This window comes from Miniopterus natalensis, chromosome 14 (assembly GCF_054644295.1).
Source record: "Miniopterus natalensis isolate mMinNat1 chromosome 14, mMinNat1.hap1, whole genome shotgun sequence".
NCBI classification, from domain to species: domain Eukaryota; kingdom Metazoa; phylum Chordata; class Mammalia; order Chiroptera; family Miniopteridae; genus Miniopterus; species Miniopterus natalensis.
The window spans coordinates 34559725-34631813 of record NC_142094.1 but is presented as its reverse complement, the minus strand read 5'-3'; the positions used below and the strand labels follow the sequence as shown (position 1 = coordinate 34631813).

General features: G+C 39.7%; 1 protein-coding gene and 1 pseudogene across 2 annotated transcripts; one reads left to right on the top strand and one right to left on the bottom strand.

Moving 5' to 3' along the window:
* Positions 1-12905: 12905 nt before the first annotated feature.
* Positions 12906-13006, top strand: LOC148091540 (U6 spliceosomal RNA; annotated as a pseudogene).
* Positions 13007-43233: 30227 nt separating this feature from the next.
* On the bottom strand, positions 43234-65560 carry MINPP1 (multiple inositol-polyphosphate phosphatase 1). 2 transcript variants are annotated; one of them, XM_087824423.1, is made up of 5 exons: positions 64886-65560; positions 61787-61984; positions 58862-58959; positions 57854-57987; positions 43234-46290 (listed from the first exon to the last, which is right to left on the bottom strand). In XM_087824423.1, exons 1-5 carry the CDS (start codon positions 65520-65522, stop codon positions 45894-45896), a joined length of 1464 nt encoding a protein of 487 aa, XP_087680549.1. In that variant the 5' UTR covers positions 65523-65560; the 3' UTR covers positions 43234-45893. The 2 variants fall into 2 exon arrangements, with proteins under 2 accessions (XP_087680549.1, XP_087680550.1); XM_087824424.1 differs by lacking the exons at positions 57854-57987; positions 58862-58959 and having other exon boundaries at positions 46104-46290.
* Between the last annotated feature and the right edge of the window lie 6529 nt (positions 65561-72089).

The following is a 72089-nucleotide window of genomic DNA, read 5'->3' as shown; positions in this document are numbered from 1 at the left end:
CGAGGTGATATTCCGGGTGAGGGGCCTCGAGGCCAGCTGCCAGCCTCGCTGCCGGGCTTTGCACGAGCCCCGGCGCAGACGGTGATAGGATCGCGCCCGCGCCGCCGCCCGCGTGGCGGGGGCCGCGCACAGAGCTGAGCGCGCGCGATGCCCTCGCTCCCGCGGAGCTCACGGCGTTTCCCGGTGTTAGCCAAGGGCCCCCTGAGGCGCTGCTCCTCGCAAAGCCAAGGGCAGCGAGGCCAGCCCCTGAGGCTGTCCGGTGGTATGGCCCAGCGGCCGGTCTCAGTCCACCCCCTAAGCAGGCCTGTAGAGTTCTGTGTGTCCTGCAGCCGGGATGGGCCCTGCGGGAAAGCGTAAAAGGGGGCCCAAGGTGAAGGCTTCAGGCTGGACCCCGGGCCTCCAAGGTTTTTATCAGAGGGCAGCACAAGGAAACTCAAAGAACCCGAATGCCTGGGATGAGCTGAGGTAAGGAGGAGAGCAGCTGTGATGAGTGCCAGGCACCTTGAGGACAATGGCGGGGTCTCACACCCCTTTGTGCCTTAACTCCTTGCCTCATGCCACAAACAGAATAGGACAGTATGGGGGAAAGAACCATGAAGATACCCAAGAGCCACAGTGCCTGTTGCAACTTTGGTTTTCCTTCTGTGAAAGAGCCAGAGAAGTTACACCCTAAAGGGGTGAGGGCTGGAACTTTTCTTTCCTACCTAATTGTATTTCTGGAAGACCGCCAGCTTTCCAGACAGGCACCTGGAGATCTGAGGACTCACTGACTGCCCTTCTCCACGGAAAGGTGGGAAAGAAAAGTAAATCAGGAGTCGAAAACTTAAAAGGCAGCCTACGTGTTTTTACAGTGTTAAAATGTCAGTGTATTTATTTTCTTACTCATTCTGAGTAAGCTGCCACGACTCCCTTCAACTGTGAGCGGCTAGAGGGCAAATACTGGGTTTGAGTTTCTGTGTTGGACACAAACTAGTACTTTTTGGATTTATGTGATTTAGACAGCAATATCCCGTTCTAATTTCATTGGAAAAAAACTTTTGTATCAGTTCCAGTCATATCTTGGACCCTGCCAGATCCTGCCCTAAGAGAAAAGGTAAATTAAGTTGGATGGAGAAATAGCAATTTGCATAATTGTATTTCTTCATATTGCCTTTAAAAAACTCATGTTCTTGAAACAGAAGGAAGTTAAAGGCAAATCCCTAGGGCTACTCCCCTGTATTTTATAGATGGCCAATGTAATAAGGGGTGTCGAGAGAAGGGGGGTAATCTGAACCTGTCGCTAGTTGGGCAGAGTTGAGATTCAAACCCAGGCCAACTGACTCCCAAATGCTCTGTGCACAGCATCATAGCCGCTAGGTCAACTATTTCGAGACTCCACGATAATTGTAAACTAGACTGTTTATCCTGTTTTCGATTTGATTAATTCTCAAATAGTACTTTGGAACAGATATTCTTTTACTGCTTCCAAAGACTTGTGAAATAGGAGGCCCGAGCTCCCTTGGACCCAAACTGCGGGTTGTTTAAGATCCTTTAACATCACACATCATCAGTTTAGTTGTAATGCCGCATGGCGACTCACTGAAAAGCAAAATAATCATTCTTTTTAACTTACTTTCCCAGGGGTTTTCTCTTAAGGGGAGTATCCTGAATTCTTTTTCATCTCACTGCCTTAGGAGAGGACATCCCTTCTGAAACGATATGCGCAGCTAGCAGCTTAATTTTTGGAGTCTATGATTCCAGCACATCAGAAGTGGGAGAGGACCCATTCAGAAGAAAGGAAGAGGGGTTGAGGCTCATTCTTTCATACGGACACACTCTGCATGACGTTCTCAGTAGTGTTCCCTCCCAGACTCCACTGTAAAACACTGCAGCCTGCACTGATTGTACCAACTCATAATCCGCGAGACTACTTACAACATTTGCATGAAGGTTTCTTTCTATTTTCTTCCTTCCAGGAGCTGACTGGGCCTTAATAATTTACTTAATGAGGTGGTGATTATAACTTCATCTTTTTTTGTTTACAAAAGATGGTATTAGTTAGCTCACCCAAATAAGCAAGGGAAACACACCTACAAAGAATGCCAGTGTTGGTGAGACCTTTATGCCACAGGTTCTCCAACACATTTTGGGTGTGTGGGCTCGTCACATTTTAGGGGACCTAGCTTGGAGGTACCACCCCTGGATGACCATTCCAAAGAAATGCATCTACATTGCCCCCTACTGGCTGGGATGCTTGGAGACCTAATGGTTGAAACTCCAGAACAAAAATAAGTTCATCTGTTCCCTTGGATCAAAAAGCCCTTAGAGAAAGTCAGCTAGGAGTCACTCTTCCCAGGCACAGATACTACCAAGACCAGCAATATGTGGTCCCTGTCTTCAAGAAACTCACAGTCTAGTGAAGGAGACAGACTTCGTCCGCCCACCCTCACCCCAATAATTTTATTTATTTTTATTACAATTTTTTTACTCTTCACCCAAGGATATTTTTTCCATTGCTTTTCAGAGAGAGTGGAAGGGGGAGAGAGAGAAACATCGATGTGAGATGATGTGAGAGAGGGCCAGGGATCGAGCTTCCAAGCAAGGTACGTGCCCTTGGTCGGAATTGAACCCCGGACCCTTCAGTCCTCAGGCCAACGCTCTAACCACTGAGCAAAACCTGCTAGGGCCCCAATCAATTTAATACAGTACATGCATGACATAGTCAGGGAAAAATGACATTTTATTTTTACTTAAAACACATGTACTTCACTAACCATTGATATGAGGCTAAGGGTTTCTGTTGTGGTATGGGTGTGCGGGTTTCAACCGCGGCACCGGGTGTGGGCCTGTGGCCGCGTCTCCCAGATCCAGGCCCCCCCCATCCGCCCGCATCTCCGCCCCTCCTACTGTCTCGGTGCTTCTTCAGTTCCCTGGTTGCGGGGCTTCTGTGCAGCCCTATCTCAGGGGGCTCTGAGCGATGGTGGTTCTGTATTTAGTTGTCATTTTGATGTGATTGCGGGAGGCGGTGCGTGCAGCTGCTACCTACACGTCATCTTGTTTGTCTCTCCAGTGCATCCTAATGTCAGAGCATTCAGCTTACTGTGGGCATCAGTCATTATCTTTTCCAGAAGAAATTGAGAACATAAATTAAATTGGTCAGTTAAAAGAAACGATATTGTGGGAGCACAGAGGAGGGGCATTCAGTCAATTAATATAATCTCTCAAGTTTTGGAAGGAGGGGGGATTGACGGAGCTGTCAGACTTTCTCAGGGAAGAGGAGGATTCATGAACTGAGACTCGAAAGAAGGGCTGGTTTTGCCAGCCCTCCCCTCCCCAAAGTGGGGGTGTATGTGAATTTGAAAATCTAAGGGCAGAGAGCTGCATGAAATAACCTGGTATGTTCAGAAAATAACAAGTACCTGTATAACTGAGTTTAGGAGATGTAATAGTGGGAGAAGTTTTCAGAGGACGTATCATCTACAGTCAGGGAGCTTCGGGTTTTGCATGCTCTCTTTTTCATGCTCATCAGAGTGCATTAGCCACGTAGCTGGCCTTCCATTTGTTCATTAGTCATGGGACACTTCTCATGTCCAAGGATGAGAAGTCACTATCCTGAGGTGTCCGTGGTCTGAGGAAGCAGATGAATATGTACACGGATAATTCCAAGGGAATGTGATAAGTGCCTGAATAAAGAGAGATTTGAACAGGGACACACACACACACACACACACACACACACACACACACGGGCAATGACTGCTAGACTATGAAGAGAGCCCAATGGATGGTGATAATTTAACCTGAGTTTCAGTGATCAAAGAAAGCTAGGTAACAGGGTGATTTGTCACCATACTGATGGGCCAGGCTGTCTGGGCTGTTGTTCTTGGCTACATGAAGCATTCACTTCCTACCTGCCATTCCCTGTGCCACCTTCCGAAATTGCCCCAGCCTGTCGCTGAAGACCCAGGTAGAGCAGAGAAAAGCTGCTGACTGCCAGGCTGCACAGCAACACTGACCCTGTCAGCAAACGGCTGCCACAGAGCTCGGGCGGCTAGAGGAAAAGCCCACACTCCCAGGCGAAAGTTACGCTTTTTTCCCACTTCTTGGGTGGAGTCCAGGCCAAAGTTTTGGTCTACTCTTTGTATTAGTTTAAAAAGAAGTGCAATTATTAGCAATTAGGACCAACTCAAGTCCTTTTCCAGGATTTTTCTGTTGGAGCTGTGGAAGGAGGCCTTTCCCTTCTCAGTTAGGAAGTGTCTGCACTGCCTATAAAACCAGAGATGTGGGTAGCTACGTCTTCTCCCATGTGGAAAATATTCAGAGAGTGACAAAGAGTTGGGGAGGAGATCTAGTGTTGTCAAATTCTCAGTCTCTGCCTCAAGTTTCCCAGACTGCCCTGCTTCCCAAGACTCTTCTTGTGATCCTGTGAGTTACCCCAATAGCCTTCCAACTAATACACCTGTTTATTTTGACTAAGATAATTTGAGTTGGGTGACCTCCATTGGGACCAAAATAGGCCTGACTTATTTAATAACCAGCCTTTGGACCACTGTGAAAACTGCATGAGGGGATATGTGTGAAATTTCCACATGGTTACTGAGCAATGCTCAATAAATCTACTGAACTTAATTGTATCAAACATGATAATTTAGAATTACTTTTACATTTATGATAGTTCAAGACTTCAAGATTGATGGAAATTTTTATTATAACCTCTAGGCTTATTTCACACTTTTAAAGGTATAAAATAGAAATGACTTGAATTCCCCTCACATTTAAAGATGCTCCAAAACATGGAAAGTTGGTGAAATTTTCAGTTTATCATGAAAGTAACTTTCAGCTAGCTACAGAGTTGCCAATTATTGTAGCCTATAGTATTTACTGCAGTTTATATTAAACAACAGTTTATTATAGAGCTATACTTCCTTCGAGAATATTTCCTGTGAAATATTTCTGCTGCTTCTAACTGTGCTTCAATTTTGCTCATTTTATTTTATTTTATTACATTCTTTTATTACAAATGACATCTGTTTGTTTTGCTCATGCTCCATCTGACATCACAATAATTTACATCCAATTATTTAATTAGGTTGTCAACTAGATTGCTAGTGATAACTTCTATAGAGTTGTTCTATTCTGCAAAAATACCTCCAGGCATTTTTAGCTAGAGGCATAAAAAAGTATGCCTCACTACATTTAGAGTGTTTTGAGAAAATAGATTTTTCCTCAAGGATTTGAAAATTTGGAGGGCTGTCCTGGCTTCTGAAGGACAGGCTTACTCCCCAACGTGCTCTTCAAATAAATGGTGGTGAACATGGGCTGTGACATTTCAGCCCAGAGTACTTGTAGGAGCTGTGATATCCACAATACTCCTTCCCTCCTGAAATATTACTGCACTGTGAAGTGCAAAGAGGGCTTTAACAAAATGAGATCCCGGGACTCCTACCTAAATCAATTATAAATGCTTTCCATCCATTTTCACTGCTTACTCTCTGTTCATGTTGGTATGTGAAAATTCTGCTTCCATTAAAATGAGTCAGCCAAGTTGGGGATTTTTTTTTAGCAGAACTAAAATAAAATGCCAATAAGTTGAACATGTATGTACCTGCATCATACAAAAGCACTTGTGTCTAATAGGAGTTGTGAAATTATACAGTATGAAAAACCTTTAAAAGCTATTCTATCAGGAAGCAATTATTTTAATTTATTTGTCACATTCTAAGCCTGGCCATGTTGACATAGGTAGTAGATTCACACAAGATACAAACTTCCTCAAAAAATGATGGAGATATGAGGGTCTCTTGAACTAATACATAATGCTCTTTCCAAGTAAGTTTGGGGGGAAATCATCTGTGGGAATTCTGTAAACTTTTCCCTGCCTAAAAAACTATCCTCAAACTTAGTCCTGATTATCCATTCCATTCCTTAATCTACTTGGCCATGGATACCTTTCTTCATATTAGAATTCGGCTAAGAAAGCATTTGCTGAACCCATCCATGGCCTAAGGATTGAGTTGTTTTACAAATACAAATTCCCAAGGGAGGGCGAGTTGTTAAGATTAATTTGTTGTTTTAGGCCCAATGCCCAGTTGGTTAAGTCGTGACAATAAAGCTAATGCACGTAGCACTTGACACTATTCTAAGTGCCTTACATATGTCAACTTAACCTTAAAACAACCTCTAAAGCAGTGAATATTGTGTGCTCATTACCTAGAAGAAGAAATGAGGCACAAACAGGTTAAGTATCTAAGTAAATGGTTAAGTCAGGATTCAAACCCAGAGAGTCTGATTCCACAATCCATGTTTATAACAGCTAGGCATGTAACCCCTTGTGCCTGTGCATGCAATATTTAAAAAAACAAACAAAAAACCATATTGAACAGAATAATGTTCATTAACCTGGAGTTTTTAGTAGAAAAGTCATTCTGCATAAGTGAAAAGAGGAATGTAAATGGTTCTGGAGACTATACCAATTTTTTATTTTAATGCTTTAAAACAAATTGTTTTATAATTTTGCCCCAAATACTTCCAAGAACAAGAACGAGCTCTGTTTCCAGACAAGACCTTGCTAGGGAAGGGGCAGGTGTATTTGCTAGCTTTGTTCATACCTGTTCATCTGGTGAACTTTAAAAACAACTTGTTCTCTTAAGTAGGGTGAATGAGCCTATGGAAATGTATTTATAATGTCAAGTTGCTTAGCAATCCCTTTATTGGAGATAACACTTTTGCAGTTATATCTTGAGCCCTGCCCAGGTTGAATAATCAGAAACTCCGTATCAGTTGAGTCCAATGGGAGGAGCTTGAAATCTGTAAAGAAACAGGCATCAGAGTGTCTTACTGACCAGACTTCTTTCTTTGCTAGCTCCTAGGGCATAGGAAATAGATTCAGCATTATTTTTAAGTCATAAATAAACTCTCCTTCTTACTGAGTGGGATAGAATTCTTTAAGTCGATTCCTAAAGATCCAACCAAACTCCTGAAAAATGATGAAAGCTCAGCAGCACAGGGCCTTTTCAGCCTCGCCATTGCCCGTGATAGGAGGATAGGTGATCCTGTCACTGACGTTTAGTCCACAGAAAAAGAAACGTCCAATCCTCCTACCTCCCTAGTTGACGTGGGGGGAGGGGCTGGTGAGATGGGGATTTGCTGAGCTTGCCTCTGATGTAACCTTGTGGGGTGGGGAGGTCTGCAGTGTGGTTTAGGCTGTGCCATGAGACAAAAAGCAAGGCGCAGAACAATCTCTTCTTTCTCTCTCCTCCTACTCCTCCTTTTTAAGTAAAAGGCTGTATTGAAACAGAATCCACATACCATAAAATTCACCCATTCAAAGTGTACAGTTCAGTGGGCTTTAGTAGATTCACAAAGTTGTACTGTACAACCTTCATCAAAACCAAATTTAGAATATTTTCATTACCCCCAAAAGAAAGCCCGCGCTATTTGGCTGTCACCCCACAATTCCCCACCCCCCCTCCAGCCCCTGGCAACTACCAGTCTACTTTCTGTCTCTATAGATTTGCCTGTTCTGGATATTTCATGTGAATGGAATCAGACAGTAAGTGGCCTTTTGTGTCTGGCTTCTCTCAGCGTATTTCAAGGCTCATCCATGTTGTGGCATGCATCAGTACTTCTCGTTATTGCCAATAGTATTCTATTGTACAGAAATACCACATTTTCTTTACCCAGTTTTGGAGGACATTTGGGTTATTTCCACCTTTTGACTGTTGCAAATAGTGTTGCTACAATCATTCATGTGCAAGTTTTTGTGTAGACATATGTGTCCATTTCTCTTGGGTATATATAAAACTGGAAAGGCTGTTTCATATGCTAACTCCATGTCTAACAATTTGAGGAACTGCCAGACCATTTTATGAAGTGGCTGCCTTGCTTTACATTCCCACCAGCAATGTATGAAGGTTCCAATCTCTCCACATCCTTGCCAACACTTGTTATTGTCCAGCTTTTTTATTAAGAAAAAAGTGGGCGTGAAGTGGTATCACATTGTGCGTTTGCTTTGCATTTCCCTGAAGGCTGATGATGTTGAATGTCTTTTTAGTGCATATTGGCCATTTGTGTACTTGGGAGAACTTCCTATCCATCACATTTTTCTTACTTGCTTAAGTTTCCCCTTTCATAAGGAAAAGTATCGCTCTATTTCAGGCTTTGTTCACCTTGTTACCATGTGCAATCTCTAGCATATCTTGAAAACACCAGTCAGTGATTACTTGCATTATCAAAGTATTGATTTTAATGGAGCATGAAACTTCAATACTCACACAGAGAGCTCAAAGTCCATTGCCAATAGACTTCTCTTTGGTCTAATAGTCTTACTTTATCCAAAAGCCCCATTTAACCTTCAGGGCATTATTCTGGAGCCTATCACTCAAAATAAGGTCCAATCAGAGAATATCAGAGGAAGCATTCCAAATAGATCAGTGAAATAGGATGGTCACATCATGTGACTCATCAATTGTGGTGGCTGGTTTGGGTTCCAGATCCCACACCAGCCACCACAATTTACCTGGGACAGTCCTAATTTTAAAAGCAGGAGTCCAGGGAAACCCTTTAGTCTGAGGTAAGCCCAGTTGGTTAGTCACCCCAGAGCCATTCTAATTCTCCCAGTTATATAGGCAATAGAATTATAAATGAGGGCGCAATAAAGAGCAGATAGTACATCTTCAGGCCTTGCAGGCAGCACAGATTTGAATTCTGGCCCTGACATTTATTGGGTTGTGAATTTTAGCATGCTTCTTTAACTCTGTGAGCCTCAGGAAAGTTCAGATGAGACACAGTGGGGTGATGTCTATCGTGGTTTAAGTCCAACCCCATTAAGGTGCAATTCGTATCTAGTCAACAGTAGCCTTGAGAATCCTTCAGTTACAAAACCAAGTATAGTTCCAGTACATGGTTTGCTATGATCAATGCTGAAGATAATTTTACTAGACTCTTTAATTCTTCATTAATTTATCTTAATGAATTGCTCACTCTCTTCTATCACCACTCTTATACCTGCCACCAGGAACAATGGTTTCACTTTTTGGATCAAACCCTTACAGTCACTCACAGTCTTTTTCAGCGGACATGCATTGCTAGTTGCAGGCACAACTGTACCTTCTGGCACTTCTGGGTGTATGTGCTCATCGGGTAGACCAGCGGGACATTCCCTGCATTATTTGAATTCTTTCTCTTTTTTCTAAGGACACAAGACAGAATCCTTGCAAGGTAAATGTGTGTATGATGTGATTTCACTGTGAAGTGTTTAAACCACCTAGCAGAGGGCTGAGTAAGCCCTCAGGCAAAAGACCCTCAGACACGTCCAAAGCCCCCTAAATTTTTTTGTGGTTGAGGTGGCAGCTCCCAAGTTTCCCATCTCAAGAGAACAACAGTGTGTTGGGAGTTCAGAACCCTGTTCAGAACCCTGGAAGTGATGCCATTTTGATGACTCTCCCACAGCCACTGTTTTGGGAATCTGCCCAGGTCTGCCCCACCCGGCCTATCGTTTCGTACACAAATCACAACTGGCATGTCAGAGGTGGGCTGGGTGCCTGGGAGCACAGTTCAGTTCAGTCTGGTTGGATGTAGAGTGTTAGGTCTGCTCTGGGGAACAGCAGGTCCCATAACTTAAGGTTGGTAATGACTTGAGGCAGAATATTATACCCCTCCCCTTATCCAACAGGAGCAGGTAGGAATAGAGTGTGAAGACAGAGGTACCATTTCCTAGGGAAACTAAGGCATTCAGAACTTTGCCTGGCACTCAAAGTGGTACCCTGCCAGTGCTAGGGCTTTAGATTTTTTGTTATGTTTATTTTTGTTTACTCTTCAAGATGTTCCCCAGTGATGCTTCTTAATAAAAGGCAAACACTTTGTGTCCACTGAAGCAGAAATCCCTTTCTGGTGAGGCAAAAAACTGTGAAACTTAAATGCCCATCAGTAAAGGAGTGGTTAAGAAAATTACAGTATATCCTTATATTGGAATACTATGCAGTTATTAAAAAAAACAAGGTGGACATATCTGTTCTAATGTGGAACTCCCGCTGAGACATATTAAGTGGAGAAAAAACCAAGGGTAAAAAAACCATTTGTAAAAAAAGGAAAGGAGCCATGGAGATAAGTGCATATAGATAGGCTTGTATTTGTATTGCGTGTCTCTGGAAAGATACATAAAAAACTAGTAGCAGTGGTTGCCTCTTGAAGGGGAATCAAGGAGAGAAGGAAGACTTGCTTTTCATTGCATGTTCCTTTGTACTGTTAGAATATTTTTTTACACATGCGTACTTACAAAAAAATAATATGAAAATCCAATCACCAAGAAACTGAAAACAATAGGAAAACAAACAAACAAAACCAGAATCTCACTTGTATTCAAGCAGAGTGGTCATAGAATTCCTACTGCTCTTTGTTTTTTCTTTTCTTTTCTGGCTAAAGAGTTTTATAATCATTAAGTAAAGTAGTCCATATTTGAGTTGGACTATTTCCTACATACTAGTGAAAGAAATGTTCCAACAGTCTTTCAAAGACAAAGTATCAATCAGTTCATGACAGTGCCTGGATTGGAACTTAGAGCTACAATGGCCATGCTCATTTTATATTAATTTGCACTTGACTCTAAGAAAATGAATGTGTAATAAAGGCTGAAGTGGAAAATAACTTCATAAAAACAGTTTCAAATGTCTATGAGTAGCTAAGCGTAAGCCAACTATTTGAAAAGCTGTGGGATCCAGAATATGCAGTCAGAGACAACAGGAGTCAGGAGTACACCTGGGTGATTGGAATTGGGTGAGATTCAGGTTTCTCTGTGGGAGACAAAAAAGTGGCAGTTTATGTTGATCCTTCATTCATTCTACAAGCTCTACTGAGTCCTTACTCAGTTGATGGCAGGCACAGTGCAAGGTGCTAGAGGTATGAATGGAGGTACACCTGTCATTTTCCCTTGCCCAGAATCCATTTCCCCCTTTCTTGATGACATCTTGATTGACATCTTGATTTTCCTTTGGGAAACCACTCATTCCCTACTCTTGCTTCATTTGGTTCCTTCCAGAGAGGCTAGCCCTGCACCCTGTCCCCCAGGACCTCCACCAAGCACAGCACTGGAGGGATACTTGGTATATCCTAAGTTCCTGGTGACAGTGCTGTGCATGAGACTTAAGAAAAGCAATCAGGGACTCCCATGGAACTATCAAGAAGATGAAGATCTCTCTCCAATGGAGGCTGAAGCTGTGAGAATGTGAAGCTGTCTGTAACCTGACGAGAAGACCAACAGAAACAAAAGTAGAGCTGACAGATTCTGGGTACCATTATTTCAGGATTGGATCCAGCTACATCGAAAATGAATATACCCCTAGACTTTTTAAGTGCTAGGAACTAATAATAATTTTGCTTTTTTGTTTAAGTCAGTTTGAGTAATATATTTGTCACTTGAAACCCAAATGTTCCTGACAAAGAAAGGAGATAAAAGACCGTTCCTTCCTCCAAGGCGTTCCAGTTCTCTGGGGAGAGGCAGACACACAACTGAGAATTAGTTACCTGAGGGTGGGTGCTATGACAAGGCATGTACCTGGTGTGGTGGGAACAGGAAAGGCGCAGATGATGTGGTAAGACATCTTAGAGTTGTAAAGAATCTTAGAGTTTTTCTGAACTAATCCTCTCATTCAAACAGAAACTTTGAAGCCCATACTCATCCAAGAGATGCAAAGTAGCTAAGAATGGTTCTGAACTATACTCCACCCCTCTAGTGTGAAAGCAATTTTTAAATAGCATTTTCCCCTTATAACCAAAGATTATATATATTCATTGTAGAAAACTTAGAAAATATAAGACCAAAAAACAAAATGAGTCACCCATAATGCTCACTCATCAAACAGAGATACCCACTGTTGCAGTTTTGGTCAATACTCTTCCAATCGTTCTCCATAAGTCCCTTAACTTTTTTTATTTTTTACAAAAATGGAATCATACTCTTTTGTAATATGCTTCTTCAAATGAACTCTACTTTGTAACATTTATCCGTATGATTAGACATTCTTCAAGAATATTTAATTAGCTGCATAACTTATTGACCCAATCTCCTCTTGGATGCTTAGGTTGCTCCAATTTTTTATTATATGCAATATAGAGATGAATTCCTTAAAGATAAATCTTTGTGGCCATCCTGATTACTTCCTTAGGACAAATTCCCATCCATGAAATTGCTAGATCAAAGAGTTCACATATTTTAAAATAAAAGCTCACATTTCAATTTTAAACCAAATAGGTAAATATTTTTACATTATACTCTTAACCTTTGCTAGAAAGGGCAAAAATCTCAAGTCATTTGCATACAAGAAGCTACATATATTATAATTGTAGGGATTATCTTTGTAATGAGGGGGGGAGGGAATAATTTCATTGAGACAGGAAGTCTGTCAGAGAAGACAGGCATGTTAATATGTATCATGCTAAATTATAAGCATGAAGAGAGCTCTTCAGCCTTTCCTTCTGTAAACCCATCCATTACACTGCCTGCCCCAGGGTCACTGACCTCAAGCACAAATCAGATCATGCCATGGCCTTGCCCAAACCTTTTCATTCCTCCCTCCTGCCTCCTGACCACAATTCTTTATGGAGGTATTCAAATCCCTTAAGATATGGCTCCCAAGCCATATTTTGAACCTTATTTCCCCCTAGTCACCTGCCCTAGTGCATCTAATGCTGTAGACGTGGCCACCATTCACTGGCCCACTCTGTGCCTTCGCTCACATTGCTACCATTTTCAAGAATGACATTCTCCTTCATCTCTACGTTTTGAAACCCTACCATTGCTCAAGGCTCAAATGCCACTCCCTCTGCAGGGCTTTTCAAGCTTATCCCAGCAAACCTCTCTGGTTTAAGTTACAGTTGACTGCGAGGCGCTAGATGCCTCTGTGGGCTTCTTGAAGGCAGAAACATGTCTCGTGCTGGCAGCACATACACTAGAATTGGAAGGATACGGAGAAGATTAGCGTGGCCCCTGTGTAAGGATGACATGCCAATTCCTGAAGCAGAAACATGCCTCCCTGGGCTTCCTCTCATCAGCCAGCTCTGTGCCTTGCACGTGCACACCACCAAGGAAATATTTGTGGAATAGCATTTTTCATGCATTATGCTTATGTGAAATGGCACCAAGTTTACTAATCTAGCAGGACCGTGTTTAATTGAGTACATCTCATTCATTATGTTATTATACAGCAGTTCCCCTTTTTCTGTAATTTTACTTTCTGTGGTTTCAGTTACCCACAGTCCACTGCAGTGCAAAAATATTAAATGGAAAATTTCAGAAATAAACTATTCACGTTTTAAGTTACACGCTGTCCTGAGGAGTGTGATGAAATCTCAAGCCATCCTGCTCCATCTTGCCTGGGACCTGAAACACCCTCTGGGCAGTGTATCCACGCTGTGTACGCTCCCTGCCTGTTAGTCACCTAGTCGCTGTCTCTGTTATCAAACTGATTATCATGATATCACAGTGCTTGTATTCAAGTACCTTCTATTTTACTTAATAATGCCTCATTCGTCTCACTTCATCTCATCTCATAGGCAATGTATCATCTCAGGGCACCGCAGGAGGAAGGGTGAGCACCATACAATAAAATATTTTGAGAGACCACTTCACATAACCTTTATTACAGTGTATTGTTATAATTGTTCTTTTTTATTTTATTTTGTTCTTTTTTATTATTATTGTTTTTAATCTCTTACTGTGCTTAATTCATAAATTACACTTTATCATAGATATGTATGTATAAGATAAAACATAGTATATATAAGGTCTGGTACTAGCCCAGGTTTCAGAAATCCACTGGGGATCTTGCCTTGCAAAGCCATCAAAAGAGGCTCTTGGTGGATGGGATGGCGACTGCAATGAACTCCAGTTTGAAAAACAGCCTTTCAGCATTTACAGACATTGCGAAATTCCATGTTACGTTTAGAGAAATTCTGGAAACTGACTTGAAATGGAACATTATACTTTATTTCAAGGAAACATGAGTAAAGGTTGTACTAAAACATTCGGACTACATAAACATGTTTATGGTTTCCCCTCACGCTCCCCCAACACACACAAGTGCGGTCCTTCCCTTACAGAGAACTCCATGAAATGAATCTCTAGCGTGCTGCTGACAAAACAGCCTTGAAAAGGGCTTTAGAACAGCTTGACTTGATGCTGGGACCGCAGGACGAGCTGAACCAAGAGAGCCTTGTCCGACTGTTAAATTGCTTTTCATGCACTTCGCTCTGCCCGACGCAGCTGAAGAATGTTGCTCTGTGCGTTTCATGACACACTGTGGAGTCGGTACGAAGTTGACATCAGAGGCTTGCCAATAAATAAATCTGCGCTGCATTTCCTAGCCTGTCTCAAAATGTTTCATGTACAGGAAAGCGGGTACATTCAGAATGCATGGGTTTAAAAAAAAAAGCAAAAAACAAAAAAAAGCAGGAGCTGTCGTTTGAAACTGTCCTAAATAGAGAGCCCATCTGCATCTCAATGAGAAGCCCAGGAACGTCCTTCGCGGGTCTCACGTGCTCGCCACCTCCCCAGGCTCCCGTAGAGCTGCTGCTGGGATGTGAAGGATCATACCCATCACTGGCCGCGAAGGCCCCAAACCTCTGTAATCGATACCTTAATCCTGTGTAACCACTGAATTCTGCGGATCGCGTGGAGGTAACAGGAAAGAAAGCTGGAGGGACTCTGGGGCTGAGCAGATAGAATAGACTTCATAAGGCGCGTGCCCTGTGCCCTGCGTCTGACAGGATGAGCAAGGCTTTGGAAGCGCACGGGGCACAGAGGGCAGCCCGGGCCGATGGGGAGGCGTGCGCACAGGCACAGCAGCACGGAGAACCTCCCTGGGGTAGGGAATCACATGTGCTTCAGGGAGTTAGCTCGGAAACACACAGCGGATGGCAGGGGAGGCGCAGGGGGCGAGGCTGGTGAGAGGGAGGGCTGAGGTTACGAAGATGTGGCCAGCGTGTGGGCCGAAAGCTGCAGCTGTGCTCCAACAGTGATGGGGAGCCAGCGGAAGGTCTGAGACCATTAGTAGTATGGCTAGATTTGTGCTTTAAAATTCCTCTCTTTGGGAAAGTGCCCGTTGCTGTAGGATAGTTTTGAATTGACCTTCCAGATCCACCCTCCGCCCCCTGCTCTGTGCCCAGGAGGCTGACCTCTGCGGAGAGCACCCGTGGGCTCGCTTTCCCCCAGCTTGCTTGCATCTGGCAGGCGCTGGCGGGAAAGCAAAGGGTGGGAGGAGCAGTGAGGTACTGTATTATTCAGGGTTCATCAGGGACAGAACCAATAGGATTGTGTGTTTATGTAGTTATAAAATGGATTGTAGAAGTAAAGGATGGAGAAAACCTGGGTTGATAATTTTTTTATATAAAAAGAACCTAGAGCCCGGCCGGGCGTGGCTCAGCCGTTGAGCATCGACCTAGGATCCAGGAGATCGGGGTTCGATTCACGTGTCAGGGCTCATGCCCAGGTTGCGGGCTAGGCAGCTGATCAATGACTCTCTCATCATTGATGTTTCTCTCTCTCCCCCTCCTTTACTCTCTCTGAAATCAATAAAGATATGTTTAAAAAAAAAAAAAAAAGGACCTAGAGAGTTTAATCACTAATTTAATATAAACCAACAGTATAATGCAACTATCAAAATATTTCAAGCAATTTAATATATATTTCTATGAATATAGAAAAGCATCCAGAACACAGAAGGTAACAGCCTTAGGGTTCCCTGTCAGGTGAGAGCAGAGCTGGGGTGCCATGTTCACAGTGGGGAGCCAAGTAGCCAGAGTGGCATTAGATTGTGCCCTATGGAGAAAGATCAGGTTGGCAAACAGTTTGTAAATAATAGCCCCTAGAACATGGATGAAAAAATGGATACTGCCTTGGATTGCAGAAGACAAAAGAATACTTGCCCTCCAGCTAAAAATACTTGGGAGCTTGCTGTCTCAAAGAGAAAGGGCCTCGTTCTAAGTTGCTTCCAAGAGGCAGAAGCAGGATCAGTGGAAGGAAGTTGCAAGGAGGCAATCTTTTATTCAGTGTATGCGCATGAGCATTCTCCGACTTGCTCTGATTAATGGTGGAATTAGTGGCTTGAAAGATTCAACTCCGTGTTCCTGAAAGTGTCCGGGGAACTGTGTCATAGAAAGGATTCTTTTCACTGTGGAAGGCTGGGCTTCCAGCTGAACAGGGTTCGTGATTTTGATAATATGTAGCAAAGATGCATTCATATATTTATCAAGAGTTAGCCTCATCTCCCAGAAGGTTTAATTTTCATTTCCTCTTTTCAAAAATAGAAATAATTATGTCCAGGTTTAACACCCTTCTTTTAAGGTGGTTTGATGCTGCTGAAAGTAACATTGTGGTATAAGAAGAATATCCATAGTTTCAGTCAATATATTAGTTATGCACCTATTATTGACAATAATTAATCATGATAATAGCTAACACATATAGAGCTATGTATCAGTTGTTGGTCTTAGCACATATTAGCTCATTTAACCTTAGTGACAATCCAGTAACTATATGATGGTATTATCCCTATTTTTCAGATGAAGAAAATGAGTCACAAAGACATTAAATAACTCCTCTGAGGTGACACAGCTAGAGAAAGACAAAGCCAGGATTCAAACCCAGACAGCCTGGCTCCAGGATTGCTGCTCTTAACCCTATACCAGATGCAGTGTCAGAGCTGACTACCCATTAGACACAGTTCTTAGAACCCCAGGATACTATTAGATGTGCACCAAACTTTTAATTTCTTCAAAAATCAGAAGAAAAATAAATAAATGTAGGATTGAAGAAATGTTTCACTGCCTTCCCTCATACTAGAAAAAAAAGAGACAATTTTAGGGCCAGTGAAAATCCACTTTGATGGGAGAAGGCCCATGAAGGCAAAATGTGGCCCCACCGTTTCTACCTGCAGGAATTTTCAAAACACATTTCTTGAAAAGGGTGGTATTTTTTCCTTCCTTTCCCCCACATCCTTCCATGTATAATCTTCGCCTTTTTTAAAATAGCTTGCCACCAAGTTCCGCTGGTGGTCTGTTGCAGAAGCTGTGTTCCATTCAACTTCTATCTGCCAGCCTGAGGCACGAGTACTGATTAAAGCTGGAAATCTTGACTGACACCTGGAGTAACTTGCCCTTCTTTTCTGAGCTGCTTCTGAAAGGCAAATGGCTACAATCACACTTTCAAATAGGTGGTATTTTAACTCCACCTTGTGATTAAACTGATGCCCCTCTTTCTTTGAGATGACACAAGGGGAAGGGGAGGGATGAAGAGGAAATTCCAGGTACAGGCAAGAACATGATCAAAGGCATGGAAGCAGGGAGGCAGGAGAAATATTAATCCAGGATGGGCGTGGGAGAAGATGAGAGTGGCAGGTCAGAAAGGAATGTGCTCAACCTCCTTGCTAGAAGAGCTGGACCTCTGGAGAGTAGGGGGGAGGCCGTTTGAGTTAGTGCAAAGGAGCTCAAAATCCATCTTGTGCTAAAGAAGACAATCTTGTCTGGAAGGGAAAATATTTCCACAGAGACTGATGTGCAGAGCCTTGGAGGTTGGAAGGCAACCAAACTGCTTGTCAAGAAGGTAACGTTTGCCTTGGGCTGATAGAAAAGGAGGCACGACTGCTGTTTTACAACGCAGATGTAAAAACACTTCCTGAAAATAGAAATAACACAGGCAAGGAAGAATACCTTCTAGGGAAATCTGATCTGTTGGATGCGTAAAAGAATCTAGAAAGAGGATTTGCGGATGTGACCAGCCCTAGGGTATGCAACTGCAAGCCTGAGAGCTGTGTGCAAGTTAACAACTCAAAGGCTTAGAGGAGATGAGGGTTCTGTGGCACAGACATTCCAAGGGGAGGACTGTGCTCGAGCAGCACCAAAGGTGTTTTTGAAAGAAACATTTTCTTGGTGGTGGTACTTGATCTAATGCTGGGGGAGAAGAGACCTGTACCTCAGCCCTGCCCCTCAGGCCCCCACATTTTAAATCACCTTCTTTGGAACTTTCTAAGTCTCTTTTGGTCTAGAACCTGGACTGGGACCCGCTTGGCCCAGTATCTATTTTCTCCTCAGTGAAATGTTCTCTCACCTTCTGCCTCATGCCTTCAGGGTCAACCAGATGTCACTAGGAGCTGTGGGACTAGTATCTATGGGATCCTCCCAGGGGCCTGTTGTGGCCTGGCTCCAGTTCCAGGACGGTGGCCTGAATTGCTCCTGTGTGGGTTCTTTCATGGGATCACACCAGACTGGACCTACAACCATCAGACTAGAGATTAAAGAGACTAAAAAGAAGATTTTAAAAAATGTTTTTATTGACGTTAGAGAGAGAGGAAGAGAGGAAGGGGGGGAAGAGAGGGAGAAACATTGATGTGAGAAACATTGATGGGTTGCCTCCCATTTTGCCCCGACCTGGGATCGAACCGCAACCTGGGTATGTTGCCCTGACCGGGACTCGAACTGGCAACCTTTTGGTGCATGGGTCAACGCTCAACAAACTGAGCTACACCAGCCAGGGCAAAAACAATTTTTAATGGCTTTATTAAGATAGAATTGACATACAATACAATAACCTCTAGGAATGAGTAAAACACAAAATGGAAAAACACATACTTCTTTTACATTGATGGGTGCAGGGTGGTCAATAATGATCATATACAACACATAGAGATGGTAGGAGGGGTTCTCTGGTCTCCTGCTCTGGTGCCCTTTGAGAGAGGTCTAAGAAAGAAAAGTACCATGACATTTCAAATGTGTGTTATCCTAGATGCCTAAGAACAATGCACAGGGCTCGATGAAGGTAAAGGTTGACCTTTGCTAAGGAAGCTATAGGCCTGCGACATGTACCTGCTATGACTTGCCCAGTGAGCAATTTGTGATCAGACCATTCTGTGTGGGTATTTTTGTTCACTGAGCTTGTCGGGCCTGCCATACGGCTCCCTGAGCTAGTCAGGTTCAAACACAACTCTAGCCCAGATGAGAAGCCCAGGAAGCTGAATGACAACCTCTCAGCTACCCATCCAGAACAGTCAAGACCTGGTTGGTAACTGCCAACTTTCCTATTTTTCCACTTTGGCTTCCAACTGAGGACCAACCAGAGAAGGCCAAACAAGCTCCCCAAACCAGCCATATAAAAACAACCACTTCTAGTTAGCCCACCTCCAGGTTCTCCGTGCCAATAAGTAACCTCTAATCAGAGGGTGCCTGAATCCTTCCCTTTCTGTCACCATAAAGCATATCCATTCCCCGCCTGCTGTTGAGTCTCTGCCAAACTCAAGCAATGGTGACTGGCTGCAGCAAACTCTGAAGAAGTGGCCTCTTTTCATTGGGCTGGTCTTTGTTTCAGCACCAAATAAGGCTACTCTGCTGTTTGATGCTTCCACTTGCTGTTTTAATTTCAATTTTTATATTTTTATTTTTTTTCTTAAATATATCTTTATTGACTTCAGAGAGAGGAAGGAAGAGGGAAAGAGAGAGATAGAAACACCAATGATGAGAGCATTGTCATTGATTGGCTGCCTCCTGTGTGCCCCTCACTGGGGATCGAGCCTGCAACCTGGGCATGTGCCCTGACCGGGAATTGAACCGCGGTCTCCAGGATCATAGGTTGATGCTCAACTGCTGAGCCATGCTGGCTTGGCTTGGATATACTTTTTATTGGCAAATTTTAAGCATAAGAGTGGGAATCAGGGTGTGGGACCATAGAAGTGGGGTCACTCAGGCCATCTGTTATCTAGGTTACCCAGAACTTTCTAAAAGGGGAACTTCATGCATGGGCTGGGGTGACCTGGTTCCTTATCTGGTTCCTATACTAGTAACTGTGTCATAACACTGGCAATTTCTTTATTCGAGATGGATATCTTTGAAATGAATGCCTTTGCAAGGGAAAGCCTAACGTCAGACACTTAGATTACAGAAGAGCTCCCAGGGAGTGTTTCTACCCATGATGCAGCACGGGCACCTAACTCCCCTTAGAGAGCACTGCATGAGAGTGAAAGCCTGTCATTGTTTTGTGCAGATTTAAGAATCAAATGTGTTAGCAATAACATTTCAAACTGAACATGTGGTCAGGCACTGACTATTTGATCAAATCTCCTAAATGCCTAAACAACTAAAAAAAAATCACCCTTTAATCTATAAGAAGTGATTCACCGTATATGGCAAGTATGTTTTAACAAACATAGCAGAACTGACGGTCTCCTTCTGTAGAATGAAACGTAAGTTTAAGTGAGTCTATATATTTTTTCTAGCTGCACAAATACACACACACACACACATTTTAAAGATACAGATTGCCGAGTTTATGAGTTGAGCCTCAAGAATTTGGACAATCTTCTGCCTTTTCCAAGATATTCCTTTACATTGTATAACACATTTTTAAAAATGTCCCCCCCTGTGTTATTTTAGTCCAAATTTTTGTAGAAATGCCAATGTCTGGGCCTATATGAAACTCGTACCAACCGGTTTTTTCTTATTCCTGCCAGTCGTCTGTGTTTCAAAGTTCCAGTTCATTCTCTACAGTAGTTACTGCTCTCGGTTAGGCTGTAGTGGGGATACGAAGATGAATAAAGTAGGAGCCCCCAGTTTAGTAAAGAGTAAATAACCAGGAGGAAATAATCAGACTTTGATGAGTGTCCTAACCCAGCAACAAAATTTGATGAAACTTAAAGGGAGCAGGGACTCGTTCAAATGGAGGGTCAGGGAAAGGGTTACAGGAGAAGGCATCATTTTAGGTTTCCTGGGAAGCTAAGAAGAATTTGACAGGGACTGGCTTTCCTGACAAAGATCTGGTTTCATTATTGATCAGGCCCACAAAAGAGAGATCTGCCTTCAAGCTGAGAGGTAGTTAAGAATTCAAGAGACTTTTTACCCTCTGGGGAGAATGAAACCTGAGCCAGAAAAACTTGGGCTGGATTCAGTTGGCTCAAGAAAGGTTTCCAGAAATGAGAAAATTCTGAGACTTAACTCCTAAGCTTCGCTTCAATTGCTTCACAGAACCTGTAGAATGGGAATGTCCGGTGACACAGTACAGGTCAAGCTGGAGACTGAGTTCCAACACGTGGCCCATCAATCAAGCCCTCAATCATGTCTACACAATGGAGCCCCAATAAAAACACTGAACACTTATTAAGTCACATGTAGTACGCCTTAAACATAAAAAATTGATTAATTAATTAATTAAAAGAACTCTGAACCCTGAGGCTCAGATGAGCATCTCTGGCTGATGCTATCCCGGGCACACTGTCACACACTGATGCCAGGATGATAATCCATCCTGACTCCACAGCAGATGATAGAAGCTTTGTATTTGGCGCCCCCAAACACTGCCCTCTACGGGTCTCCTTTGGCTGATTTAAATCTGCGTCCTTTCCTTGTAATACATCATAACCATGAGTACAAGAGCTTTCAGTGAGTTCTGTGAGTCCTTCAAGCAAATTATAACCTCGGAGTGGTTTTGGACAAGCTCTGAAGTTGGTGTCAGAAGTGAGGGCAATCTTGGGGATTGCTCCTTTTAATATTACAGTTGGCTGAAAATTCCTTATTGTTGGTATCTCTCAGAAGTGAGGTACTCACCCAGGACAGACTGACTCTTAGTGAGCCCCATAGACATTTCACCACCAGGGCCAATTTTATACCTGGATCAGCTACATGTTATGGAAGAACATGTTGTGAAGTGTGGAGACTGTGACCTCAACTCTACAGTTTGGTTAACTCTGGGCAAACATTTACAAAACCCACCAAGCATTAGCTACAGAACATGTCTCAACAAAGTTCAGGAATCAGTAGTATGCATGCTACTTTTTCTGGCAACAGTGCATGACTAAAAATCAACAAAAACAAATAATAAACACGCCCATGTACTGGGAATTTTTAAATCACATATAGCTTATGGATCAACATAGAAATTATATGGAACTTGAAAAATTCTGGAAAGTCAATGATAATGAAAATACTATCCAAACTTGTAGATGCAACTAAAGCAGCTCTTAGAGGTAAATTTAAACACATTAGGGGAGAAAAAGCTAAAAATTAATAACACCTAACTTAGGAAGTTCAAGAAAGAATACCAGAATTATCTCTAAGAATGTAGAAATAAGGAAATAATAAAGGTAGACAAAAAAAAAAAACTAATGAAATTTTTAAAACCCCCATTATATTTTGTAGGTTTGTTATTATATTATGTAGTTTTAACTAACATGCTCTAAGTGGACATGTAGCTTAAAATTATTTACTACAAAGAATCTATGGATTGAAGAGGATACTAATGTGAACACAAGCAAAAAACAATAAAATTGAAGCACTGACACTTCTCACACTTTTTAGTACATGTTTCACAGAAGGAGAGTAAGCCCTCTTTAGACCACAAGCTAACAAACTTGAACTATGAAAAGATTATATTGTAAATGCATCCTTGAAAATGTTTTCATTGTCCCACAGTTTTTGTTGCTAAACTTACAAAAGTATAATGACACCTTCTAAAAACTCTCATGGTTGCATTTTTGAAAACATGGAAAAGGAATTTGTTTTTTTAATCTTCTAAATGAAAAATTTTAGTGAGTTTTGTATCTATGTGTTAAAAGGTGGGGGGCAATGTAACACCTTACTATTGGTTTGCTAGAACAAGTTAGAAATCAGAAAAGATGGAAACTCACTAGCTAGATCTTCAGCCAAACATTTGCACAATTGGTGGATGTGATAGAAAATGATTTGTAAAAGGAGCCAAAGATGTATTTTTTCCCATTTGATCTAAGAATCTTTGTGAGTTATCTTTTCAGTATTGAGATATGTAGATCAATGGAATAAAATTGAAAGTCCAAAAATAAGTCATACTTTTATGGTCAGTTGATTTTTGACAAGGGTGCCATGACAATTCAACAGGGTCAAGAATAGTATTTTCAGTAAAAACGATGGGACAAGTGGCTATCCACACTTAAAGAATAAGTTGACTCCTACCACATACCATATAAAAAAATGAACTAAAAATGAATCAAAGACCTAAATAAAAGAGCTAAAACTATAAAACTCTTAACAGAAAACATACTTGTAAAGCCTCATGACCTTGGATTGGGCAATGGTTTTTTAGATAGGACAAAAAACAAAAGTGACCAAAAAATAATCATAGATAGATTGACTTTCACAAAATAAAATCTTTTGTCTTGTAAAGTCCACTATCAGAAAGTGGAATGATAACCCACAGATTAAAAAAAAAAGTAAATCACATACATCTGATAAGGGTCTAATGTCCAGAATATATAAAAACTCATTACGCAACAATAAAAAGATAAGCAACTCAGTATAAAAATAGATAAAACATTTGAACAGCCATTTCTCCAAAGAAGATATGCAATGACCCATAAGCTTGTGAAAATATGTTCAACAACATTAGTGAAGAGGGAAATGTAAGTTGAAACCTCAATGAGATAGCACTCACTCCAATATTTTTAACAATCTTTGGTGAAGGTATGGATAAATTGGAGCCCTCATATCACTGCTGGCGGGATTTTAAAATAGTATAGCCACTTTGGCCCTAGCCAGTTTGGCTCAGTGGATAGAGTGTCAGTCTGCAGACTGAATGGTCCCGGGTTCGATTTTGGCCAAGGGCACATACCTTGGTTGCAGGCTCAATCCCTCGTCCTGGTTGGGGCGTGATGGAGGCAATAAATCAATGTGTCTCTCTCACATTGATATTTCTCTCTCTCTCTCCCTCTTACACTGTCTCTGAAAAAGCAATGAAAGAAATATCCTCGGGCCCGGCCAGGCATGGCTCAACAGTTGAGCATCGACCTAGGATTCAGGAGATCATGGTTCCATTCCTGGTCAGGGCCCAGGCCCAGGTTTTGGGTTTGATCCTCAGCCGATCAATGATGACTCTCTCATCACTGATGTTTCAACTCTCTCTCTCCCTTTCCCTTCCTCTCTGAAATCAATAAAGATATTTTATATACATATCCTCAGGTGAGGATTTTAAAAAAGTAAAATAAAATAAAATAAAATAGCCACTTTGGAAAGCGGTCTGGCCTTTCCTCAAATGGTTAAATATAAAGTTAGACCCAGCAATTCCACTCTTAGTTACATATCCAAGAGAAATGAAAACAGATATCCACATAAAAACTTGTACACAAATATTCATAGCAACATTACTCATAATAGCCAAAAAGTAGAAACAACCCAAATGTCCATCGACTGATGAGGAGTAAGGATACATGCTACAACGTGGATGAATCTTGAAAACATTTTGCTAAGTGGGAAAAGCCAGGCGCAAATGCTATTTATGTGAAATGTCCAGAATAGACAAATCCATAAAGACAGAAAACAGATTAGTGGTTGCCAGGGGTTAGGGTTAGGAGGGAATGGAGAGTGACTACTTATAAGTATGGGGTTTCTTTTGGAGGCGATGAAAATATTCTTAAGTTAGATAGAGGTGATGGTTGCACAACTTTGTGTGTATACTAAAAAAAATCCTTAATTGTATACTTTAAAGGGGTGAATTTTACGGTATGTAAGGTATATCTCAATTTTAAAAAGATTAAAAGAAGACAAGTATTGTAATAAACTGAACTAGTCCTAAATTTTGTATTGCAGTGTCACGTGATCACACATCGTGTGGTTTTTTAAAAACGAAGTATATTTAATCATATTGTTCTAATTATTAAAAGCATTGGTTTTTGTGCTATAACTAAATCAAACACAATTTAAAAGTACTTTTAAAATAACTGAATCTTTATTTTCTCCTTTAAAATATAATCCTGGCCTGTTTTTATTCACATAAACTATTAAAAAAAAAAAAAAAAAAATATATATATATATATCTTTATTGATTTCAGAGAGAAGAAAGGAGAAAGAGAGAGAAACATCAATGATGAGTCATTGACCGGCTGCCTCCTGCACACCCACCACTGGGGATCGAGTCCGCAACCCAGGCACGTGCTCTGACCGGGAATCCAACTGCGATCTCCTGGATCCTAGGTTGATGCTCAACCGCTGAGCCATGCTGGCAGGGCATATACATAAACTATTAACGCAGCCGTTCAGGGATATGATTTCTAAATATGTAAATACACATATATTGGAGAATTTCATATGTTCACAGGGAAAGCAAGAGAAATGCCCTGGGCGAGAGAGGCAGGTAATTCCTACACAAAGTGTCAATTAATGGGCAAGGGTTTTTATTGATGGGACACAATCATCAAAGGTTAGAGACCACTGTTTTGATGTCTTATTAAATGATAGGGAAAAACTCAGAGAAACTGATATAAGAAAATCAGCAAGAGGTACTGACATAAGGAGTTTTAGTTTATATTAAGCATACTGAGGTAATTTGATCTATGAATAAAATAAAAACACATCTGAGAGCCTCTGTGGGAAAATTCTGTGAAGTTATATAGATGATTTGTTAATTTTAACCACTTAAATTCTTCATTGTGTGGTGGCAACTCGGTGCAAAGAAAATTTTCATTCTGCGTTGCTCCACAGAAGAGGGTCACACCTTATATACAGGGCACTAAAAATACATTCTTCGACATGAACAACATTGCAGTTCTTTCTTCAGTCCTGCCCTTGACTGCTAGCCTGACGCTGGCATGCCTGACCAATGTAGCTGGTACCACAGACGTTGTCTGGCTCAGCATCCAATTTCTTTTCCCGGCCTGCCCTGAAAAAAGACAGTGGTGTCCCTGTAGTCTGTGATCTTCAATGTTTGCCTGACCTCATTATCCAGAATACTCTATAAACACTCCTTCACAGCGCCGAGTCTGTGACGGAGCAGGATACTCCCTTGGAAGTGACAAAGTAGAATTGAATGATCTGTCTAGCCAGGCCTGGACTGTACAGTTGCCAGGTTGCTATCAGTTTAATGAAAATGCATGAGCAATGTGCTGGCCAGGACCCTCTGTTCCTGAAACTCTGCTGTGAACATTTATAGAAGAGCCCCAAACGGAGAGGAAAGCCTGCCCCTTTGCTGGCATTCCTGCCACCCAGCTGTTCTTCATACTTTATAAGTGGTCACAGAGCTCAGAGGCTGCGCCCACCTCCCCTGAGTGCCGGCTAATTGACCTATTGATCAAACATCCTTCCTCTCAGCAGAGTGACCTTATGGGAAGAACACCCCGATCACTCCGTTTGAGTCCCAGGTCTTCCACTTACTGGCCATGGGGAAGTCACTCAACTTCTCAGATCCTTGGTGTTCTCTTCTGTAAAGTGGAGAGAATGACAGGTATTGCATACGGCTGTCGTGAGGCTGAAATAAGAAAATATCTAAAAATAGCTCAGAATCTGGCACACAGTAGGTACTCAGAGAACATTAGATTTCTTTTTTGTAAGTTGAGGATGCAGAATATGGGGTGGTTCCTCTTCATTATCCCCCAAGCACTATGGCTGACACTGTTAGTGTTGCTCAACCAATAGACGAATAGCCATATATCCTTCCTCTTGGTAGAAAACCCTGATTTTATTTGGATGATGTTAGAAGTTGGCTTCTCCTGAAGGCAGAGCCATGTGAACAAGCCCAGGTAAACTTGTTGAAGGATGAGAGACCACATGAAGCAGAGCTGAACTCAGTCTAGCCAGGACCATCCTAGACCAGCACACTGCTGATCCTCAAACCTATGAACAAGCCCAGTCAAAAATCAGAAGAGCTGCCTACAAGTGTACCACAGCTGACTGCAAATATATGAGTGAGTCCAGCCACAACCAGAAAAACCATTCAGATGATTAACAGACCCTTGAGCCATAATAAATGGTCATTGTTTTAACCCACTGAGTTTTGGGATAGTTTGTTATACAGCCATAGCTAATTGATAGAGCCTAAAAAGCCTAAGGTCCTGGGCTGGTATTCAATCAGTTATTATTCTGTGCTTAATAAATGGCAGTCACATATGATTGCTCATTGAGATTCTCATGGTAACCCCAGAGGTTGTTTATTTATTTGTTTGCTTGGTTGTTTTTAAAATGTGGCCCCTCTCCACCTGCGCATCTTAGAGAGGGAAAGCTTCATATGACTATACACTGTCTGAACGGTCACTGGGAAATTTATTTTGTTCCAGAATGTTTGTTTTTTACTGGTGTTAGCCTGGTCCATCACATTGCCAAAATTAGAAGGAGACTTTTTTCACAGAGTTAAAAAACTTTTTTAAGTTTTACTACAAGTTATTGTGCGCTCTGAACAGGGACTGTTCCTACCATCTCTATCCCCATTTTGCCTCTAGCATGGCGCCTGGCACAAATTGAAATTGAATTTCGAAATCTGCCAGCGCAAACTTGGTGGTTCTAGTCAAAACTGGACTAACCTCAGCTTTGTGGGCCAAACCACAAAACACCCCTAACCAATGTACTCAGAAAGTTTGAGTCAGTTCTATGGCCACTTTCGGAAAATTCTAAAACAGACTAGCCATTTAGACCCAATGTACAACAAGGGGACTTGTTACAAACATCTAGGTTTCAATGAAGCAACTCACTCCACAGTCTGGAAGGAGGGATTCAGGTAGTGGGGATTTGGGTAGTGGGTATGTTTGATTTTCTCAGGCTTCAAAATAAATTTTTGAAAAGCTGTGTTCTAACTTGGTTTGTATAGCACAGCAGTTGCCTTAAATAGATGAAAAGCATAAATATATTTAACATCTCTCTATCATTTTTACTGCACAGTATGTTTTCTAACCAAATGTAATTTTGAAATATCATAGGAATTTTAATTTTTGGTTCCAACAGGATCTAGAAGATGTTTTTGCTGATTTACTCGGCACAGAAAGGTTTCTCCAAAATACAATAAAAATCCAGTTGTAAAACAGGTTTTCCAGTGAACAAACATATTTTGATAGTGGCTCTGGTTATAATGCAAAGCAAGCTCTGGGATTCCTAAGCAATTTATTTCTTCTCTATGGCATACTAACAGAACAAGTCTTCCAAAAGGCACATGGGGAAACAAAAAGTAAAACTGCTTAAGGCTGTCATTTAACGCTGCCAATTTGTTGTTAGAGAAATGCATTACTCTTTGAGATAAATTACTCAAACAGTGTATAATCTCAGAAATTCCTAGGAAACTAAACAGTTCAGTGGTTTTCCACCTTGCTCCATGGTATTTCCAATTTGTCAGACAAAATTCTAACTTATCAATGATTATTTTAAAACGTCCTGTCTCTGAAAGGAGGAAGAAACTGGACATTAAGAAAACAAACTTTATAGAGTAAAATACTATTTGGGTGCATAAGAAGAAATGGGAAATATAATTAGCAATGAACAAATTATCAAAGCAACAGTTCATTTTACTTTGGGGAAGTTGGCGTGTAATAGGGCACTTCCATATTAGCAGGCCTGTATATTCAGAACCAGTTCACGTTTTTTTGTTCCGTATTGAGCAACAATAAGCAAAACTAAAGGCTTTTCCATGTAGCCTTAAGAAACTCAAATTCCTTAGTCCTTCCAGCAGAGCTCAGCTTTCAAACTAGAATTATTAACAGAGGGGGAGTGGGGGAGCCACATCTCTTCCAAATCCAAATTATAACTTTACTTGATTATCAATCTCAGATTTGAAATGTTAAGGATACAGTTTACTCTCACTTCTTGTAACTGGTTTTGTGCAGCTGTTAAACCTGTGGATGCCAAGAGTCCTGGCTCCTGTGATTTTGTATGTTTGTTGTCTTAGTCTGCCTTGTCATAATATTTCATCAGTTTTATCATAACAAGCAGTCCTTGTCTTATTTGTCTTTGGGCTTTTTATCAAGGTTTAATGGGGGAGAAAAAAGAAAATAACCTCCTAGTTCTGTGGAGGAATGAAATTTCTTACAACTATTTCTAAATGGGTCAAATGAATTTTCGAAACCTCTGTATATCATCCCCAGGGGCTGTCCTTTCAGAAGACAGAGCATAGAAAGAGAGGGCAGGAGAGTATTCTTGGTTCTCCCTCCTTTACAAGCTTCAAGCTCTTGGGACATTTATTTTTATTTAATCCACTTATAGACAAACTTTTATTGTTCAGTACCTATGAATACTGGGGTGGGAGGTGAGCTCCCCAGTGAGGATATTCTCAAAATTCTCAAAGAAATAAATTTAGGTGGGAATAAAAGCCACAAAACAAGAAAAAGTTTGAAACTAGAACATGCTAGCACTAGAATCTACTAGAAATGGTAAAATGAAAAACAGTTATTGAAACAAAAAAATTCTAATAGATGAGCTTCATAGCAGCTTCTTCTTTGCTGCTGAAGATGGGGGAGTAAACCAGAAGGCCCAACAAAATTTATCTACTAGAATGCAGCTCATAGAGATAGAGAGAATAGAAATACTAAAGAATAGGTCAAGGAGGACACATCCAGACCCTTGAATAGATATTTAATAGGGTATCGGAAACAGAGACTCAAAGGACTAGGGAAGAAGCAATATTGAAGGGGTGCTAGCAAGAACTCCCCAAAACTGAAGGGGAAAAAAATGAGTCTTTGAAGGGAAAATTCCATTAAGTATATAGCAGAATAAATTGAGAACACACATTTAGATGTATCATTTAAAATTCCAGAGCATCCAAGATAAAGTGAACATTCTAAAAGCTATCAGGGGGAAAAGATATATCTATAAGGAATGGTAAGGAGATTATCAACAGCATTCAAGGCCAGAAGTCAATGTGCTAAAGAAGTCATTTTGAAAAGTAAATAAATAAAGTCATTTTGGACCCAGATTTCTATATCTAGCCAAATTATCCTCTAAGTGTAAAGGCAAAATAAAGAGATTTTCAAACATACAAATACTTTGAAAGTTTACTATCCAAAGATTCTCTCTGAAAGAACTACCCTAAGGTGCACTCTAGTAAAAGAAAACGTGAATCTAAAGGAAGGATGTGAAAAGTCACAGTGAGCAAATAAATCATTAAAAACATAACAGTAAATCAAAATGAGTAAGTTTTAAAAATTATGTGTTTAAAAACAAGCTGGAACCAAAAATGTCAGAGAGTAGTAACATGGGAGTTGGGAGGAAGAGTGTAGAGAGAAGTATCGTGTCCTGCGTTATTTTGTTTGGAGAACAGAGAGACTGAATTTAGGCTTTCAACAAAGCCTAAATTTAATTATGTGTTTAAATAGTCAAAATAAACCACTTATACACACACGCACATAAAACAGTAGAGAGAAATGTGTGAAAAGAGAAAATGTAGTCAAAACAATCAATACAAGGCAGGGTGAGACAAGGAGAGAGAAAAGAAAGAGCCAAGAGAAAAAAAGACACAGCGCTGGTGACATTGTCTGAGGCCCTGGATTCAGCCTTGCGTCAAGCTGGAGGCCCTTCTGGACTTCTTATTCACTTGAGGCAATAAATCATCCTTTTGTCTAAAGTTAGGTTTGACGGGTTTTTACCACATGCATCCAGTTCGGCTTTCATATTCATCACTTATATTTTTACAGCACTTCTCTTCATTTTCATGCTGAATTAAAGGCTCACACATTTACATAATGTGTTAAAATTTACTTTTGAAAACTGCCAGGATATAAATAATGAAAACAAGAACCAACCAAACAACCATTCATTGCCTTGCTAGATCCCTCCCCTCACTCCCCCGACCTCCCAGCACCCTGACTCTGCCGTTCCCCAGCCCTGCATGGAGATGCTATCTGTTTCCCTCTTCAGTGTCGGGGCCAACAGATACTTACGGGGAGCGGTCCACAAAATAAATCAATCGCTTCCACTACAAAATTTATGCAATTCAACCGTTTCAATCCTATTTCCTACTAGATTCACACATGGCATAAATGTGTGAAGCCTAGTGGCTTAACACCCATGAGCTTTGGTTTCACAAGCTGCTTAACATCTGTGAATCTTCGATTTACATGTGTGATGTGGTTCTTGGCCCCTCCCACTGATGGAGAACCCTCAGGATTCTATAATCCTTTGGTCCTGTCAGGACTTCTTACAGATCCATTCACCTTTTTGCTAGATGTATTCATTATCTGTTCTGTGAAGCACTTGATTCCAAACTTTAGCAACTTAAAACAAAGACCTTTTATTTTCTTACAACTTCTGTGTGTCAGGAATCTGAATGCTTTTGGCTCAGGGTCTCTCACAGGCTATAGGCAAGGTGTCTGCGGAGCTGCAGTTATCTTAAGGCTCGACTGGGGGAAGTTCTATTTCTAAGCTCACCCGTGTGCTTTTTGGCAAGCCTCAGGTTCTTACTGGCTGCTGACTGGGGATATTGGTTCTTGCCATGTGGGCCTCTCCACAAGGCTGCACACAATATGGCATTTGGCTTCCCCCAGAGTGAGGAATCAGAGAGAGAGAGAGACTGAAGTCATAGTCTTTTTATAACCTAATCTCAGAAGTGACATCCCATTATTCCTGCCATGTTCTTTTTAGAGGCAGGTCACCAGGCCTAGTGCACGCTCAAGGGGAAGTTATTACACAAAGGAGTAAGAACCAGGGGGAGGCTGGGGTGTACTCCAACAAGCCTCTTCGTTCCTGAGAGGGACTGAGTAAACGGGTGCCCTCTTAGGGGCTAACAGGCCAGGCCAACCTAAACACGTCTGGGAAAATGGTAGCAGGAAAAAAAGTCAGCAAACAGACTCTTCCCTAAAACCCTGTGTCCCCCTGGAAATAATGACCAGGACATACCAGGCACCAGGATCTGAATATATGCATGGGTGCTTTAAAAGTTAAGGACTGAAGTTCCAATCTGACCAGGTGAGTCAGGTAAACCACCAGCTGGGAAGGGAAGGTTCATGTGTGCTGTCCCGCAGGCAGAGCCACCCCAAGACTCCTGGATGGACCTAGTGGTGGAACAGAGCTTTGGGGGTGCCAGGAAGACTCCCTGTCCATCCATCCCTTCCCCGGGTCTGGAGAGCATAGTGATGGCCATTACTTTGAACCCTTGGTCAGTGGACGTAGGCAGGCAGACCAAATAGCCATCTCAGGCTGTGGATAAAGAAAAGCTGGATTTATTTAAGGAAAGGGGATGAGGGATAGGCTATCCAAAGGGAAGGGCTGCAGAGCACTGAGCCAAAGGGATATTGGGTCGCTGGTGGCAGCCCCCAGGAGCTGGGGTCTCATCCTTAGATGCAATCGCTGGCAGGAAGCTCTTGTCCTCAGAGGGTCTTGGGGCTGGGTGGGTGGGCTTGGGATGCCAATGGGATGTGGAGGTGCTATCCCTGGTGTCTGTCTCCCCGGTCTTTGTTCTGTGGCAGGAAGCTAGCAAATGGCCATTACAAATTATATTGCCCTATAGTCCTAACAATCAGGTAAATTGCTTATTTCTTTATTACTGTTCTTTTTCTGGGATTGTCTTGTTCTTTCCTTTGGAGCCTATTCCTCTATTTCCTCATTTTGCTTGTCTCTCTGTGTTTATTTCTTTATATTAGGCCAAATGGCTACCTCTCCCAGCCTTATCAGTCAACCTTGCCCCAATCCCTCGCTGTTACTGGAACCTTTGTGACTGAGCAGCCTAATTGAATCCTTGATAGGTCCCAGTTGTTGAGGTTGTGCCAAGCCTCCGTCCATGTTCCAAAGGGTGGGATATGAGTCAGCACCCAGTTTCAAGCAGATTGGGAGCCAGACCCTCGGGCAGCAGCTTTTAAACTATACAAATATATCCAGTCCTCTGGGATCACAGTCATGACCCCTGCTGGTCTCCAGACCTGGAGACTTGGGGGCATCCCCTTGGTGATGGTTTGAAAACATCGGGGCTCCAGATGAGTGTATAAGCTTCTTTCTGGAGGGAACCAGCAAGCTGTAGTGAGGCCAAGGGAGAGCACAAAGAGGGTGTGTCCCACCTGCAATCCCGAGAGCTCCTCTGTAGCCTCTAGATGTGAGGTAAACCTGAAACCTACCCCTCAGGCTGATATTCCTTGACCAGTAAGTAGGCCTCTTTTAACAGGAAGACGGGTATGTTTTAGTGCCTTGGGCGTGGTAGCCTACCAAGAATCCACTCTGATTGTTTCAGTCTCGTGGGGCCCAGCAACATTGTGTGTGCGTGTGTGTGTGTGTGTGTGTGTGTGTGTGCGCGCATGCGTGCGTGCGTGCGTGTGTGTGTGTGTGTGGTGTCTTCCCCTCCCTTTGCCAGACACCAGAGTCAGGCACGCAAGGGGCACCCCCCTGTGGCCTGCACATGTCCAATGGCTTTGGCCGGGCCATGGGGGAGTCTGGGGCCAGGGCAACCCTCTGGTTTTAGTGGGGCTGAGGGGATAAGCCAGGGCCAGAGCAAGCCCGCCTGCTTCAGTGGGCCTAGGGCCTCCAGCATTCTACAAACTAGTTGACAATACCACATATTCATTCTGATTAGTTCCTTTCTCTAGTGTTGCAGTAAAAATATCCAAACATGTGGAGGATTTTCGTAAGAGTTTATTTGAGCCAAACTGACATGTCAGGAAGCAAGATCACCAATGCCCTGAGAATGACAGTTTTGCAATTCTCTTTACACATTTGGAATTAAGGAAGTTTATAGGAAGGTGGGAGAAAGCAAGGCAGGGAAATCTCTATGCTTGGATTACGGGATGGTTAACAAGGTTATGTGGTTACAGCTCTGAGAAGTCAGGAAAAGAGGTGTGTTAACCTATGTGCACAAGAGCAATGGGCAAGGATTTCTTAAAGCAAAGATAAACTTTTTATAGTCCTGGGACATGACTACCCTCCAGGATATGACCTGCCCAGTGAGGAATTTATGATCAGATCACCCTGTGAGACTACTTCCCATCACTGAACTTGTCAGATTTATCACAGGGCCTTATTTTTGTTTTGTTCACACTATCCTGTGATATTATCACCTTTATAATTATATGAAGCTGGCACTTCAAGCTGGATTTCATTCTTGGTTATCTGTAGAAAAGACTATGAGATGTAAGATACAGCCTAGAGTTGGATGAAGTTAGTTAAGGGATTCAACTTTTGACTTCAAATACACTTTATTTGTCTGATCATCTAGCATGGGTGGGATTCATGATTTTTAACTGGGTTCCATAAATATTCAGTTGATTTGAATCCTGAAGCATAAAGTTAATGTTATCCGAGGTTATAAAGCAACCTTTTCAGAAAAAATTTACTATAGATCCAGGTTGGTAATGCACTTGACGCTTCAATTATATTGTTTTCTGAGCAGGCACCTCTCCACACATCTCCAGTTAAATTGTAGGAAAGTTCCCTTAATTTCTCATCTCTAAATAACTAATGAGTCTCCAAGAATGAATGTGAGTCCTGTTAGCTGCTCTGTACCAAGGGATTGTGAAATCAGCTGTCTTCTCGTATCTTTCATTGAAATAATGAGAAGAAATTCACTGACATTTTACTTGGAGGATACAAAATTAAAGCAAATATAAAACTTAAGATATGCCATTTATAGTGTTTTCATATACACATTAAATTGAGACAATAGCTTGGAGACAATTTGCCATAAAATAAATCAGCCTCAGAGAACCTGTTTTCCAGGTCTAACATCCGTAATGTTTCCAAACAGAGAATTGCCTAATCTGTTTTATTTAGATAGGAAAATATTTCCAGTTACATTTTTTTTTTCGTGCTGCACTCACCAGCCAGGATTATCCCCTAAGCATCTGGAGAATGAAAAATAATAAAAAATAATGCCTACTTTCTCTGTTTATAGAGGACCTAGAGGCTTTTAAACATTCTACCATCAGCATTTATCTCACTGTGGTGAGTCTGCTGGTTTCTCCCTATTAGAATTTGTGGCCCTTTTGGCCAGAGTGTGTATCTTGTTGATGTTTTATCCCAGTGCTGAATTTTTTCCCTTCGTGTTCATGGCTTTGCCCTTTATTCTGACCCATCGTGAGGGCAGGGTGTGCCAGAGGGGAAGAGAGGGAGCAGAGGGAGGTTTAAGCTTCCAGAGCTAGCTAATAACAGAGGGTATCAAGGCAGGAGATGGTTTTGGTTGTTTTCCCTGGTTTCACTTTCTTCAGCACTAGGGTCAGGAAACAGTGGGCCTGCTGACCCAGGTGGGGACGCTCTCACAAAGCCTTTTTATATTCTAACTCAGGGAACAACAGCCTCCATCCCTCTCCCTCAGTTCCAAGTCATTACGAACCTTATATTTCTGTCACTGGACTGTCACTGGCACAAAAGCGAACATTAGCATTTGACCTGGATTGGGGAAAAAGTGGCTGTCGTGACTGAAGAGATACTTGTTTGCTTTGGGAAATGATTTGCCTGCTTTATATCACAAGCAGGAAGATTTCAGCAGAAGATTAGCCAAGAGCAATAATAACCCACTCAAGTGGGTTATGGTCATGAGCTGAGGTGAGGCCAAGTGTTAGAGACAGTAAAACGGTGCTCCACCAGAATCTTCCTTTCCGGGCCAGTCCAGGCCATCGGCTGCACCGACACAGGTCCCAAAGTGGCACTGGAGCTACAGTGGAGAGAGAGCTCGGCCTAGGCTTTTCTAAATCATAGTAGGCTTGGTTATTTTGAGCTGTTAATTTAATCCCACTCACCTACCCCCATGATCTTTAAAAATTAAATCAATTTATATTAACATGCTTATATTTTTACTTTGAGATTTTGGAATTCAACTAATTCAATCAGCCAGGATCCTTTGTATTTAAAAACAAAAGATAGAATTCAAAGAGGAAAAAAACCAAACTCCAGACTTCATGATACACGGGTTTTCATGTTTGTTCTATCACTAACATACTCTCTATGGAACTCTCTTCATTTTCCAGATGAAAATAAAAAGGTGAGATGTGAAGACAGTAAGTCATCCACCTCAAATCACATAGCCAATTAGCTACAGATGTCACACTAGATCCCAGGTTTGTTTGTTCTCAAACGCAGCACCACCTTCTTTTGTCCATGGATTAGTGTATTAAGCTACACTAAGATGTTAGCATGTCAGAACAGGGGCCTGGATTTCTTTAATTGGCTGAAAGAATGCTATTAGTTTTCTGAAAGTTTCAGGTTTTGTAGCTTTTAAAAACCATCTCTTGCCCGGCCGGGCGTGGCTCAGCAGCTGAACATCGACCTAGGATCCAGGCGATCAGGGTTCGATTCCCGGTCAGGGCACAGGCCCGGGTTGCGGGCTCGATTCCCAGTCGGGGGCGTGCAGGAGGCAGCCGATCAATGACTCTCTCATCATTGATGTTTCTCTCTCTCTCTCCCTTCCTCTCTCTCTCTCCCTTCCTCTCTCTCTCTCCCTTCCTCTCTCTCTCTCCCTTCCTCTCTCTCTCTCCCTTCCTCTCTCTGAAATTAATAAAGATATATTAAAAAAAAAAAATTAAAATAAAATAAAATAAAAAAATAAAAACCATCTCTTGCCCTAGCCGGTCTGGCTAAGTGGTTAGAGTGTCGGCTGGCGGACTGAAGGTTCCCAGGTTTGATTCCGGCCAAAGGCACCTACCTCAGTTGCAGGCTTGATCTCCGGGCCTGGTCAGGATGCATACAGGATGCAACCAATTAATGTCTTTCTCACATCGATGTTTTTCCCCCCCCACCCCTCTCCCTCTCCCTTCCACTCTCTCTGAAAAGCAATGGAAAAAATATCCTTAGAAGGGGATTCAAAATAATAATAATAATAACCATCTCTTTAGTTGGTTTAGTTAGTAAATAAAAAGCAACAGGGGCGCACCCTCCTTGGAGCGTGCCCGTGCCTTCCTCTTAGGCACATACTTTAAAAAAAAACCTCATTGCCCCATGGGACTTGCATCAGGGAACAGCAAGAAGCAAAACCGCTGAATCTCTCTCCAAGGCCCCTTTTTTCTGACTGTTAGTGAACCAATAGCAGCCCCACCTTGGCTCATTTCTTTCCTATATTTCTAGGGGGCCAAAGCAGCTCTGCCTAGGCTCTTTCCTGTTGCTTCTATCCTAAGCCCTTCCTTGTTTTACTGTCCCCAGCTTTAATAAATGTACTCTCAAAATCACCTGGACTCATGCTATGAAATCTTCCCAGCATGAAGTCAAAAACCCACATACCACCTGCTGGCCTGAGGCAGACCTGCTCCACCTCGGTCCCACTCCAGTAACAGTTTCACGACCCAGATGGGACCTGGAGTTATCTTCTCTTTACTCTCTAACTCATCTTTCCTGTCATTTGTAACCATCGGAGTGGGGGAAACCTACCTGTCAGCAGTGGAGTAAATCCTTTGTTAAAACACGCCTTGTCTACGCTGAGATGGAAGGTTTCATCTTAAAAAGCCATGGAAACATTCCAAAAATGGGTGGATAGATTTGTCAGTCCTTTCCCAACATTTGGGTGGCAACCCAATTCTTGAGATCATACCTTTAAACTGGATGAAGACATACAGAACTCTAAGGAATAACCGAATTGACACTTCATCCTATGCCTCATATCCTGGTACTGGAGGTCTCATAATGGGTCACCAGCGGTACTGACCAGGTATAACGAGGTAAAATGGGCAGTGCAAAAGCATTTCTCAAGATCCCTCTCTAGGGTGTCTCCTTAACAATTTAAGGGCAAGGATCAAAAGAAAAAAAATGCCTCATTTTTTATTGTTGTTTTTGTAATGTTGCCTGGCCTTAATACAAACTAGGGGACAGGGAAATCTGGCCTATAAATGAATCTCTGAATTATAATACTGTTTCCTAGTTAAGAAAAAAAAAAAAAAAAAAGCAACAGGTATTTTTTTTTGCCAAGTTCTACTTCCTTGATGATGATGTAATTGTTTTTATGATCCAAGAACCGTGCCCTAATGGTCATCTCTTCCTGTTCTGCAACAGGCAACAAAGTGCATATAGAAGGAATGTACCTCGACATAATAAAGGCTATACATGACAAACCCACAGTTAACATCATACTCAATGGTGAAAAGCTGAAAGCATTTCCTCTAAGGTCAGGACCAGACAAGGATGCCCACTCTCACCACTTCTATTCAACATAGTATTGGAAGTCCTAGCCATAGCAATCAGACAAGAAAAAGAAATAAAAGGCATCCAAGTCAAAAAAGGAAGAAGTAAAACTCTCACTACTAGCAGATGACATAATACCATATGTAAAAAACCCTAAAGATTCCACCAAAGAATTGTTAGAACTAATAAATTTGCAGGATACACAATCAATATACAGAAATCTGTTGTGCTTCTATACACTAATAACAATCAGAAAGAAATATCAAGAAAATAATCCCATTTACAATTGCATCAGTAAGAATAGAACCTAATAATAAAATAAATGGGAAGATATTCTGTGCTCATGGATTGGAAGAATCATTATTGTTAAAATGTCCATATTATCCAAGCACCCCCACAGATCAAATGCAATCCCTATCAAAATTCCAATGGCATTTTTCATGGAACTAGAATAAGTAACTCTAAAATTTGTATGGGACCACAGAAGACCCCAAATAGTCAAAGCCACCTTCAGAAAGAAGAACAAAGTTGGAAGTATCATGTTCCTTGATCTCTAACTACCTTACTAAGCTATAGCAATCAAAACAGAATGGTACAAAAACAGACACATAGGAAATCCACAGATATATGGCTAATTAATTTATAACAAAAGAGCCAAGAATATACAATGGGGAAAGGACAGTCTCTTCAATAAATGGTGGTGGGAAAACTGAACAGCCACATGTAAGAGTATAAAACTAGACTTCTTTCTTACATTATACACAAAAATTAACTCAAAATGGATTAATGATTCAAGTGTTAGACCTGATACCATAAAATTCCTGGAAAAAACATAAGTGGTAACCTCCTTGACATTGGTCTTGGCATTGAATTTTTGGATCTGACTCCAAAAGCAAAGGCAACAAAGGCAAAAATAAACAAGTGGGACCATATAAAAGTAAAAAGATTCTGCACAGCAAAGGAAACCATCAGCCCAATGAAAGGCAATCTGCTGAATGGGAGAAAATATTTGCAAATCATGTATCTGATAAGGGATTAATATACAAAATATATAAAAGCTCAAACCACCGAACGGCAGAAAAATAATCTGATTTTAAAATGGGCAGAGGATATAAATAGTCATTTTTCCAAAGAAGACACAGATGGCCAAGAGGCACATGAATAGATGTTGAACATCACTAATTATCAGGGAAATGCAAATAAAAACCACAATATGAGATATTACCTCACATCTGTTAAATCCCTATTATCAAAAGGATAAGAAGACACAAAGTTTGGCAAGATGTGGAGAAAGGTAACATTTGCACACTGCTGGTGGGAATATAAATTGGTGCAGTCACTACGGAAAACAGTATGGAGGTTCCTTGAAAAATTAAAACTAGAACTACCAATGAACCAGCTATTCTACTTCTGGGTATTTATCTGAAGGAAATAAAAACATTAATTGGAAAAGGTATATGCACCCCTGTGTTCATTGCTGCATTATTTACAATAGCCAAGATATGCAAACAACTTAAGTGTCCATCAATAGATGAATGAATAAATAAGATGTATGTATTCCCAATGGAATATTACTTAGCCATAAAAAGAAGGAAATCCTGCCACTTGCAAAACATGGATGGACCTTGAGGGTAATATGCTAACTGAAATCAGATAGAGAAAAATAAATATGGTATGATTTTACTTATATGTGGAATCTAAAAAACAAAACAAAACTCATAGATACAGAGAATAGATTGGTGGTTATCAGAGGGGAAGGGGCTATAGTGAGAGAAATAGCTAAAGGGAGTTAACTGCATGGTGATGGATAGTAACTAGACTCACTGTGGCGATCATTTTACAGGTGATGGATAGTAACTAAACATTGTGGTGATCATTTCCCAACACCATTTATTGAAGAGACTGTTCTTTGTATACATTGTATACAAAGACTGAATTATTGTTATATACCAGAAACTAATATAACATTATATCAATTTTATCTCAAAACAAACCCCCCCAAAACTAAAAAGGAGCCAAACAAACCACTGTGTGGTCATGTGGTGTTTGCTGTAACACACAGTTATTGCAATGAGAGTCAAAGTGGCACACTCAATTTATAGATGGAGGGGGCAGAGGTCATTGATATGGTGTGCCATATGCAACTTGCAGCAAATCTTGCCTTTGCACCCCTTAGAATTCTGCATCATTATATGGTGAAGAATCTGCCAGCTGTGTGCTCAATGAGCCTGGCTTTATGGACTCGACAGGATGAGGCTATGCGGGATCCGACTCTAAAAGCAAACTCAACAAAGGCAAAAATAAAGACGTTGGACTGTATCAAACTAAAAAGTAGCTGCCTCACTGAATGAAGCAATAGATGGGAAAATAAATACACAGTATACCTGTATTTCCCATTATTCTGGAATTCAAACAATCTAGAATCTCCAACAAGGTCTGAATTGTGCTTTGCTTTGAAATACAAATACAATTCTAAGAAATGGTTTATAATACAATAATCAGCTAACCTGCCCCATCCTCCTGGTTAACTCAGAAAGCCTTCTACAATAGGTGCATGGTGCAGTCAGCTGAGCCTGGGGAGATGGAAGACATTGATTTGTCTTGGAAAACATCATACACGAGACTGGCTACTTTAGTCTCCTTTCCATTTCCTGCTGAGTATGCAACTTTTTGGCCTCAGCAATTACAGCCAACGTGGCTACAGAGGACAAAAGGTGTCAGCACATTCAAAAGCATTTTAATTGCAGTAGTGAGCAGAATAAAGAGATTTAAGTTGTTTACAATCAGTGGGTATTACTCAGTCTATACACCAGAGTACTCCAGATGACCTAGGTCCAAATTCCACTTTTATCGCTGACAAACTTGAATAGAGTTTAAAGTATTAAAAAATAGTATTTATTCTCAACCTCAATTTCCTCATCTGCAAAATGGGTTGTATATCAACTTCATAGTCTATAATGAAGAAAAATTAAGTGGAATGACAGGTAAAGTACCATCTATGGTACTTGACAGTTTATATTTCCCTTATCCAAAGGCAACTATTACTTCACACATGATTTATTTTATAGGTAACCTAGTTAACATCAGGTACATTGCTGAGTATTAAGAACTGTAAAGTACCTGTTACATTATGGCTCTGTAACATGAGATGATCTTTCTCTTAAGAGCAGACTTCGCCAGGGCCGGGTGTGGCTCAGCGGTTGAGCGTCAACCCAGGTTCCAGGAGATCGGGGTTCGATTCCCGGTCAGGGCACATGCCCGGTTGCGGGCTTGATCAATGACTCTCTTATCATTGATGTTTCTATTTCTCTCTCTCCCTCTCCTTTCCTCTCTCTGAAATCAATAGAGATATATTTAAAAAAAAAAGAGTAGACTTCACACATCTGTGTTGGGCAAATACTAACAAATACATGTACCCATATCTACAATACTACTTATAAAATGCTTAGCAAACAAAGAGTTTTTAGATCTGTTAAAGAAAGTTCTTTGATGCTCCTGGGTTGGAGTCTTCCAACCATGCTTCTGTTTTTTAAAGAGCTAGGCTGATAGGAGCTAGACTTGAAAAGCAAGTACAGTAGGCCCCCTTATCCATAGTTTCACATTCCATGGTTTCAGTTACCCACTGTTAACCGAGGTCCAAAAATATTAAACAGAATATTTCAGAAATAAAAATTCATGTTTGAAATTGCGTGCCATTCTGAGTAGCCTGATGAAATCTCACGCCATCCTATTCTGTCCCACTTGGATGGGAATTGTGTTTTTGTCCAGTGTATCCACATTGTATATGCTCCCTGCCTGTTAGTCACTTAATACCCATCTTCAGTTAACAGATCACTGTTGTAGCATCACAGTGCTGTGTTCAAGTAACCCTTATTTTACTTAATAATGGCCTCAAAGTACAAGAATAGGGATGCTGGCAACTTAGATATGCCAAAGAGAAGCCATAAAGTGCTTCCTTTAAGTGAAAAGGTATATGTATGGGAAAAACATAGTATGTATAGAAAGACCTGCAGCTTGCAACCAGACTAAAGTGGATGTAAAACCCCAGTTACTTCTTTTTTAAAAAGTATTTTACTTTATTGATTTTAGAGAGAAACACTGAATGGTTGCCTTCCATACACTACCCGACCGGGAATCAAACCCACCACCTGCGTATGTGCCCTGACCAGGAATCAAACCTGCAACCTTTCAGTTTACAGGGCAATACTTCAACCAACTAAACCACACCGGCCTGGGCCCAGCTACTTCTGATTCCCTATCTACATCTGCGAGTTTCATGTTTTAGCTCTCAGCAAGGAAAAGGCAAGTGATTGTTTCTATCTAATTTCAATCTTCTGTCCCCCAAGTCTCGGTATCTTCCCTCAGACTCTTTTTAGTCACCTAGTATAAAGTAGCAAGAAGAGCTGTGAAACTCAGTTATGTCTTTCCCACCGTGATAGCCTCTGTAGCACTCCTTAAGGAGACTACGAAACTGTTATCTAAAATAGTCAAATTAGAAAACCAGGCTCTCAACCTCATCTCCACATTGCAGAGTGACAAAGTTTCAGGGAGCAAGCCTGCAGACAGAAGAAAAAAAGCACTGCCTTTTCTCGCCAAGACTAGTCTTCCTACTTTCTCAGGAAGGAAAGGAAAAGAAAAACTGTAAGGAAAAGAAACTAATGGTCTCTCAAAGAGCAACCATGGCTGGAGCAGAATCAGTGTCCTTCCTATCTCCAATTAAGAATGTTTCTATTAAATAAAAATTTCTCATCGTATGTATCCAAAGACACATTTCACCAGTAGACTTTTATATAATTTACATCAAAACTGGATAGTTTTTTCCAGAATGAGAATATTTGTTGAAAAGGTTTCCAAAAGCACCCAAATTGTTAATGGATCAGAATCAAGGCCGGGAGAATAATGAAAAAAGCAGAGAGATTATCTAGAGTGTCATCCCAACTTAATTTTCCATTTTAGCCATTTCAGAAATAATGTAAAATAAATATTCTAATAAAACTTTCTCGTTATACTAGTTCTATTTCATTTAACATTTTAATGAACAAATACTGCTCTCCCAGTACAACAAACAAAAGTGTGAACGTGAACTGCTTGGGTCTAAATAATGGTTTAAAATCTGGGAATAGTACAGAGGAGATATTGAATTATGAATTAGTTTTAGAAATAAAAATTAAGAATCCTACCTTAAAATGTATTACTTAATAATAGTGAAACAAAGTTTCAAAAGTTAACCTCCTCCTAAATTGTCGGGTATTAAGCTCAAATTACAAATCTTTTAACTAGAAGAATAACCTTTTTTTTTCTTGCTGTGAAGTTTTCTCAAAAATACTATTACACATAAACACACCAATTAAAAATAGCTTAATAGATTAATGTGAAGGTGCTTAAAAGTGAACTGAGTTGCCTAAAATGATTAAGAGAAAAAGACTGATGATGAGAGAATGAAGTGATCTGTGAAGTTCAGAAGAGTTAGATATAGGCAAATTATATGACAAAGCAAATATTTATTTTCAGCTTACATTTTGGCAGAAGACAGTCCAAATTCCAAAGATAATTAATGAACCACATGAAATGCCATCTTAGAGAAATATAATCCAAAAATTTATACTTTGATATATCCTGGTTTGGTTGCTTGTAACTTTTAAAAATTTAAGGGCCTGCATCGGTTCTACAGTTTACAAAAGGAAAGTACTCAAGTAAAGATATAAAAGTTGATTATGCCTGGGAAAAAACCAAGCTCTTTTTTCTTTACAAATTGAGTCTTGTTTTCAGTGTTAAAATTAAGATCAAGATTATATAGAAAAACAGTATCAAGTGAATGATTATGTGCTGGAGAGCAGAAACTTCAAAATGATGATTATAAAAACCAGTAAGTACAATACACTGCACACATCAAATTGTAGATTAGACAGAAAAATGGCTAATGTCTACAGGCTATTTATTAATCAATTAAAATATCTGGCTGAAGTGATTAAACTTTGGCTTAACTGAATAACTTGGTCACCAATTGTGAATGAACTCTTATTAAAGATTATTTTTTGATGTTCAACTTTTTATATATCCTGTCCTAGCTAAGATTTTTAGTTTTCATCGTGACATTCCTGTTTTAGGCATTTCCAAAATGGGAATAATAGCACCAGAGTAACATCACTACCTCTGCAATATTAGCAAAAATGGGCCACACTTAACCCTCCACCCTGAAATATTTTACATACCAATGACTACAAAGATGACAACATGGTTGCATTTAACAATGAAATTAAACAACTGTAACTTTAATATTCTATAAAAAATTTACGAATCAAAATTATTTATTGTGTCAGACACCAAGTAAATTTAAGAGAACCCTCTTGAAAGAACGAGGTTCATTCAACTTTATATGCCCACAGACTGAGTCTAGTGTTTGTACATAAAAAGTACTCAACAGGTACTGGTGAATTGATGGCATTAATTTGTGACAAATGACAGGGATCAAGAAGTCTTAAAAAACTAATACAGCAGCTAAATACGTCACTCATTCAAGAATGATATGCACAGTATGCCCTTTTATAGAATATTCTAAAACTCCCACAATAATACTAGATGTTCCCAGGGTGAAGCATGCAGTGGAATGGTGATTACTGGATTTTATGCTGGTGGTTACCTCCAGGCAGGGAGAAAGGGCAATAGCATCAGGGAGGCATATAAAAGTCCTCAGTTGTTCTTATTTAGATCTAAATCAAATATTGTTAATATTAATTTTGGTAAAACAGGGCAATTGCCATAAATGTTCATTATATTATTCTCTTGTCTCCCTGTTTACAAGTTTTTTAAAAAAGCAACCACCAGACCTTTTTGCAGGAACAATCAGAAGTATATTGATCAACCAACAGGATTTACCACCTGATCATCTCCTTTAAGAACATTACTCATTTGAAGATTAATGATCTACACATCTTCTTTTATAATTTCAATATATACTTCTTAGATACTTGTGATACTTCTTAGATTTTTAATAAAATGGATTTCCATTTTTTAAGAAGTTAAAATTTATTTGAAAATATTGCAATGAGAATTGCTTTATATTGCCTGACTTAGTCAAAGCTGCTTAAAATTCCAATCTTTTACCATCAATTACTGATTGTTTATCAACACAAAGAGTAGAAAAGACCAAGAATTCTGTTTATTACTATAGCAAATACTTTCATGGTATTTGACAGAACTCAGAACTATTTTTTTAAATGGGTTCATGTCTGTGCAACTAAGCCAACCAGGATAAAGTCTTTATTTAAAAAACAAAAAAGAATGAAAAAGAAATTAAACCAAAAGATATATCACATAATAGCAAAATATAAACACAAAAACAAAGTGAGAGAATGCTAAAAACTGCTAAGCAATGGATTGAAGAAAGTCTGATTCTACCCATCTGGCATTGTTAATGGTCCTCTTTGTCCTTCCACTGTTATTTATATAAAACAAGTATGATAATAATTAAAGAAGGGCCTTGCAGGACACTTAGCAGGACTCTAAAAGGAATTATTGAAAAAGTGTTGAAATACTTTATAAATACTATTAACAAAAATATTTATTACATTTTTTTGTCTTCACTGAAAGTGTCCTTTTAAATCAGACTATTTCTTAATATTGTTTCAAATTTTCAGAGAGATGTTAGCTTTTTTCCAAAATGATACTCCCAGTGTATCACAATATTTCTGATTAAGGAAGATAATACTAGAACTGTGCTACTTGAGAAAAAAAAGAGAGAATTGCAGCGCAACTGGTAAAGTTCCTAGACTTAGTTCAGTCAAGTTATGGATCACCCAACTGGCATATTTTGTTATTCCAGCATTTTCAAGCATTATTTTGAAAACATATTCTCAGTGTGAGATTTCTTATATAAATAGGAAGAATTTAACTTCTGTAAACATTTGCAGTGCCAGCTATTTATTTGAATAGATTTTTTCCCCCTTAAGAGAGCTGCTCCAGTGAAGAACTGTTTCTTATACATTTATGTCCAGGCTCAAAAAGAAACTCAATGTTTTTCTATGAAAAGACAGAAATAACCAAGTAATGTGAAAGCTTTCTGTAACCAGGGATTGCCCATCTAATCCAAGCGTGTGATCACTCCCTATAGGTTCCTGATGCATTAAAAATGTCCTCATTACTCACAGCTCATCAGATGTGTTGTTCACCTTTGGTAACTGACATTCTTCACTGGTATGGCAATTCTGAAGGATGTCCTTGTAGTGGTTCTTCAGATCATCGTACATAGAAACAGTTTCTTGTGAGTGAGCCAACGGTAACACCTTTTCATTCAATAATATCTGCACTCGGAATTCTTCTTTTGGAGTCTTAGCATTTTTACAATGGTAAAGCACAAATATTAGGTTTGAGGCATATGGAACAATGTGACCACTTCGGAACTTCCGATGCATTTGTTCCTTGTAATTGTAAGCTGTTAGGGGCTCTTTGTCTTTGAAGTAGCCCATGAGAGAAAGCAGTGGAAGAAGGGTCTCTGCATGTCCAAACTGAAGGATGACTGGAGAGGAAACTGGCTGAGACCTTAAATGAGAAATCGAGAAAAAATATGTATATGTATTCATGTCACAGAACATAATATCTACACTTAGAGGAAGTATACAACTTTCTCATTAACAGGTGTTTGTAAGCCTCTCTTCTTAACTGGTATACATTAATTAGGTAATCTAAAGCACCTAAAATCTTATATTTATTTCCAAGAAGCATCCCCTTAGGTCTGAAGTTACAAAGTAGTACCATTCAGACCACAGCTATATATGTTTTGACCTGCATATATATTTTTCAATTTTGCATTATTTATCAGTATTTAAAAACTAGGAGATTTCAGATTCTTAAAAGCCCAGATTTTTGGCTCCTCTTGAAAAACTGAGAGATCTGGCAATATATATTCCAGTAAGGCAATAATCAGCAAAACAGGAATGAGGGTTACCCTCCAGAGAGGGCATAAACCTGTTACAAAGGACATATGTCACCGCACGTTGTCTAATAGGATGTTTCATTACTTGCAGAACCCCTTTATACATTTGAGTATACGCAAGTCAAAGCTAATACTACTGCCATGATATAAATATAATGCAATTTAATAGTGATACAAGTTAAAGAAAAACAAGTAGTAAAAATACTGGTTTACAGTTTAAGCCCTCTAGCCATGAGGCAGTAACTTCAAAGCCAGGAATCACCCTAAAAATCAATGTTTTATACAATTTAAAATTTCTTTCTTTTTGATTTTTGCATTTCAAGAAAAAAATTTAGCGCTCACTGAATGTCTAGGTTGGGTTTTAAGGGTAAGAAGCAGAATTTAACATACTTTTAAATAAATTACAAGACCTAAAAGAAGGTTAAGTACTTTTTGCATTAATGCAAATGTACTTCCATTAAATAGCTCAGACTATAAATCACCTGTCTCAAACATAGCTGTTTTTCTTCACTATTTTATTTTATTTTTTATTGTTGACAGTATTACAGATGTCCCCCAATTTCCCCCCTTAATCCCCTTCACTATTCTATTTTACAAATTGAAATTCAACTTAGTAATCCTTAGTGGTTCAAGTGTTAAAACTAAAATATATATGATAAGGCAATCTTCTTCAAGGCTCCTTAAGAAAGTAGGAGTAAAACATCTAACTCATAATTATGGCAAAGGAACAAGGACAATATAGGAGCAATGGAGCGAAGACAGTCTTTTCAACAAGTGGTGCCAGAACACTAAACTACACATGCAAAAACAATGAATTTAGACGCAGACCTAAAAAGGATCATAGGCCTAAATGTAAAACTCAATACAGTAAATCTCCTAGAAGATAAAGGAGAAAACCTAGATAACCTTGGGGTGCGGCAATGACTTTTAGACATAACACCAAAGGCACGATTCATGAAAGAAGTAATTGATAAGCTTATCTTCATTAAAATTAAAACCTCTCTTCTGCTAAGGTCAATGTCAAGAGAATGAGAAGACAAGTCACAAGCTGTGAGAAAGTATTTGCAAAAGACACATATGACAAAGGACTGTTATCTAAAATATACAAAGAACTCTTAAGGCTCAACAATAAGAAACAATTAAAAAATGGCCAAAAGACTTGGAAAGCTCACCAAAGATACACAGATGGCAAGTAATTAAATGAAAAGGTCTCCACATCATATGTCATTAGAGAACTGCAAATTAAAACAAGATACCACTACATATCAAAAGCCAGAAAACTGACAACACTGAGTGCTGACAAGAGGATTTCACTCAGTCACTGCTGGTATGAATACAAAATGAGACAGCCACTGTGCAAGTCCGTTTGGTGGTTTCTTACAAACTAAACATACTCACTACACGATCCAGCAATTGCACTCCTTGGTATTTATGCAAATGAATTAAACTTATGTCTACATAAAAACCTAAACATGGATGTTTATAAAAGCTTTTTTCATAATTGTCAAAACTTAGAAGCAACCAAGATGTCCTTCAGTAGGTGAATGGGTAAATAAATGTTGGTACACCCAGACAATGAAATAATATCAGTGCTAAAAAGAAATGAGCTATCGAGCCATGGAAAGACATGGAGGAAACTTAAATGCATATTACTAAGTGAAAAAAGCCAATCTGAAAAGGCCACACATTGTATGATTCCAACTATATGACATCCTGAAAAAGGCAAAACTATGAAGACAGTAAAAAGATCAGTGGTTGCCATGGGTTGGGGGGAGGAAAGGATGACTAGGCAAAGATCAGAGGATTTTTAGGGCAGTGAAACTATTCTGTGATACTACATACATGTCGTTATACATTTGTCCAAACCCAGAGAATGAACACCACCAAGATGAATGAACCCTAATGGACTCTGGTGATAGTGGTGTTTCGATGTAGGGTTATCAGTTATAACAAATGTACCACGTGGTGTAGAATGTCAATAGTGGAGGAGGGGGGGCAAAGGCGTTTATGGGAACTCTCTCTACTTTCTGCTCAGTTTTGCTATAAACCTAAAACTGATCTAAAGAAGAATTAAAAACAAAACAAAACAAAAACCACACATACTACTGCCATGGGAATATATGTGACAAAAAAGAGGGTATTTTTATTCCAAAGAATCAATATAATCCCTCTTAGATACCTGCTCATGCTCATAACTATTTGTCCTTTTAGATGACTTACTCACATTTCAATTTTTCTTTACAAAGTAGCATTAAGTGTTAAATGGAAAAGATATTTCTATTCTAAATTATATCCAAACACCAAAAATGGGACTTGTATACCTTCAATTAGTGGGGGCTAAAGAGTTGTAGAGTTTGTGCATGGCTGCAAATACAGTAGGGTCTGTTTGTTTTTATAACTCTAAAGATGTCAAAACAAATACACAAGAGTATTTATTTCTGGTCCAATTTTCATCAGAGGCCATTAAAAGTATGTGCCAGGTTTCTGTAAAGTAAATCAGCATTTTCTGTTAAGTGAGTTGGTTCCATTGCAGGAACACACTATTCTTTGCTTTGTCTCACAAAAGAGAGTAAATCTTAGAAGTGTTACACAACTGTCAGGCTCTGATTTACTCCAATTAGTACAAGCCAAATTACTATTTGAAAGAACCTAATCCCCAGCTTGTTCTTGAATACTACACTCAATCCCCAAGGATGGCATGAGTACTATTCTGAGTTTCATTCCCAAGCTTCTTTAAAGCAAAGCTGTTCTGCGCTGGCTGGTGTGGCTCAATTGGTTGAGCAACGATCCATACACCAAAGGTCACCAGTTCGATTCCTCGTCAGGGCACATGCCCAGATTGCAGGTTCAATCCCCAGTCAGAGTGCTTTTGGGAGGCAGCCAATCAATGTTTCTCTCTCTCTCTCCCTAAAATCAATTAAAAAAAAAAAGCAAAGCTGTTTTATGATTAAGCCCAAAATACTGGTCACAGCTAAGAGGTAAGAGTGTGCATACGTCTGAATGAGGAAGTAAGGGAGCATGTGCGAGTGGGAAGGGGGTGGAGATGAGATGAGAGAGAAGAGAATATATGAGAGGGCAAAAAGGGAAAGAACGTAAAAAAGGCCAGTTTATTTCATTCCTAACATAAGGTCACTGCACATAATTTTGTCAGAAGGTTGCCAAGAGCATTAGATTGCTACATTCCATTCTATCTATGGCCCCAAGTGGCGTTGTCACGACCAGTCAGTAACAGAGTTATGAGGTTCAGGATGCCGTAAGAGAAAGGCCCGAGTTTTTTTATCTTTAATAAAAGAATGCAGTCTACTGGCAGAAAGATGCAAATATATTTCGAGGAGCTGCCAAGTCAATCAATAATGAGGCATAGTCAATACCCACTGTAAATGTAGTTTTTAACATTGGTGGACGTAAAACCATTTGAGAATTCAACTAAAGGAATGTGACTTCATCCCAGAGAAAAACATACCCATAAAAACTTGAATATAGTTTTGGGAATTCAGAGTCTCTACATCCTGTGCTATACATTATATTACAATCTGGCACCCTGAGGAACAGTACACCTACAACTATGTCCCACATTGGTTGTGGCTGATATCTCCTGCATCACATGTATTTCAGATAATTCTAATAATTTTATCCTAATGAGTCCTATATTTAAAAAGTCTAAATAGATTAATTAAATTTACATTAACATCAAATTAAGAATAAATCAGATATTCTATAACTTACTTTGAACTTTCCTATTTTTCTTGAATCTTTGTTTCTTCTGTATTCTGACTCCATATTTTGATCCATCAATAAATATGGACTTCTACTGGTTACATTTCTCAAATTAACCAATATCCCCCACTTGTAATGATTATTTTTTCTTTAAAACTCTTAGCAGAATAATCTCTCAAAGAACAAGGAATACAAAGGCAAGAAACAGGACACCTTTAACTCTGCTCTCCCTCTGATAAAAATGCATTAGTGTCACATTTTCTGAGAAGTGACCAAACCACTTTAAAAGAGGTGTATTTTAGCTTTAAAAAACAAAAGAACCTCAAAAATGTAAAGTCTTAACACAAATATAAGAAAACAAATGAATAATCTATATGAATGTATATAAAGAAACACACAGTTGGAACCAATGTTTTAGGGTTGAGATCTCGTCAAACCCTCTCATTTTAGAAACAAGGGAAAAAGACAAGTAAATTGTCTAATGTTATCTAGCAAGATAAGAATGCAGTTCTCCAAATTACAGCCTTCTTTTACTTATGTAAGTTGTTAAGGAGATTTTATTAAATCTTCAATTAAAAATAAATTTTAATTTGAAGTCTAAAATTCTGTTGTTAAATAATGGCTATATATGTGTATGCTCAAAGCAGATAAAATACCCCAAAGTACTTCAAGTCATTCACAAAGCTCTCCCAGAAAAACAAACAATAACTGCATGCTTTCCCCTAAACGTACTCAGCTTAGATCTTTCTAAGCTCTTAATTCTTGTTTCATATTCAACTAATGTTAAGTAAACTGTGTTTTTAAACATGATCCATATAATCTCCATACTTATGTAAGTGCACAAATAAGCAACATGAACTGCCAGAGATATGAGAGGCTTTGGGAAGAAAATTACCAGGAAAAAAATTTTTTTTATCTTCTTATATATCTGATTGAAATATCAGCTCCAATGAGGCATCAGGAGAAGCATCTGTTTGACAGCTTAACACAAGTGTAGAACTAAAATGACTCCAACATACATTTTTCTCTCTCAAGCAAAAACAGAGAAAAATAATTTCTGCTTCAATTCAAGATGAAATAACAGGGACCGGATTTACCTTCTTGCTTTGAACTACTATAAAGCCAGACAAAATATATGAAACAGCAGATTTCAGACATTCAACAATAGTCAGAGTAAGAGTGAAGGAAGGCAAATGAGGTGAACCCCAATAACTGTCTCAAATTACTGCCTGGAGTTTCCAGGCTGCAGCACAAGGAAGGGGAGCCCAAACAGAGCAAGGTGATTTTCCTAAGTAGAAGAGATAGGACTGAGGATTTAGGGAGGCGAGGCCAGACTGGCTGGAGTTCACAAAATAGAGTACCAGAGAAGAAAGACCTCTAGGGACTCCCCTCAAGTTTTTAGCTAGAACTGATTAGCACATGCATGTGCAAAAACTATCCCTACCCAGGGAAAAAAAAACATTAAAAAAGAACAGCTGAAAAAATTCCCAAAGCTAACATAGGGCCAGGAACAGTTTGTGTTCCCACAAGCCAAACTAGGAAAACCTCAAAATATATCAAGTACCAAATAGATGCTCAGGAGGAATTGTCTCAAAATCAGCCCATAAAAGACATTATTACAAAAACAAAATAGCAAACCACAAACTAGAATATATTTGTAAAGTGTAAATATTACAAAGGACTTGTACCTAGAATAATATAAAGGACTTTTACAACAAGATTATAAACCACCCAATTAAAAAATGGCAAAAGATTTGAACAAAAACTTCACCAACGTAAACACACACATGGTAAATAAACATATGAAAAGATGCTCAGTATGACTAGTTTTTAGGGAAATGCAAACTAAAACCAAATGACTTACCATTAAACACCCATTATAATGGTTAAAATAAAAAAGACGTGCTATACCAAGTGTTGGCAAGGATGAAGAGTATCGGAACTCTCATACACTGGTGGGAAGAGTTTGGCAGTTTCTTAAAAAGTTAAACATATACTAACCTACATATGGCTCAGCTATTCCAGCTCTCTAGGTTATTATCCAAGACTCATGATATGCATACGTCCATAAAAAGACCACAAATGTCCACAGCAGCTTTATTTGTAATAGCCTCATACTGGAAACAACCCAAATGTCCATCATCAGGAGAGTGGAGAAACAAACTGTGGCGTATCCATAGAAGGAATACTACTCAGCCTTAAAAAGGAATGAATGACTGATAGCCACAACAACATGGATAAATCTCATAACATCAAGCTAAGTGAAAGAAACCAAACCAAAAAGATGTACATATTACATCATCCCATTATATAAAATTGTAGAAAATATAAATTATAGTGTCAGAAAGCAGATCAGTGGTTGCGCAGGGTTGGAATGGGGGTTGGAGAGTAGATTACAAAGAAATTTTTGCATGTGATAGATACTTCTTTATCTTAATTGTGGTTATAATTTCATGGATATATACATATATAAAAGCTCATCAAATTGTACACTTTAAATATGTGCTGTTTAAATCAACTATACCCAATAAAGCTGTTTTTAAAAAAAATTAAAACAAGTATTAAGAGTTGATATGCTGAGGTTAGTGAAAGAAGTCTTCAGTAACCAATCTCAAAGGCTCCTCCCTCCCATAAAGCCTTTACCAAACTCCACAGTTCCAACTCATTCTCCTTCAGCACTTTTTTAAGTGCTGTTTTCCAAATATCCTCCAAACTAGACATGAGTTCCCTGAGACAACAATTCAAACGTATTCATCTTTTGTATACCCTTTATTGCCTGCATAAGCTGTGTTGGAGTGAAATGGAAGTAGCACTGAAATCAGGAAAACACTTAGGAGGCAGGTGCTAAAATCTAGGAGAAAGAAGATATTAGCTTGTATAAATTGAGGTGGTAGTGATACTGTTGTAACTAGCTAGTTATTAATAACAGGAAAGGAGCAAAGGGAGGCCAGGCATTATAACAGCCATTTGGGCAGCTTCACCAGGAAGCTTCAACTTTGGACTCCTCAGGGAACCATTCCCTGAAGATCACTGGGGGAAGAGGTCTATGAAAGGGGAGACAGATGCATGCACAGTGAAGTTGGGGTAACTAGGGAAGGTACCTGCCTGTCAGTCAAGCCTGGGGAATCATGGATTTGCCAAAATGGGTGGAGCCAATGCAAGCCCATGAAAATTGGGAAGACATAATCCCCTAAACAAAGGAATTCTCTCTCTTGTTGCTCTTGGTTCTCAGCTCATGGGGCTCTCTAGTACCTGCTTCCTTGCATTGGCTCATGGGGCTCTCGTTTACCTGCTTCCTTGCATCCACCTGTATGGCCCATGGCCATGTGGACCCTACACACAATGGACTAATGGACTGCAGTTGGGAGCACAAGCTAAGCTAGCCTGATGCTGGACTGAAGTATGCAAAAAGGGAACAGAAATTCTGGACACTGGCTTTGATTTTAGCCCTGCTCAAGGCAAAATGGGATTTCTTCCTTGATGGGACTGAGGAAAATAAAACCTTGGAAAGTCAGGTTTTATTCCACAGATATAGAGCTTTCTACAATATCTCATCCTCCCGTGTGAGTCTCAGAAAATTCCTTCGTTTTGGGGATACTGCAAAGAAACCTGTTCCCGCTAGCAACAGATGGAGATGTGGACCCTCCCACTTCTACCAATAACAATATTAGTGGGGGGGGGGGGGGAGTGAAGAGAGTGGAAGGAATTGATATAAAACTGGAAGCCAAACAAAAAAATCACAATATTATGAGTAGATGTAGAAGATGAGGGGGAGAGAGTAAAAAACAATGCAGAGGTTTGTGGCTTGGATGCCTGGGAGGAGGATGGTGGCACTAACTAAAACAGGGAATACTGAAGAAAAAGGATTGTGGGTATTCCTTCAATACACACTGAGCACCAACTCTATCACACATCTGTTCTTAGGCACTGAAATAAGCAAGGGCCAGGTATCATAGACCTACGGTCCACTGAGAGTCAAAAAGTATCTTTTCAGAAGGCAGCTGGACATTTGAATCTGCATTACATTACTTTTATACTGATATTACTTTTTACCTGATTTAGCTAGTATCTTTCAATAACTAGCACTAAAAGAGACTCCTGGTACACTGAGTTAAATCTCCATGGGACACTGACTGCAGAAAGCTAGCAAAAAGACAAGCAAGAACAGGTTCTGAGGGCTTAGAATCTGCATGCGTTTCTAAGAACTTTAAAAGACAAAGCTCTCCCTTTATAATGGGCTAATTAACCAAAATAGCTATTCTATAATTTATTTCAATGCTGCCATCTTATGTTAAAATATGGAACTACACAACCTTAAAAAGTGAAAACCTTTATTCAGTGAAATCTAAAAATACCAGAGATTTGAGAGTCAATGAAAAGGTAGAAAAAGGATAATGAAAGTTACTTAATGACAATAACAAATATTTATAGCAATTAGTTTTGGTGTCTGAGACTATCCCTCACAAAACAGATCTCATGAGGCAAGCAATTATGTTCCAGAATATACAACTTACTTTGAAAAAGCAGGATAAAAAAATATTGACAGAGATAATGAGGAAGGAAACAGAAAAATAAAATCCAGATATATCTCATTTCTTTATTAAATTCATTCTGCTTTTCTAATTATAACTGCTTAAATAACAGTAGCTGGTTAAATAGCAAATATACTGGTTTCAACTTTAATTCCATCACTGTAATGATGGTTTAAGAAGGAAAACAAAAGTCAAGAACCTAGTAAGAGTCAAGTTATATTGAACAAAAATGCTGATACTTGTTAATTAACACTATTTGCAATCTTCAATTTTTCTGTGAAGTAAAATCATGTTGTTAAAATTCTGTTGAAAAATATTCAGAAATACTGAAGAATAATCTCTGATTTAATGTTAATATAAAAAGATAACCTGTGTATTTGTATAATCTCAATGTAGGGTGGAGATAGAGAAAAGTAGCCTGGGAACTCTAGAATTAAGTGAAAAATATTTCCTCAGACAACATTAATGACAAAATATTGCTGATATATACACATATATAAACATACTCACTTATAAACTCTAAATCTAAACACAAAAAAAAGATTTTAAGAGTGATGAAGAAAAAGGTTAATGTTCTGATAGACCTGAAAAAATACTCTATTAAAATATTATTCTAGTCCTGACCCATGTGGCTAAGTTGGTTGAGCGCTGTCCCATGCACCAAAAGGTCGAGGGTCATTTTCTAACATATAGATATCCAATTGTTTTGGCACCATTTGCTGAAAAGAATATCCTTTTCTCCAATGCACTTACATTGATATCTTTGTCAAAAATTGCCTTACGAGTTTATTTCTTGACTTTATTCTAGTTCACTGATCTATTTGTCTATGGCTACAGTTTTATAATAAGTTTTGAAGTCAGATATTTATAAGTCCTTTTGTTCTTCTTTTTCAAAATTGCTTTAGCTCTTCTAGGTCGTTGGCATTTCTGTATCAATTTTAGAATAAGCTTCTCAAGTTCTACAGAGACATACTGGAAGGAGACAGACATTGTACTTGGTCAAAAGATGATCAATCTGAGTTGTCCAATCCATGATGACAGTATATCTCTGCATTTATTTGGGTCATCTTTAATTTCTCTGTGTTATGTCTTGTAGTTTTCAGCGTACACAAATACACTTATTTTAAAGCACCAGTAATAAACTTCTTACTTAAGCTTTAAGTCTGGTATCAAATTTTAAGTGCAAACCTTGCAGAAGTTAATTAAGAACCTTTCTGACACAATTTTAAATTTGCCACATTTCACATCCAGCAATGGGACAAACAAAGACCTGTTATCTCATTAAGTCTAAGAGTTTTAAACCATTCATAAAACTAAACTGAAAAGAAGTTAATGACTATCTCAAAAACAGAACTTGACTATTTCCCCCCCAAAAGTGGTAGCAGAAAACTAAATAATTTGGTTCTCTTCCCTAGCTCCCATCAAACCCAAGAAAATTCCATAAACTAGTCATATCGACACACAAAAAAGTCCTCTCTCTTTACACACACACACACACACATGTATATAAAACTCAATACTGCAAACACAAATCAGGTACACCATCTTCAGTCTTTCTGGTTCAAGCTTTACAGCTTGACTTTTGTCTCCAACTGTAAATGTATATAAGCTTTCATGGAATCACATTTGTCAAAATGGGGTTTAGATTCTATCAAATGTTCAAAATATTAAAAGTTTTTTTAAAAACCTTGGAAAGTATGAATGTTAAAAAAGGCTTTTCATTAAGAAACTGTCATTTAGCCTGGCCGGGTATGGCTCAGGGGTTGAGTGTCGACCTAGGATACAGGCGATCAGGGCTCGATTCCCGGTCAGGGCACATGCCCAGTTGCAGGCTTGATCAATGACTCTCTCATCATTAATGTTTCTATCTCTCTCTCTCCCTCTCCTTTCCTCTCTCTGAAATCAATAAAGATATATTTTAAAAAAACATAAAAAACACACAACCTGTCATTTAAAAGTAGAACATTTTGTAATTTATACCAGAAGCCATGTATAATTACACAATTTGTAATAGTAAGAACCAGAAACTACCCAAATGCCCACTGACATGAGAAGATGGTATAAACTGTAGTATTTATTTACTAAATATTGCATATTACTGAGTACTGTACACTAGTATATGCAACAACATGATGAATATTATAAATGTAATGTTGAGGAGAGAAAAATATGAGTCCCGGAAGACAATAAGCATATGACTCTAAGCAAAACTAAACTTATTGTTTGGGCACACATACATTCATAAGAAAAACTATTTTTAAAGAGGCAAAGAGCTTGGCCAGTGTGGCTTAGTGGGTGAGCATCAACCCATCACCAGTTCAATTCCAGGTCAGGGCACATGACTGGGTTGTGGGCTCCATGCCCAGTAGGGGGCATGCAGGAGGCAGCCGATTGATGGTGGTTCTCTCTCACTGATGTTTCTCTCTCTCTCCCTTCCTCTCTCTCTAAAATCAATTAAAAAATATTAGAAAAAAATTAAAGAGGCAAAAAAATGATACACACTAAATCAGAACAGTAATTACAGGGGATAGGAATAAATAACTAAAAAGTGCAAATTATTAATATTGTTGTAGTTCTTGGGTTCAACAGGGGGTTTATACGCTTTATTACTTATATAAGCCATCAAATACTTTTGTAAGTATAATTATTATATTAAAATATTTTTAAATAAACAAGCAAAATCTATTTTATAAAAACACCCATAAAAAAACATTTTTCAGAAGCTTACCTGGGCACTCAGAATATACATCATGCCCTGACCAGTGTGGCTCAGCTGGCTGGACACAGAAAGGTGACAGGTTCGGTACAACAGGGGCGCATGCAAGAGGCAACCAATGTTTCTCTGTCTTTCCCTCTCTCTAAAATCAATAAACATGTCCTAGGGTAAGGATTAAAAAAAATTTTTTTTTTAAGTTTTTACCTCTTTGTCTGATCAACTGCTTTGTCCAACTGCTGAAAGATATCCTGAAACAGGATGCAGCTGGAACGACTATTAATGGTATACCCATATCCTCTTTTCCAGTATTGTTTCAGATCATTTAAATATTCTAATACCTAAAAATAAAAATTTCAAAAATCATTGTTATTACATTTTTATTCATGTAACAGATTCCCTAATTTCCATTTGCCATTTCAAGTACTTACTAATTGGACCCAAAGATCCATGACTACAGATATATATGCTGATACACAAATTTAAATTGTGGAAATGTAGAGGACAGCATGCAAAAGCAAGTTAGTACAGCCAGTATTCCAGCATCCATAACAGTTCAGTACAGTGCGTTATTCAAGACATGTATGTGCTCATATCCCCTTTCTTCTAAAAGTATATTAAGACAATAGCAAAGACATACAGAAAAAGAAAAGATATACATGGAAGAATATTCATTACAGTACACAAAGATGCCAACAGTAGATCAGGAATTTTTAAGAATTTTAGGAAGGTAGAAACCAGACAGAAAATGAGTTACTTTGGTTCATGTATCAGTTTGGCAAAAACAAAAGGAATAAAAGTAGACCAAGGATATGGAAAATTGGTGCTGCTGAAAGGAATGGATATTGTTGTAGATATTCAAAAGGCAAATTGGCAAAATCCATAAAAACATATATCTCTAAGGCCCATTTAATTCCATTTCTAATAAAGTAATATTCAGAGAGGAACACAAGAGAGAACATACAATGTCTTACAGCAGTCAAAACTATTCCTGAAAATACCTAAATATCATTAATAGGTAGAGAGTTAACTAAACCATAGTATACACATACTATGGAATACTATGCAATTCAAAATTATACACTATAGCCCTGGCCAGTGTGGCTCAGTTGTTGGGCGTCATCCGGTGCACCAAAAGGTTGAAGCTACTTCAAGTAACAACAACAATAACAAATCATGCAAAAAAAGCAAAGACACTGCAAAATTAATACTAACCTTTGCATCATCTGTGTCAAAAACATCACACCAAGGCGATTTAACACCTTTAATTGCCAGGTCAAATGAACAGGTGAAAAAAGCTACCTGAATCAAATCTGGGGGGGGAAAAAGGTAAAATTTGTGGGTTACTACTTTCAACCATTTTCCAAAGGCTAAATATCTATAGAATGCCATGTGCAGCACAGCTGAAAAAACTGGATTACGTTAGTGTGGAGAGGAGACTATTCAGTTTCTTCCTGGCTTAAGACTTACTCTGTAGAATCCAAAGGGGTGGAACTGAACTGTCAGGAGAAACCATGAGGAGGTATAAATTTTAGCCAAATGAAATTAAAAAGAATTTGGACTAGAATAGTTCCAGCCCCTCCCACCAATAAAAATTGAGGATGGGTTAAGTATTTTATCCAAGTTTTTAATTAGCATTGACCTTGAAATTAAAGCATACATACTATGAAACAACATAGAACTTAAAAGAATGAGACCTATTGCTAAGTAAAAATAAGTTACAGAAAATACATATGGTATTACCTCTCTGTAAAAAAAAGTATTTAAATAACTAAAATATATTTGAGCAGTTACTGTGTGCCAGGTACTATGCTAATGCTTTGCATAAATTAATCTTATATAATCCTTGCAATAATCCTACAAGGCACCTATACTTATTTTACAGAGAAAGAAACTTTGAGAGAGATATTAAGAAACTTGCCAATGAACACAGAATTAATCAATAATATTACAGAGTAAAGGTTCAAATACAAACAGTCTGATTCCAGAACCCATAATTTTAACCACTATGGTTATATTGCTTTCAAAAAGAAGTTGCTCTCAATTACTCCATCATTAAAACACAAATAATCATTATTCATTTAGAGACTGAAAATAGTTTTTAAAACAGCCTTCTTCAACAATCTAAATGCCCACTAACAGAATAATGAGTAGATACTGGTATAGTTATCAAATCTGTACATAAATTTAAAATCAATACTAAAATTACACACATTAAACAAAAAAATACATAGTTGAATTCAAATAAAACCTCAGACTGGTATCACTGATACCATTTTTACATGTTTAAAAATATGCAAAATATCACATTTCTGTATAGAAATATAAACATAAATATAAAAACTGGCATGGCACCCTGGCTGGCGTCACTCAGTTGGGTGTTGTCCTTCGCATCAAAAGCTTGACGGTTCCATTCTGAGTCAGGGTTGCTGACTTGATCCCCAGTAGGGGGCACACAGCAGGAAGCCAATTGATGTCTCTCTCTCCCCCTCTCCCACTTCCTTCCACTCTCTCTTAAAAGTCAATTTAAAAATCTTTAAAAGAAAAAAAAATGGCATAGAATGATTTAAATACTCAATTCATAACAAATGGCTATCTCTGGGGAGAAAAGGAGAGCAATGAGATCCTGCAGAGGGACCAAACGATCTCAATATATTTAAAGCAACTAACTGAAACACAATGTTAAAATTTGATAAAAATAAGCTGTGGGTATACCAATATTCATTATATTAGCCTTTATTTTTATTTATATGCTTGAGTTATTTCCTAATAAAATAATTTTTAAAGCTTGGCAAGGTGACTCCAATGTACAACCAGTTTGGGGAAAGCGAAAAAATTCAATTTTAAATGCTAGTCTAGTCTAGGCATTTTCACTTTTTTGATCCTTTAAAACAGGGGTGGAGAACATCTGTATACCGCCTTAGAAATCATTTGGTCTGGCACTGCCAAGGCAACTGCATGCAGGACTTGAAATTCAGTTAAGTCTAGGAGCTTTTTTTCATTGCCAATTTTTAAGTTGATAATTTTGTATGGCCTGCGAATGATAAATATCCAAATGGCCCTTGGCAGAAAAAAGGTTTCCCACCCGTGATTTAAAGCTTTCAGGCTCCATGACTGACAGATTCCAGTCTACATTTCCCCCTCAACATCTCCTATTTCTATTCTTTGGAAATTTATTCACAATATAATGAAATACACAATCTTTGCATGCATATTTGTCAACACTTGCTCTATGCGTTATAAATTCCCAGAAAACAAAAAAATCTTATTATTATTTTTTTAAATTTAAATATATCTTTATTGACTTCAGAGACAGGAAAGGAGAAGGAGAGAGAGATAGAAACATCAACGATGAGAGAGTCATTGATCTGCTGCAGCCCACAACCTGGGCATGTGCCCTGACCGGGAATCGAACCCTGATCACCTGGATCCTAGGTCAACGCTCAACCGCTGAGCCATGCCCATCTGGGCTTATTATTTTTCTTAACTTCCCATTTCTAGGTGACCATATGCCTTGGTTTTCCACCTGCTTTCCCAGCATAATTATTAATAATGTCGCTTTCACCCTCAAAAGTGTCCTAAGTTGCATGATAAATTGCAGTCAACCCATCTCCACTGCAATACCTTATGACAGACATGACTGCTCATTTTCTCAGGATATCTAAGTTTAAAGCCTCAAAAAAAAAAAACCAAAAAAAAAAAATCACACTACTTTGCCTTTCACTTTCTAAAATGTATCCCTTTCAAAACATTAACATGTACTTCTGAACTGCTTCCAAAGCAAAATTTGCGATTCTCCATTTGTGTCACTTTATGAGAAGATAACACAGAAAAGATAATTTTTGTTTTATACATAATGCTGAGATTTGAAGCTTTATATACCTCTGCCCTCAAAAAAGTTCCAGAATAGAGCAAGAATCTTATACACCGATTTACATAAAACTCAAAGAATTTGAATCTAAAAGTAGAAAGCATAAGGTGTACAATTTTCTTGACCTAGAACATATTATTTTCTTTCTGTAAAATCAACTGTGAGCCTTTAAAAGGAATAATTTTATGCTTCCATATTTTTTTCATTTTCAGAGTTCAAAACCATTTAAACTATTTCAGAATTCAAATGAAAGATAACAGGCACATTACCTGCATTTAAATTGTTGACTGGCACTTGCAAAGTAGCTGCAAATTTTTTTAAAATGTTCTGCATTTCTGGTCCAGTTTTGAAGGCTTCTACATGATAAAGAGCCGTATCATTCCTTTCCACTTCAGTTAAAAACTTGTCACAATGATCAAAGAACCTCATTAGTTTATCATTAATTCTTGGAAGTCCAAACTCCATCTCTGAAAAGACGTAAGTGACAATTTCAAATTATTAAAAATTTTGTTTCAAATGTGAAAAGGAACACTAAAAACCTGTTTAATCATGTTTGAAATAGGCACACATTACTTAAGACACAGGGCAAAACTATTCCCCATTTGTAATAGTTGTTCATGAGAGTACATACTAGAAAAGATTAAAGAGGCAGAGAATATCAAAGATAAAATAAAATGTGTTATAGCAATACTACACAATAAAACAAAGATAATTGAAATGAATGCTTTCTTAAAGAAAGCAAAAATAATTAGCCACAAAAGTCATAAAACATACAAAAATGTGTTAAGTACTGTTTCTGTCAGGCACAGAAAACTTGAAAAACAAACTAAAATTTAGCAAAATTTCTCATTATAAGGTTAGAAATAATTCAACAAATAGAATCTGTTTTTCTGCTCTAAGAAAAAGTCTAAATAGAGTACTTTATTTTCTCAATTAACTTTCTCAACTCAGTTTACTTTACAAAAGACTCTGGAGCAAAAACTAACAACAGCACAAAATACATTAATGCTCTCATTTTTCACTGTGCTAAGTGTTTCTGATTTGGTTTGTTTTTGAACTGAAGCTCCCAGAGAACTTACCATTTAGAATTTAATAAGTTGTATTATTTCCCCAATTTGGCAACAAATATGTATTAGGAAAGCATTCATAATCATGCTTCAACCACTGGGGTACCTTTTAAGTTTTTTCAGAGTCATATTCAAAACACATAAATTTCAATCATCATTTCTCCAATAACTTATCATGAAAAGAACACCAAGTATACTATTTCCATATATAAAATGAGAAAATTAAATCTAGTTATACTGTTTTGCTTTAGATGTGCATGTGGGGGGGAAAAATTACACACACACACACACACACACACACACACACATGTATGTATCCATTTCAGGAGATCCTGAAATGAATAATTCTGCCCACTTTAATTGCAAATTGGATTATAGTTCTTAAGAAAGCATTTTAACTAAGAAAATAAGTGATCTCTGTCATCTTTTTGTGGCCTCAAAATACAATTTCCCAAACGGGTCTGGATACTTCATCCTTGCTATTATATAATTACTGCTGCTCTTTAAACAGAAACAAAGGCATTGTTGTTTCTGTAAGAATATGAAATCTAATTGTGTTCTCCCTCAAAAGCCCAGATGTACACAACAGGCAAAACATTGTCTCTAGATAATAGCGAAGAAGCTAGGCAAAGGTGTTCCATCTGAGACTGAATATGGTGCGGGGTGGGCTTATTTTTAACTATTCTGACCACTGGCTTTGTACTTCAAGGCCAATGCCAATCCCCACAATGCCACCTAGGAGGTCCAATGGTCCCTTTTTGGTATACACTATATAAGGCGGGGCAAAAGAGGTTTACAGTTGTGAGTACACAAAAGAGTTTATTCTTGTATTATTTATTAACTATTGTATTATTTTCATACGAACAACTGTAAACCTACTCTTGCCCCACCTTGTATATACTGCGCTGTACTAAAGTATATTCCAGTTTCATCATTCAGTTAATTTAACAGATTTGTGGGGAATTTCCACTCATATTAATAGGAAAAACCCAGCTATAACTCAAAAGCACAATTCAACAAGTGACTAATTCCAAGTCAGCCAACTGAATTACCCACAGAGCAATAACATGACACACAATCCATGGAAGAAGCCCCGCAGATAGTTGAACTGCTTAAGAAAGGATGCTAGTGGAAAAATGAGAAACTAGTCTACTTCATTTTTCACTTGGGCATTGAAAGTAAATGATGTCTCACTTCAACTCTGACCTTAAAACTGATCAAGAAAGTATTAACGCTCGATCATCTCTCTGGCACCAAAGTGTTTTTTATTCTTACCCTTAAGTTAAAGACAAAAAGAAGCTGTATAGTGTAATGGTTAAGAGACAAGCTCTAAATCAGATTTCCTGGGTCCATACTTAGCTATATGAAATCAGACAAATTACTTAGTGTTTGTTTCTCAATTTCCTCTTCTGTTAGATAGGGGAAAATACTATCAACCTCAGAGAGCTGTTGTAAGAATTTAGTGAAATAAATGTAAAGCATGTCTGGCACATAGCAGGCATTAAGTGTTTGCTATTAGTATTAACTATGTCTATTAAACATTTTCTGAGGGGAAAAAAAAGCACCATTCCTCGGAAACAGAGGACCTGGGATTCTGAACCTGGTTCTGGTCCACAAGGCATATTCTTGGGCTCAGCTACCCCACCTTTAAATTAAAGGGCCCCAATACACGATATCTCAAATTCTGCAAAAGAATAAGTGTTGGAATAAATTAGTACACCACTGCGCGTTGCCATGGACCGCAGCTACAGAACATATAAAAACAAAACAGAAAAAAGCAGAGCAGTAAATTTGAGAGTACCTAAAACAGGGGGTAGGTCTAGAATCAACATTTGAAAAAATGGTAAGTTAAAAAAAAAAAAAAATCCAAATAGTATGGGAAGCAAAGCGTGAGGAAGAAAGACCTAGATTATTATTGTATTGTATTTAAAGTGTGCCCCACCGTCGAAGCAGCAGTCAGGGAGGGAGGAAAGGGAGGCTGTGTAGCTCGGGGCAATTCGGTTTGGGAGTGGATGATCAAAAACAGCCCTTGTCTGCCCCTTTTGCTATTGAATCCCCAACGTCTACTACAAAGCCCTGCACGCTGAAGGCACCATACTCATACCTGGTGAACAAATAAATGTATGCATGAGAAGGGAGACTGCCAAGTCCAGACCACACTAAGGGACGGGGGTTCGAGAGACGGGGACGAGAGGGAAGCGAGAGGCTCGGACTGGGGAAGTCCGGGGTCTGGGGGAGGATTTGGGGCGGGGGTGGGAAGAGGAGCGAGGCAGGGGGTGGCCCGGCGGCCCCGGCGGTCACCTGCAACTTCGGGCGGCGGCACCCCCGGGTGGTAGTGCTGCCACAGCCCCTTCAGGAAGGCGGCGCCGCTCTCCACGCAGCGGTGCTTGGAGCTGGTGACGAGCTGCAGGCGCCCGTAGTTCTCGCGGCTGAAGAGCGCCGGGAAAAGGGAGGCCAGGCGCAGCGCCAGCTGTCGCATGTCCTGCCGCCCCTTCTCTACCAGCTTCCCGTCCATCCAGTCCGCGTACCACAGCGGCCAGGCGGCCAGCGCGGCCCCGAGGCGTCGGCCGCCGGCGGCGTCGGACCGGTCAGCCCCGGGCCCGTGGGCCTCCAGCAGCCCGTGCAGCTGCCGCAACTTGCGGATCTGCTTGGCCGTAGGGTAGCGGGTGCCGTGGCGGATGAGGGCGACCAGCTGCACCGGGGTGCAGGTCTCCTCCAGCAGCTCCGGGTCCCGCTGCGGCGCCTCGGGGTCCCGCAGCAGCCCGGGGTTGGCATCCTCGTAGCGAGTTTTGGTGCCGAAGTAGGGGCTGAGCGCCGAGACCACAACGTCCTGCGGCTCCGGGAGGGAGCAGCGCGAGAGCGACGAGAGCAGAGCCACCGCCAGGACCGCGGAGGGTGCTGCGGGCACCCCGAGCAGGCAGCGGGCGCCGCGGAGCATGGTGCGGGGCGGCCCGCGGACGGACAATCCTAGCGGGAGCCGCTAACTTCCGGCTCCGGCGGCGGGAGGCGGGCCCGGGGGTCGCTTCCGGTCTGGGCCCGGGGATCGCCTGAAAGGAGGCCGCTGTGGCGGGCGGCGGGCCGTGGGCGCCGGCGGGATGCTGCGAGGAGCCGCGGAGGCCTGTCGCAAAGACGAAGCCGGCGGGAAACCCCGAGGAGCTTCGGAGGCCTGTGGTTGAGGTGGAGCCGGCGTCGGCTGGCCCGGAGCGTGGGCGAGCGTCCTCGGAGCAGGTGCCTCAGGGCCTGACGCAACGACTCCCCCGCTTTTGAAAATGATCTGAGGTGCGCATAAGGCCGGACTAAGCCTTAGCCTTCAAGGTGGTCAAAACAGGACACCTTTTAACAGCTAACTCTTGTTATCACCATCCTTACTGTTCGACTCTGTTTTTCAAAATACAGTCTCTGAACCGTGCGCATCAAAGCCGCCAACCCGAGAGCGCGGTCGCCGGGCCCTGCCGCAGCGAGCCCCTGCCGCCCGCGGGGGTCGCCCACTGGCTTAGAAAATAAACAGTATTCAAGAAGGCCGAGGAGAACCTGGAAAGAGGCTGTTTCCCAGGAAGTGTGATGCCTGAGCCTTTGGTGGTCTCCTGACCCGGGCTGGCAAGGCCGACCGCAGTGAGACCGCACCCCGGGAGGACTGTGTTGGTTGAAACCGAAGGCTTCGAGAGGAAGGCCGAGCAATCCTGGTAACTTGGGCGCGTTGAGTCATGGCCCGGCAGACTTACTCCGTTATTAAGTATGAGTTAATCTGCTACGCTCACTCCAAGCCCAAACTCCACACCCATGTAATTACATACTCAGATCAGCAGCTAGGTTTCTTGTAGGCTATTGCTCAGAATAACCCCCGCCCCCGATCATAACTCTGAACGATATCGTGGTTTCTCCAGGTTATAGGTAGTTGGGAAGATAATGTAAGTATTAAGGAAATCATAGGGTGGTCCAAATTTAAAGAAGCTTGGATCACGTCTTTGTCAGCGTAGCTTTTCCTTCAAAGACACTATTAAATTGCTCTTGGTAAGTTGTCTCCATCCTTAGTCTTTTTTTCCTTATGTGCCTCTCTGATCCAGAGAGGTGTACATCTAAATGTTAACCAATGAAGAAGCTACCAAGTCTTCCTAAAGGCATCACTCCTTCCTAGTGAAGCGATCTTTACAGACCCCGTCTACTTACAAAACCTATGGTGTCATTTTTATACCCTAAATTTGCCCCTGGCTTGGTTTTCTTCCCCTTTCATCACTCATCTGTTAATTTTATGCTGTTCGTATACTTATGTAAACTAACTCCAGTCATTTTGATGTCAAGCCAAGATGACAAATGATAAAATTAAGCAATGTCTTCATGTTTTTGGTTAGGAAAAAGATATCATATAAAGAAGACAAAGACTACATAAGCTTTTGATCCAGACTCCAAGCTCAGCTACAGGTTAAACTGAGTGACCTTAGAAAATTACCCAAGTCCTAGCCTTAGTTTCTTTATCTGAAAATTAGGGATATTGGAACCTACATTGCAGGATTATTGTGAGAATCAGATTGTTATCAGAGAAAAACGTGGGTGGTCTTTCTCTGTTGCTAGTAGGCATGGGGGTTCTTGGGGTACTGCTGGAATAAACACTTCTGGAGGCCCCCACAGGAGGATGAGATGTGGTAGAAAGCTCTATTTTTGTGGAATTAAGTTTCTGTGTTTCCAAAGTCCCATTTCTCTTAGTCCAGTCATAAAAGTGTAGCTGGGGTTTCAGTAGAGCTAGAAGCAGATCCAGTGTCCAGAGTTTCCTTTCCATGTTGGAGATGGGTCCAGGTCAGCATCAGGCTGGTTGCAGTCCATGAATCCGTTGTGTGTGGGGTCCCTATGGCTGTGAGCCATGTGGGCAGGAGCCCCACAAACCCAGAGTCTCACGAGTCCCAAAAGCAGTAAGAGAGCCAAGAGCCCAAGAGAGCAAATTCCTTTGTTTAGGGAATTAAATATCCCAAATTTTGCGCCCTTGCAGTGGCCATGCCCATTCTGGCCAATGACCTTTGTCCTCAGGTGTGACTGACAGTAAGTACCTTGCCTATGTCACTCCAGCTTTACTGGGCATCCCTCTACTGCCCCTTTGTTGGACCCCTGTGGAATGTAAAATTGTAGCTTCCTGGTGAAGCTGCCCGAATGACATGCCTATGATGTCTGGCCTTCCCTTTGCTCCTTTCCTGTTACTAACAGCTAGTTAATTATAATGGAATCAAGATGATGCATTTAAAACCCATATAATAGGCTGCTATGAGTGGCATTGTTATCAATAATGTTCAACATTATTATTCCTATATTAACATGCTTAGCACTCTAGCAACTATACAGTATAAACTTCCACATTAAAGTGAATGACATTCACAGGCAAGACATGCATTAAAGATCATTTCAAAACTTTTCTAATAAAAATTTACTCATCTCACTTAAAGATGGGTCTCATGCTTAAAGCAGTGAGCACTTTTGAAAAGTTTTAAGAAGGTGACAGACCCTGCTTATCATTTCATGCCAGGACCATGTCTTAATTCTTTGGCCAGCCTGTAAGTTGGCTGCCCTTTGAAACAGGTGCCCACATTGTCCAATCAGTTAGTACTCAGGAATTTACATGGTATAAAACATGGCTGCCCCTTTGCAAAGACAATGGGTGGATTGCCTTCCCTCATAAGAAGGTCTGGGCATGGTAGCAATGTATTTGGCAACTCTACAACAGTTCAAAAGATATGATGGAAAATTAATGATTCAAGTTCCTTAAATAGGTGGGAGGGGATGGAACCAAGAGCACGGACAGAGTATTTGATTTGAACCAGGAGAGGAGACCTTATCTTCTGAGGGGAGATTGGAAAGATGCATATGTGGGTAAATTTGTTAGTCTAGCAGGAGAGAATTCCTGGATTTCAAGCCTGGTAGCCTCAGTTTCCTCAGTGACACAGTAGGCAAAAATTGTCTGAAGAGATGGGGGAATGAGAGTTAAATCTTATAGAATTTGAAAGTGGCTTATATTTGCAAGTGAGAGAACTGGGAAAGTAATGGGAAAGGATTTGAGAGGTATAGGAAACAAGCGAAAAGTTGGATGGTCAGTTCTGAGGATCTGAGAATGTAGGACTTGAATCTGTTGTGTCTTTCAGAGTGGAAAAGGAAAAGTTGAACTCTTGTCGTTATATGTTTTAATTTGTCTCAAGTAGAATTCTTTTTTATTCAACTCATTACATTAAAGAATAGGGTAGATGTTGTGTGTTTTTTTTACCAGATTATTCATAGGACTTCTAAATAGTCATTTCATCTTAAGATTGCATGATGTCATATAAAGTATTTTAAGTTACAGCCACCTACTGTACTTTTAAAGAAGTTACTTAAAAAGAAGGTTTTTTGGTGAAGAAACAAAGGACAAAGCTAAATTCTGTGGGGAAAAGGGTAGGCTGTCTATGTAAACACAGAAAATATTAAGAACTTCGTTTCTGCAGTTAGGCTTTCTGGTATCTGAATTCCAGCTTCATCACTTAGTATCTGTGAGATCTTGAGCAAGTTAAACTTTTTGCCTCAATTTGTTTTCTTCTGTAGAGTGGGGATAACACCTATGTTATGGGATTGTTGAGAGGATTAAATTAGACAGTTTACATATAGACTATATAGTTCCTAGCCCCAAATTAGCATCAGTTACTGTTAAGCAGCATTAGACTGTTTATTATCACCTCTCCTTTAATCAGGCAAACTGACAAATGGCCAGTTTTTCATAGATATCTGTTATCTCACAACTACATTAAGTAACTGTGTGCCTACGCCAAGAAAGTTTTAACTCTTTACTGCCCTAAGTTTCATCTTTCCTTTACCAGTTATCGATTTAATACTTTTTATTATTGCAGTAGAAGAAGCCAACAGAAAAGTGGTTCATGTGCATGGACAGGGCTGGAGGGATCCATGTTTCCACAGCAGTCCCTTCAACCTTGCTTGAATGTGGAGGCTGCATAGATCACAGCTCTGCAGACTACAAGATACATTTGCTCAAAAGGAACCACAGCATCATGGACAGCTAACCGCTACACTGTTCCCCGCCATGTTAAAGCTAAGCTGAGTTTTTAAACTGTGTTTTAACTTGTGAATAGAACTTCACTGAACCACACAACAGCAATGGAGGCAGCCTGCTGTGCTGCCTTCTCTATTATGCTCTGCTAAGGGAGTTACTTTGTAGTGACAAAACTTCTCTTCTGGTGGCATGACGTATCCTAGGACTTTGATGTTGGGAATTCTTCCTTTCCATCAAATGTTGGTTCTAAATCCACAGAACCAGATACAAAATTATGGTACGTTTAATTACCAATATTTTTCTATGCTTTGCTATTTCAATTTAATAGGGGTAAACTGTAGCTATTTACTTTCTAATCCTGTTTTATAATGATTTCCTACACAAGCCAGCATTGTTGCTCCGAAACACAATTTCCTCCAGAAGATTCTCCATCCAAAATATATTGTTATCCCATCACAAAGAAATAATAGGTTCTAAGTCCTAGTAAAAATTCCTCTTCTACCCTGTATTTTTAAAGAATAAGCATAGAAAAAAGCAATTGTGTTTTAACATCTTATTTTTTTCTGAAATGTGGGTATTCCAAAATTGAAAAATCTCTTTGAGGTACTGGATCCTTAAGACAACTGGTTAGCTAAGTTTAAACTTATTAATGTTTCCTTGCCATTCCAAAGAATGGAGAGCTTTCAGAACAAAAGTTCGTTCTTTATTAGTTCTTCATCAGGAAAGCTGTTTTTTCCTTAGTCCATTAATGCCAATTTCATGTCGTCTCACTAGCCCATGCATAAGCCAGTCTTCTTTCAGTTTTTGTTCCCTAATTTATTGTAGCATAAACCCATATCATTGCTTTGCCTTTGTTACTTACCAGTAAATATTAAAACCAAACAATACCTAAGCTAGAAAAGCAGTGTAGGCACCTGTGGACTCACAACACTGGGCTGTAGGCACTTTCATAAACAGGACAGGTCGCATTCCAGTTGGAGCAACCATTGTGGTTCCACAGACAACACTCCTCTCATTACCCCACTTTATCTTTTCTTATATTACATTCAACACTGCCTTCCTGATTATGTACTCCAGGAGATAAAACAGTTGCTGCTAAGTCATTCTTTGGTTAATACTTCAGATGCAGGAGCCATGATGAAAACTTTTTGATTCCAAAATATTCATCCACTATCTTACCTTAAGTAGATTGTCAGCAACTATTTGTTGAAAAGATGTATGAATGGATGAATGCATTAAAATAGAACAAACAGGCAGTGTTGGTAGCTAAAATGTGGAAATGATATTGCTTTGCATTTATGTAGTGCAATTATCTTTCCAGCTATCCCAAGACAGAACAATATTTATATCATGTTGTGGATGTGGAAATCGAGACAGAGGTTAGATGCCTTAAAGTCATCCAACAAGCATTTAGTAGAACCAGTTCTAGAATGTGATTGATAAAAACATAGCTATTTTTGTGTTTCTTTTCCTGATACCTACTCTATTCTTGACAATTAAAAATTACTTCAAAAACTATCCCTTGTTGCTAGGGCTAAAAAGATAAATTTTATACATGATACTATGGCAGTTACTATTGGTCAACCATCCAACACTTATTCTTCCCTTTTCCATTCACCTCTGAGAAATATCTCTCTATCCCCACCTCAGGAAAAAAATTCTGATTGTTTTAAATGAATCCTGGTAACTATATTTTTCGTATCAGTTTTGGTTTAGAAAGAGCATGTGACTCAGTTCAGGCCACTGAGATATTAGGGTCAGTTTACTGGGCAGTTGGGAAGTTTTTTGGTTGTAAGAAAGAGACAAATGATGGGGTGATGGACAGGTAAGACTTTATAGGGTCAATGAATTGGAGATCCTGTTGAGTCAAAGGAATATGCAGTTTGTACAGTAAAATATGCAAATATGCTGGAAGGAAAGGAGACTGTATTCAGTGAATGAAATGCTTAAAATGGATATTGTGAAGGTGGTGCAGTAGTTGTTGTTGATTAAACAGGATTATGAGATTAGGAAAGTTTTGCCAAGGCAAGTTATAGAATACAGATCATTTAGAAGTAAGGAGGTTAAAAGAAGAAGAGAAGAGAAGAGAGGGGAGGGGAGGGGAGGGGAGGGGAGGGGAGGGGAGGGGAGGGGAGGGGAGGGGAGGGGAGGGGAGGGGAGGGGAGAGAAAAGAAAGGAAAAAGAAAAGACAAGAAAAGAAAAGAGAAAAGAAAAGAAAAGAAAAAAGAAAAGAAAAAAATTACGAGGCCAAGGAGTCCTAGTTCAAAACTTTTGCTCTTGGTTCTAAAGTGTTACTAATGGACTTAAGCCCACTAGCTTCTCACCTTCCGATTGTCTATACACCCTTCTCCCCACCCCAACCCTAAAAATCCGTAGCTCACTCAGCAACTATTCCATGAATTTTACTAAAATAAATTATTTTACACAGACATTTTATTTTTAATAGATACTATTGATGATTTGAAAAGATGAAAGGGATTGACAACA

What these genes read in the sequence shown, in the direction of transcription:
- MINPP1 (XM_087824423.1), bottom strand. Translation starts at nt 65,522, where the DNA reads ATGCTCCGCGGCGCCCGCTGCCTGCTCGGGGTGCCCGCAGCACCCTCC. An exon ending in AGTCAACAATTTAAATGCAG is followed by an intron (nt 58,960 to 61,786) that starts GTAATGTGCCTG and finishes TTCCCCCCCCAG; the next exon opens with ATTTGATTCAGGTAGCTTTT. An exon ending in GCAGTTGATCAGACAAAGAG is followed by an intron (nt 46,291 to 57,853) that starts GTAAAAACTTAA and finishes TTCTCATTTAAG; the next exon opens with GTCTCAGCCAGTTTCCTCTC.